Consider the following 72,089-nt stretch of genomic DNA (forward strand, 5'->3'; position numbering starts at 1 on the left):
CTATACAACCTGACCAATAAGCAAAAATAGGATCCAGGGCTGGAGAGAAGGTTCAGCGGTTAAGAACACTGACTGTTCTTGCAGAAAACCGGGATTCAAATCCCAGCACCCACATGGCAGCTAACATCTGTCTGTAACTCCAGTTCCAGGGGATCCGACAGCCTCTTCTGTCCTCTGTGAGTTTTGCATGGCACAGGTGCACTTACATGCAGGCATAACACTCATACACATAAAAATAATAAATAAAATATTTTAAATAAATAAATAGGATCCAGTTTACCCAGAAGCCAGAACTGTTGTAATAAGTTCTGGGCTAGCTTTCCTCCAGAGCGGGAGAATGCACAGTCATGGTTTGGGCTGATTTTGTTTCTCCTAGGCTTTGCTTTTGGAGGTCTCAGCCCTCACTGTTGCACGGCACTGTCCTCCTAGAGAATCAACCACCGTCTTCAAAAGACCAGCTGTGTCTGCCTGCAAAAGATCATCACGACTGGGCTTGTTGACTGTTGACATTCTCTTATTGATGGAAGGGTATGGGGAGGGTCATTGGACCCCCCCAACCCTAAGCCAAGGTTCCAACTGTATGCATTTCTGTCCTAATTGCACAGGGCGTCAATATAAATAGGATAGCGAAGACTAGTGGAAGGGGGTTCCAGCTGTGCAGTCATGGGCAAGCCATCATCTCTGCTGGTGAAAACTTAACCATTGTGGCTGCTTCGAGATCACCCACACTCCTGTCAGTAACCCCTCACCCAAGCTCTGTAAATAAACCCAATAAACTCATTGTCTCCCCAGAGTACACTTTGGTAGAACCATACCTATGGCCATTGGGACCACAGAAAGAGGTGGTAGCTATTGTTCACATCTCCTCCCCTAGGATAATTTTAGCAACACTTTCCTACTCCATGGATAAATAGATGTGATTACAGACAGCATCTAGCACCAAAAATGTCCCCAGGTTGACAAGGGTCAGTGGCACCTTAGGGCCTGGTTGGAGTCAAAGCCTCTCTTTCTGGAGCCTGGATTTTACATCAGTCAGATGTAATTCATGTTTCCTGTGAGAAGAACATCAGTGCATTGTGAATGTCTTCAAATGAAATACATGGAATTCTGCAACCCCTTCATAATCAAGTTTCTTTATCCTGATAGGATGTTACAGAAATCAGCAATTGACAAATGTTAACTATTTCCTCATAGCTAATAATGTGCCCCACCCCCTTCCCCTTCTCCTTCCTCCTCTAACTCTTCTCACATGAATTTATTTTCTATTTGAAAGCCAATCTCCCTGCTTATTAGATATTCTCCCTGCTGTCACTATCAGTAAATTATTAAACAGCTGACCAAGCTTTGTTTTAAAATGATTCTCTTATGAAGCTCGGTGATATATTTGCCATGAATACTGAACGGTGCAGTGGTCTCTAAGGGCATGGGAATGATTCCTATTTACTACCTTTAGCAAAATGTGTGGCAATTAGCAGTCAGAACTTGAATCACAGTGCGTAGGACTCCCTGTGGCTCACTCACATGGCTCTTGCTTCCTCCCCAATACCCCCGGCTGGAAGAGGCATGTTCGGCATCTAGGCCACATCACAGGACAGCATGTACACATGTCTTTTGTCATTGTTCACTTTCTTTCTTATCTGGCCACCCTTGGACAACAGCACACCTGTGGGAACCCAGCCTGGCTCTGACTGGATTTCCATTTAAAGAAAGACTGCCTGGAGAGAATGCTTAAGGCTAGGCTGGAGAAATTGGTTAGGATCACTTGCTGTTCTTTCAGAGGACCCACATTCATATCCCAACACCAAGATTGGGTGGCTCAAAACCACCTTTAACTTCAGGTCCAAGGGATTCAACACCTTCCCTCTTTTGGCCTCCCCAGGTACCCACAAACATCACACACTCATACACACAAACACACATGCGCATGCGCGTGTGCACACACACCAATAAAAAATTTAAAGAAAAGAAGCCTGAATAAGATCAAGTTACTTACCTGTCTGTATTCCTGCTTCCTCACCTATGGACTGGAAGTCACTGAGGATTCTAATGAGAATAAAGTGTAGAGAGAAGTACCTAGTGTCAAGTAAGTGCTTAAGAACTGGGAGCTGCATTTTCCCAGATGACTACTGCATTCATCTGGATTTTCTGTTTTGTGAGCACCAGACACTCATCACCAGTCACTTAAGCCAAGGAGGAAATGTGCTGGCTGAGTTCACCAAACAACAGCTGATCAGTTGATCAACTAGAAAAGATCTAACATGGAAAACAGACTGTTTCAAGTCCTTACAACAGAGGAGATTAAATGCAAGAAATTGGCTATACAGGTGATGAGGGAGGCTAGAGACCAGCAAGAAACAAGTATGTAACCCAAAACACATGGGAGCAAGAGGCCAAGGATGAAAGTGTGGAAGCTCAGAAAGAGAGTAAAGCATGGAAAGTGGCACCTTGGTGGGTGTGCCCCGGTTACACTGGTGTCAACAGGGTGACCCTGTACTGCTGAGAAATAACCCACAACAGAGAAGGCAAGAAATACCCTTTCTTCTCCTTTGGCCCTGTCCCTCTGCATCAAGCCAAGGCCTTCCGCTGACCAAAGCACTGGACAGCAGCTGACACAGGAATCTTGGGAAAGTCAGCAGCAGGAGCCAGCCTCTCTCACACCAAGCCACACAGGAAAAAGGTAAGGCATGGGTCTGAAGACAGACAAGCTCAGGACCAAACCAGATGGCAAGGGCAGTGGTCTAGCCAGTGTTGGAGCCAGCCAGCCTTCAGCAGGGTTCCAGCTCTGCCTAACTTCATTCATCAGCTCTGTTCTTCTGGCTCTGATTAACTATCAAGGAGTAGAGAGCATGGCTGAGGACTATCCACAGATCCCAACTCCATATTCAGAGAAAACAGGGCTTTCCTCCACCACTACCATGTCCCAGTTGGTCACATGGCCATCCCTTAACCCACGACTATTGAGTGATGAAACCCCATGATTTGCCGAACTTGAGTCATGTGTTCATCCCTGGGGCCACAGAAGTTAAGTTTATTCTGATAATTGGGGGAAATTACAGAAAAAAATCAGAAATTATCCCCCAAATTGGAGTGGGTCTTCTCTCTGGGATCCACACTGGGAAATTAAGAGTGTGTGTGGAGGTCATTAGTCCTGCTCACTAAATAGTTTCAATTCTCCTTCCAGAGACACCTGCCCAGCTCCTGACATGAGGCATGACCAGTGACCTTGTGTTGGCCAACCCTTCCAGATGGAAGCCCTGCAAGGATCAACATGACTGTCCTTTACTTCTACCATGTTTCAGATGGGTTGTCTCATCAGCTTCAGACCCAGAATGAAGAAGACACAGTGTAAACCTATCTGCCACTTCCTGATGGCAGCCCAGGCTGGCCTCAAACTCAAAATCCTCCTGCCTCAGCCTCCAGTGTGCTGGGATTACCAGACCAGCACACCCAGCTCCCCCACATTTATGTTAACAGCATGTTCCAATCTCAGATGAGACACTACGTTTGAACTGGTGAAGAAATTTGACAATCACATTGTTTCAAGGACCTTATCATCTTTGAATGAGAAAGTCACACAGAGGACAGAAAGTTACACTGCAGCATGATACATACTATTAAGGAAGTTTCCCAGCTGGCCTGTTCCCTGCACTCACAGCTCTAAGAACTCTGCTTTCCTGCCCCTGCTCTGTCCTGGATGTTTAATATTTCCCAGTAGAGGTGGGTTACATTTCCACAGTGTGCCAGTATGTGTCACCACCTAACAGGAGCCTGAGCACAAGAATGAGTTTCTCAAAATCTTTTATTATTTTTACTTTATGTGTTTGAGTGTATTGCCTGCATGCATGCAAGTGCACCTGTGTCAAGCAGTGCCCACAGAGATCAGAAGAGAGTGTCAGATCCCCTGGAACTAGAGTTACAGATGGTTGTTAGCTGCCATGTAGGTGCTGGGAATCGAACCCTGGTCCTCTGCAAGAGTAGCCAGTGTTCTTAACCATTGAGCCATCTCCCCAGCACCAAGAATTAAGTTTCTTTAATTGTCAAGCCTTGTTCTTTCAGGGATAATTGAAAAATGATGTTGGCACAAAGACAATGGCATCCCAGGAATATTTAGGGAGTGGGAATAACAGGGTATGTGGGCAGAAGGAAGCCACTTGAGGAAGGCACAGAAGTCATAACAACTGTGGTTAATACAAATAAAGAGGAACTTAGAGAAGCCCACATCTGCTGGTAAGCCACAGTTGAGATCATTAGCCACAGGTGTTGAGTTTCCTATTCCACCTGTATAAAGTAGACTTGGAAGCAAACCATCCCTTATGTAAATGATAGTGATTAGGATTGTCTTTGGCAAACTCATAGAGAAAAGCTACGAAGTCACATGATCAAGTCCCACAACAGAACTTGACCCCTTTGTAGCTGGCAGAGGTTGGAAGGAAATCCCCATCAAGGTCCCTAAACACACATAATCACCTACTATAAGCTATATAGGAAGCGCACTAGTTGTCCCCGGCTCTGCAAGCATGTGTTACAATTCTAACTCAGAAGAAAAAGTGGTTGAGTAGGAAACTTGAGCAACTTTCCCGTGCTGGAAACGGAACCTCAATCCATCTTCCCCAAAGAGCCCATGGTCCTGTTGAACTTTACTTCTGGGGACTATCCACCAGGGTTGCCTGAAGCCCCCTGAATCCAACATGAAGTTGACAGCCTTGAGTACCTGGAGCTAGATTTCAAACCATCTCTCTATCAGGCAGTATGACAAGAAAGTAGAACAGATCCAGGTGTCCCTTAGTGACTAAACACGTGGTCTTAGAACTCAGCACAGGTTGTTAGTGAGGTCAAGAAGGACCAGGTGGCGCTTGAGAAATGCAAACACTGCACTTTTCTTTGCTCCTCAAGATTACACATAGAATCCCAGCACTTGGGAAGCTGAGGCTGAAGGACAATGAGTTGAGGGGTCAACCTGAACAGCATAGAGAGATGTTGTCTCAAAAACAAAAGAGCAAAAAGGAAAAAAGAAAAGTGAATGTTGAATTAGGAAGTTGGACCCAGAAAGGCCCAAAGGACATACTCTGGTTCCAACAAGTCAATCCAATATTTTAATTAATGATCATATTTTACAGTTGCCTCTGAAAGAAAGAAATGAAATACAATATATCTATCCACTAGAAGGAGAAGAGATTCTTTGGAGATTTCAAAGACAAGATTTGGTGCTATTCAACTTCAAAGGGACTCGCTGCATAACAATCACTCCTTCCTCAACTTCTGAATCTGTGAAGCCTCAAGTGAAAATAGTTTCTATCCTTGGGAAAGTATTCAGTCTGTGGAATCAGTTTCTTGATAAGGCAGCAATTACTGGAGCAATTTTACCAGGTACAAAGGCATTTTTAACTGTTTTAATTATTCAAAAGCCTGAAAATTATCTAGTTCATGGATCAGAGGCCAAAGGGGGATAAAACTATGTGAAATGGTTACCATGACAGGGTGAAGGGAAAATTCGGCCAGCTTCAGAAAGAAAGCTGCTCTATAATTTTGTAGTTAGGCCTGTGTCCTGCTTTACTAGCAGAGAACTGATGCTGCCCCAGGCCTTCGGAGACCTGGCTTCTGTGCCTGGACCACCAATGACCCCTGCATCCTAGACTGACTCATTTTTCTCTTATCAGGATTCTATTGGACAATGGGGATGGGGTGTAAGAGACACAACATGGGGCCCCTGGGACTCTGTGGGATGCTAACATTCTATAGTTGTGTGAACTCTGTGTGTGTGTGTGCGCATGCGTGCACACACACACACATGCTTGTGCCACATGTGTGCCAGTGCCCACAGAGGCTAGAAGAGGGCATTGAATCCTCTGGAGCTAGAGTTATGGGTGGTTGTGAGACATCCAACAAAGGCAAGGGTAACTGACCTTAGGTCCTCTGCAAGAGCAATCTGAGCTCTTCAACACTGAGCCATCTCTAGTCCCAGGACTTTCTTCATTAAATTTTTTTTCTTTTCATCAATATGGAAGGGCATTAGTCATATTTAGGGTAGGAAGAAGACTTGGAGAGCTATGTAGACTGGATTAGCACAGGGGAAGGCTGGCAGAGGGTCACATAGCTCTTCTATCAATCAGTATGTTCCTATATAAATGTCTGCTCTGGGGTGAGAAAAACCACATCCATTCATTGAGCATTTATTGAACACCTCACATATACCTGTAAAGTATACCAGACATAAGCTTGCCTTCCAGGACTTGGGCAGGGTAAGGATGCCTCCCCCAGGCAACAGTCTACTGGCAGTACTGTTTTGATGACAATATCAGAATATCCCAAAAGTAGAAACATCTGTAAGGACCAGGAAGGTCATGCCTGGAGCCTCTACATAGAACTTCTCTTCAGTCTCACTGGTGAGAACATTTTACAGAGCATGTATGTACCCTGTGTGGTCTCCATGGTCTTCTCAGGGAGTAAACTGCCTCTTGCATGCCTCCTAACATTCACCCCTAGCTTGTGTTCAGGGACCCCATGTGTGTTTCTCATGTAGACTTCTTAGCCAGTGCTGACAGAGTAGACAGCTTTCAAAGCAGCTTTCCGTCAACACATGGGATGAGTTCCTCCACAGCTAGGTCCTATGGCAAAACACAGCAGTGAGACACCTGGATCTGATCTCTGCTCTGCCACCCTGTGACTCTGTGACCTTGAGCAAGTCGTGTATCCTCCCTCCATCTCAGTTTCCCTGGTATAGAAATTTTGTTGTTTAAAATTAAAGATTAAATGATTAAATATTTGTGTCTCTCCTCCAATTTCGATGTCACAGCCTCACTTCCATTATGAAGTTATGTGGAGGTGGGGCCTTTGGGAGCTGTGTTACTTTTACGTCACTGGGACTAAACACCTGACAGAAGTAACTCAAGGAGTGAAAGGGTTATTTTGGCTCATGGTTTCAAAGGGATTTCGGTCCATTATAGAGGGCAAAGGCCTGGACATGGGAGAGGTGCACCTACGGCAGGCAGTGGGAACATGTGGCAGAGCTATTCACACCTTGGTGGGTCAGGAAACAAAAAGAGCAGGCCAAGACCAGACAGCATTCAAAGGCCTGTCCCTAGTGACCTATGTCTACAGGATCCAAGGCATTCAAAATAGCTCCACAGGCTAGGAAATGCGTACTCAACTCTGAGCCTATGGGGGAAGCTTTCAGATTTAAACCATAACAGGAGATAATGAGGTCATAGAGATGGGTTGGGGCCTTTAAAGGAAGTAGCCAGGGAGCACGTACGGACAAAATGAAAGGAGCAGTCTACAACCCTGAAGAGGACCTTCATCTGAACTGACCCTGCTGGTACTCAGAATTCCAGCTTCCTGCTTGGTGAGAATGAGGTTTCTGTTGTTTATAACTCACCTGGTCTATGATATTTTGGTATAGTATTCCAAACTAAGACTTGTCTTATGCAGATCTGAAATTAATGATAACTATGGATCTAAACCACTTCATGCTATTTTCTTCAATTCTGTGGGGTTTGGCTACCCCATTTCTAGAATGAGGTAATGAGTCTTATGCACTGATTCAGCAACTGTTTACTGAACTCCTAGTAAGTGCTGGTTACTGCAAAGGAAACTAAAAATGCCATGTGAAATAACAGAAGCAAAGGTCTAGTCCTCTTGGAGTTGTTATTGTGGGTGGACGCAGAAGGCGAGACAGCAGGGTGTGAGAAAAACTCAAAGGATGTTACGGCGCTGGTATGTGCTCTGTAAGACACACAGCGACCAGAGAAAGCCTTTCTGAGGTGATGGTCTGAGAAGGATCTGAATCAACTGAGTTATTTGAGCAAAAAGAGATTCCACTCACAGGGCTCAGCAAGTACAAAGGGCCTGAGGCAGGACCGTGTATGACATACATATGCGAGTGTATGAAGCCTCAGTGGCTGGAGGAGAGTGAGAGGAAAAGGCCGTGCATAAAACCACAGGAAGAGATGGAGTCTCCAGGCAGAGTGAGCTCTTCAGAGTTCTGTGGGTTTGGGAGTCCAAAGAGCAATCTGAGGGAAGACTGATGGGGTCTACTAGGAGCATAATGAACCATAGTGCGTGGTAGAATGCAGCCCACTGTGGAGACACTCATAGTGCGTGGTAGAATGCGGCATTCAAGAAGTTAGGGAAGAGGGGTTATTTCAGACTTGAGACAAGAAGAAAAGTTTCAAAGAATAAGGAGCGTGTGAGGAGGAAGTCAGTATTTGAAATGAAGGAGAGCTCGGAGCATGAGGCTGCTGGGATTTGCTTAGCACTGTGCCCTCTCTGTGCTGTCTCCAGTGTCACGTGCTAAGGCAATGATCATGACTTCATTTTACCCCACCCAGGCCCCAGTCCATATTCACAGCGTGCACAGTGCAGGCAGAGTAGAGAGAGATTAGACTAGTGTTGACTTCTGTTCAGCAACAAAGATCCCAAGTGTGTTTGTTACTGCAGCACACCGTGATCAGACTGTGATCACCACTACTGTATGAGTGTTGGTTGAGTGTTGGCTCAGCTAGAAATAAGGAGATATTTGTCCCACTAGCCATGACAAAGTGACACTCCCTCTGATAGAGTGTGCCTATAGAGTCAAACTTGTGTCCCAAATGCCCTTTGGTGTGGGTTCATCCACTGGAGCCTGGTCAACCTACCAAAAATCTCACCCTTAAAATGAGGCTGACTCTCCCCCTCCCAGCAGCCATTGATTTTGAATAGTTCCTCAGGGTAGGGTTAAGGTTTCTTACCCACCTCCCCATGTCCCTACTGGGATTTTGTCTTGAGCTAATGTGGGACTCATGCATGCTGTCACCAGTGCCAAGAGTTCATATGAGTAACTTCCCAGCTGTCTGGAAGACTCTGTTTCCCTGTGATCATCCACCACTTCTGGCTCTTACAGTCTTTCCACCCCCTTTTCCACAAGGATCCCCAAGCCTTGGGAGGCACAAACTAACACTAGTTAAGCTTTTAAAGGAGAACTCATTTCATGCCAGGGACTTTCTGAGTGTGACACAATAATGACTTCATTTAACCTTCCAAACTGCCTGTAGATACCTTGTGTGCATCCCCCACCCTCACTGCCTGGAGTCCCTGCCAGCTCCAGTATCACTTTGACAGTGGGTTTTCTCTACTTCCCAGAGTCCATTTTGCAGGATAAGCCAGAAGTACCAGGCGCTTAAGCATGCTTCCCTGCACTCACACATATGTGCATTTACACATTTATTTCCAATGCAGGAAGCAGCCATCAATGAAGGCTGGGTGCATTAAGCAGCCATCGATATATAAGTCCCCCAGCTTGGGTATGTGTTGTACTGTGAGGCAAACACACTCTCCCAGATTTCCTTGGCAGGAGTAAGCTCTGATCACTCAGTGTTAACTAGCTCAGTACCACACCATTCAATGGCCAATCTCTTTCTGGTCTCCCTTGTCATCTATTATGTCTTCATCTCCCGTTTACTATTTGCTATTAAATCCATGCTTCAGAATCTTTTCCCCAAAATAATTCAGATTCAGGCACTGTCCTGTAAGGGAGGAAAAGGTATCATTAGCACCTTTATTTTAGACCAAAAAGAAATAGAATCAGAGAGAGGTTGAATAATTTACCCAAGGTCACAGAGCTGGAGAAAGACAAAAAATCCTGACATCAAACTCAGTCCCTGGGCCCCAAAATCCGCATGGTTGACCCACCGCTGCCAGGAGAATGGCGCCAACCACCGAGCCCCAGCTCTGACTTTGTGAGATACTCAGAGTATGGGGCAATGCTGGAAAATACATACTTTCCCTGGTTTATCTACAGCCTCCTCTTTGGTGATTCCAGCACATAGTTCCAAAGTCTGCTTGAACAGGTATTTGATGTGATTTTTGATGCAGTGGCAGCCACAAGGTGATCCATCAGCCAGCTCTCTTTGACAGAGAATTGATCTCCGGGGTCAAGAAGCAAAAGCAAACCTCCTGTTTATGGAGGACACATTTGGAATGTGCCCTTCGAGTAGCACAGGCAGACAAAGCACAGTCAGTGACAGTTCTTGTCGATGAGTTTGTTATGGCAAGAGAAACGACACTAGGCTCTGCCTGACACTGCTGCCGGTGCTCAGGTGTTTGCCCTGTGTTGTCTTTTGTTTCCTCTTCTTTTTTTCCTATATTATAAACACTTTGCCTGCAACTTCCTTGATATCTCTGAATCCTCTTTTGACCCGAGCGTCTTCATCCAACAGCACAGGAGCAGAGTGAGTACTTACTTGCTTTTCTGACCATCCACCATTCTTTCTCCTTTCAAAGTAGATCTCTCTGATTTTTCAATCTTGTTTCATGTCTGGATGAGTAATTTCAGAACTACAAGTTGGTGAAGATGGAGTTTCTCTAGGCTTTCTTGCCTTCACACAAAAAGAAAAAAAACTGTTGTAGCAAATTGTCTGTGTGATTCATTTATTGCTGGCATTGAGGGAAAAAAAATTTCCTTAAAGCTATTTCAGAGAACTTGAACCATGATGGTAGAAAATAACCCCCTAAAATGAAAAAAAAAAAAAAAACAAGATGCAAAAATTTAATATCGGGTGTATTTTGTCATAAAAATCTTATCCAGAGTTATGCAATTTGGGAGTCTTTTAGATAGACCCACTGAAAGGGTACTCCAATGGCCTCATCCTGCATCCCTGTTCAGCATAGAAGAAGCCAGAGCGGTCTGTGTCCCTATTTTCTATTGGCAATTTGGGTAACCTCTGCAGAGGATGGTGTGATAAGAATAGGAGTTAGGAATTGGCTAGGCAGTTAGGGTAAAAAGACCCCAAAGAAAAGTAGCCAGTTTCTTGGCTAAAACTCACAATGTCCTTGGGCCTCTTAGCAACATACTCCATTCCAAAGGCTAAAAATGTCAAAAATATTTGGGAGCTTGTATCTAATCCTTAAAAGATTTTAGGGTTACCTCTTCAGAGGGGGGAATGTTAGAGTAGCCAAAAGCCCCATAAAAAAATAAATAAATCAAAGAAGAAGAAAGAGTACATGAAGTTAGATATGGGAGGAGTTGGGGGGGGGTGGGCATGGATTTGATCAAAATACCTTATATGCATGTATGAAATTCTCAATAAATTATTTATTTAAAAAAATAAAAATAAAAACCTTACCCATTTTGCTTTTGGATTGAAATTTGAGTTATTCATGGCGGGAAACAGGAAAGTGCCTATGCTGGCCGGAAGGGAAACGTTTCCGAAGTACATTTCTTTCCTTATGACAAGGTTTTTCTGTTTTTCATTCATACCTTACAGAAGTTAAAGACATACGTTTGTTTCCTTCCTTTCATGAAAGTTTATGATGTTGAAAACCAGGGAATGAGATTGAAAGATGGTGACATAAGGCATGTCTGAGGCAGCTGGCCTCCGGGCCCCAGGGCATGCTGGCTCCCCGGAGGCTGAGTTACATGTGCTGGACCCTGTGTGGATCCTTATCACACAGGACAAATTTTTCCTGACTTTAGGTGCTTTTATATTGATCTCAAAGTTCTAAGCTCAGGACTCAGCAAGTGAGAGAAAACAACTAGGGTGCAGCCCAGGCACCAGAGCAACAGTGCCTGTAGCAGCTCTCTGTGGCTCTTGGGGCAGTGAAGATGGTAAGGAGTGTTTCAGGCCCCTCAGGTTGGCCATATGCTCCCCAAGGTCCCAGCCCAGGATGCTGGGAAGGTTAGGAGTTTTAAGTAGGAAATGACCTTTATGTTTCAATCAGAGGACTGAAGACATGATTCCAGTGAGAAGACGTCTCATTGCTTGTTCCCTCTGACCATGGAAGATGTGAAAACAACACACACACACACACACACACACACACACACACGCACGCACGCACGCACGCACACACACACTTTCTCCAACACTGATGTTCCTCTAGTAAGAAATTCAAGCCAACAAGTAACAGTCGCTGCACAGAATCCAAAATAGTCTTTCTTCAAACACAAGTATAATCATGTGGACAGAGGATGGAGATGGTAGGAACCAGTATGATTGAAATTACGACCCTCCCATGAGACACTTGGACCTGTGGTCCCCTCCCATGCCTGAACCCACTGTTATGGTGAGCCCCCTTAAGCCACAGTTCCACATTGCTCTGGTGGTGGGCTGATGGTAGAACATTTGGAGGATGGAGGACTTTCCGATGTTGGGCAGCAGTCTCAGCTTTCTCTAAGTGGTTTCACTCCCCACAACTTCCCCCACAAGGTCCCAGGTTGTGTATGACAGTGGCTTTGCAACCATGTTGGGCTTACGCTAGGTATGGAGGCAGGTTCTGTCATCTGTAGTTCCTAGTCTTGGGAAGACTGATTCTCAAGAGTGGACTTCCTATCCCACCTCCCTTGATGGTCAGCTATGGTCTTGACTCCACGCACGGTACTGGGCACCTAGGCCTTGGCGTTGGATCTCTCCCATTCCCAGGCACCAAGAGATTTTTCTATCATTTTTCTATTCCTCTTCCACAGCCCCAGTGTGCCTTCACCTGTGCCCTACAGAAAATGTAAAAAACGCCTAAATGAACTTTGCAGAAATAAAAATCACAGTCTGGGGGATGGTGGGATAGCTCAGCAGTTAAGAATGCTGGCTGCTCTTGCAGAGAACCTGGGTTTGATTCCCAGCACCCACATGGTGGCTAACAACCATCTGTAACTCCAGTTTCAGGGGAGGGATTTGACGCCCTCTTCTGACCTCCATGGGCATTTCATGACATGGGTGCACTTAAAAACATGCAAGCAATGCACTCATACACATAAAATAAAAATAATAAATATTTTTAAAAATCACAGTCTGGGAAGTTAAAAAATATAATAAAATAAAAATTTAAAGATGTTTAAAGAAAGAAAAACAGAAGTACACTTAAAGGAAAGATGGGACAGCAAAGAGAAGAGAGGGTTGAAGCAGAAGAGATGGAGAAGAAGGAGGAGGAGGAGGAGGAGGAGAAGAAGAAGAAGAAGAAGAAGAAGAAGAAGAAGAAGAAGAAGAAGAAGAAGAAGAAGAAGAAGGGAGAGAGGTAAAAATCAAATGCAAAGGACAAGCTTCACTCCTAAACTGTGGCAACACCATTGTCCATCTCTGATAAAAATGCACTGGACAGTCATCTAATGCCTCAGCTGCATCTGTGTCAATCACTCACAATTATGTGGCCTTCATTCCAGGCCACACCTATCTTACCCTTCCCAACATCTCAGCCACAGAACTCTAGTGACTGCATTCAAGACCTAGAACTTCTTAGTGTGCGTTATTCATCAACATGCTGGGGCTGCTCTCCATGAACTCTAGATCCTATGGAGCCCAGAAGGTGAGTCCTATACTGTTTCCCCCAAAAGAGGCTAGTGTGTGCTATATAACAACCTCCAAATCACACTGTCTCGGGACAACAAAAATGTACATGCTGCCTGTGTCACACGCCTACTGAGCCCTTGCTCCATATTGCCCTACTTGGGGACCCTAGCTGCAGGACGTTCCACCTCTGTTCTCCCATTACCATTAAAGCACGAAAAATGGACTTGAAGAGCCTCACAGTGACCCTTGAAGATTCCCACCAGAAAGTGACACAGGTCCCTCTGCTCACACCTCATTAGTCAAAACAAGTTCCAGAGTTATCTAAGTTGACAGAGGTAGAGAGATGCAGTCCTATGTGTCCACAGAGGGAACAATTAAAATACTTGGTGGTTGGAAAGTGTGAACCACAATACACCCAACATGGAGGAACTTGCTTATGGAAGAGGGGGAAGAAAGATTGTAAGAGCCAGAGGTAATGTGTGACCACAAGGAAATGGAGTTTTCCAGCTGGCAAGTTACTCATATGAACTTACAGCAATGGTAACAGCATACACAAGACCCATGCAAGCTCAAGCCAGAAAAAAAATTCCAGCATAGAAGTGAGACAGTGGGGAAGAAGCCCCAACCTCAGCTGAGGATCTATTGGCAACTGATACCTACTGGGAGAGGGAGACTTGGTTTTCTCTAAGGATATGTTACTAGATAGGTTAACCAGACTCCAGTGGATGGATGCACAGCAAAGGACATTCGGGGACACAAACTTGACTTAATAGGCCTTAACATATATGGCAGAGTACATGAAATTCAGTGGGGGGGGCTATAAGAGGGGTGCAGATAGGGGAGAGGGTCTAAATATGATCAAAATATGCTGTATGAAATTCTCAAAACTTCTTTCAAAAATTATAATAAAGAGGATATCAGGGACTGGAGAGACGGCTCAGCAGTAGAGCCCTGGATACCCTTGCATAGGACCTGGATTCAATTCCCAGCACCCCATGGTGGCTAGCAAATGTCTGTAACTCCAGTTCCAGGGGATCTGATGCCCTCTTCTGACCTCCGAAGGCATTGCACGACACAGGTGCACTTATGTGCACCTAAAATAAAATTACACATAAAATAAAATTAAAAATAATAAAAAAAGATAGCAATAGGAAAAATTTGGTAGTTCCCTAGGAGAATAAACTAAATGTCTCAGATTCAAAGAAGATAAAACTCATTTGTGAGCTGAGCCTCAGAAAATGGGTGGGGTTTATCAGGTAGGGATGGGAACACTGGGGGCAGTGGGGATTCAGCATTGAATGAGATACAGCCTGGTCCTACTGGGTATAAAGAGGAGGAACAGTGAGAGGTCAGGAATACATGAGCTGGGCTGGGCTGGACTGAGGATCTGTCTCAGTGGGGAAAAACACTTACCACACATGCTTAATACCTGAGTTCAGATCCCCAGAACCCAATGTAAAAGCTGGACGCAGGAGCAGAATTAGCACAAGATTTTGTAATTCTGGAGCTCATACAGGAAATGTTTGTGGGGGCAGTGAGACAGGAGGATCTCCAAATGCTTGAGCCCGACTCTGAAGGGCACCTGAAGCAAAAGTTTTGTCCAGCAACTGTCCAGCAAACAGCATTTTTATAACTCACACCTACTATCCATTGGTCCTGGTGGAGGTCACTCTAGAGAGACATGAATCCCAGGATTTTTATATTTTGGGTGGGAAGAATGGCTCCAAAGCCCCAAAGACAGCCTTCCAGAGACAGCCCCAGATGTGGGTAGCTGGAAGCCGAGGTCAGGGGATGCTCCACCAGCAGAAGGCCACAAGTGAGTCCCAGGAAATGACAGGTAAAAGGCTGAGGCTCAGAGCTGAGTTCCAAAGCATCCACTAGAGGGCTGACCATATGTCAGGTGACAAGCACTGAAACCCTGTGGGAAAGACCCCCTGCAGGGTCCTTGCTGGCTCATCAGGCAAATCTCAAAGAAGCTCATCCTGTGCCCATAACTGCCTTGCCCCCATCTTCTCGTGCTCTGGGTGTCAGGCTCCAACAAGCTGCGTGTCTCCAGGGCTGCCTTTGTGTTCACCATTAATAAATTCAGCCCACATCTCTGCATTCCCCTTTCAAAGCTTCTTAAACGTCGTTCTCTTTCTCCTGGCATCATTAGAGTACTGCTCTATGACGGCCTCGTATCGTCACTTATTCATAATTTGTTGAAAGAATGAAGGAGTATATGAATGATGGTCCAACCTGATGATACTGCCCACAGTGGGCTGAGTCCTCCTCTGGCAATTAGCAATCAAGGAAATGCCCCACAGACACACCCATAGACCCAATCTGATGGACCAGTCTGAGACTCCCTCAGGGCTATGTCAAATTGACAGCTGAAGCAAACTAGAAGAATGTGTGGGTATAGGCATGTGCATGCTATGGTGTGTGTGTGTGTGTGTGTGTGTGTGTGTGTGTGTGTGTGTGTGTGTGTGTATGTGTAGGTCAGAGGACAACCTTTGGGTGTCAATTCTTGCTTTTCCACCTTATTTGAGGGCCTCTTTGCCTCTGTGTAAATCAGGAGAGCTGGCTTGTGAGCTTTTGTCCTGAAGTCACACCCAATTTGCCCCCCTCCATCACTGTCCCCACTTCTTTCTGTTTTCCTCTGGGTGCACTTTCACTTACAAACGCATCCCCATTTCAGGCTGTTTATGGGGAACTCAACCTCCAGGCAGCACCACAGTGTGCCAGGACCTCTGAAAGATCCTGGGGGTTCGAACATAGAATAAGATATAGCCTGGTTTCCAAGGAGCTGACAGTGTGGTGGAGAGACAAGTGTACACATGGGCAGTTTCAGGTCAGTGTGTGACGATGCTGAGGAGAAATGGAAATGTGACAAGGGCTCTTCCTTCATCTCAGGTGGGCAGGGTAGGCTTCAAACAAGAGCTGAGTCTTAGACTGGCTCCTTAAGGATAAACGGGATTTGGTTAAGGGAAAGGCAAGGAAGAGCAACGTTGGCAGAGAAACAGGAAGTCGAAGTCAACAGGCATGAAGGGGATAGGAAGTGGAAGTGGGGAGACAGTGATAGGCAGAGTTCACGGGTAACCACGAGCCATCAGAGAGCCAGGTGCTGAGCAAGAGGGGTCATGAGGGCCACTGAGAAAGCGCCTCACAGCTGCTCATGGAGGGTGGGCACGGACCCTCAATCTGCACTCTCAGCCCGTAGGGGTTTCCTATGGGCAGCTTCTGCTATCCTCAGATCAGGCAGTAGCCAGGGGCTCGCTCTCACCTCTGATGTTCTAACCAGTGCAAGTGGCTCCCGGGGACAGATAAGGCACAAGCAGACAGTGGCAGCAAGGTCTGGGAAATGGGTTCATTTGGCTGCTACCAGAAGCAGAGTCTGACACGAGGATTGGAGACCCTGAAATCTGTCAGAGATCATATAAGAAAATATGACCAGAGGAGTGGGGCTGTGAGAAGGGAAGGAGAGAGCTGGGAACATCCCCAAGAATGTTACCACTGTGGGCAATGGGACTATAAACCCAGAGGAGCTGTGGGGAACCGTGTCTTCCCACCCCAAGGCCAGGATAACTGGGGTTCCTGTCCCTCAGTTCGTCAGCTGCTGGCTGAAGGCAGCTCCCAGGAGCTGTGAATTCCCTGGAAGGGAGCAAAGTATCATCAGGTACACAGTCTAAGTGCAGCATCAGCAGTCAGGCTACTGTGCCCCCAAACACTCAGTGGGGATTCTCAACAAGGCACCTGCATGTGCACCCCACTTTATGCTTCCTGTTCTCCCTTCCAGTTGTGATGGAGAAATGCTCTGAAGCCCAGATTTTCCCTCTTTCCCCTCCCTGTGAAGGTTGGAAGAAGAGTCAGAAAAAAAAATTACCCATCAAAGGTGGAGTCTATATCCATCCAAAACCATTAGAGTTTTATTGTCCCTAACCTATTTGGGGCTGGTGTATCTGCCAGTTGGTACCAATTCATTTCCTCACTCCATAAAGCAAATGGGAAAAAGAAAGAGCGAGTCCATAATAACCCTTGGACAAAGTCGGGACATAATCTGGCTTTGGGTTTGTGAAGAATCACCCTCCCCTTCCACCTGGAGGCAGCAGGAGAGAGCCATGTTTAAGACACTGAATTCTACGGATGCCATGACCAGGAGGAAATCTGGGGAAGTTTTTATCCCAGTACAGTGGTTTACAAACTGCTCTGGGGCCCGAGAGCTCTAGAGGCAATGGAGGGAGGTGAAAAAGGGGCGAGGGGAAAGCTTTTCTGCTGAGTTGCTGTCCTCACTGGGGTCCCCTAGGAGATGATCTGGCATCAGAGTTCTAAGTGCCTTGGGAAAGCAATCCCAGGACTCAGTAGGGAGTACAAAAGGAAGAGAAGGAAGTCAGTGAACAGTGTGTTATTGAGATGGTGAGATGGTGCAGTAAAGGCCCATGCCACATGAGCCTGATGAGCTGAGTTTGAGTCCCAGAACCCACATAAAGGGGGAAAGAGAGAACCAACTCCATGAAATTGTCCTCTGACCCCGACACATGCACTGTGGCACACATGTGCATGCCCACACATGATAATAAAAAAGGTTTTTTTTTTCATTTTAAAATTTATTTTTATTTATGTGTATATGTGTGTGTGTCTGTGTATGGGTATGTACATGTAAGCAAATGTGCTTGTGGAGGCCAGATGTGGTGTCAGATCTCCTGGAGCTGGAGTTTGAGGCAGTTGTGAAGTATCTGGCATGAGTGCTGAGGACTTGGGTCCTCCAGAAGAACAGGGAATGCTCTTAACTGTTGAGCTATCTCTCCAGTCATTATAGGAATTTTTTAGCTGGGCTTGGTGGCGCATGCCTTTAATCCAAGCACTTGGGAGGCAGAGGCAGGTGGATCTCTGTGAGTTCAAGGCCAGCATGGTCTACATAGTGAGTTCCAGGACAGTTGGGGCTACAGGGAAACCCTGTCTCAAAAAGACCAAAAAAAAATTTTTTTTAAGGTGTGTTACTGACACATCGGCCACTGTGGGCAATCGCAGCTTGTACCTACCTCCTAGGGAACGTGTTGTGCCTACTTCAAGCACATACCACCTGAAACATAAGAGTGCCGGTGTACACATACCTCCAACTCCTGTCTGCCATTGAGTGACAGCAGCTTGGAAAGTCGTGTTACTCCCCTGGAACTTCCAGGCTGCCCAAGAGGTGGCAAAATGGACTTTAGCTTTCAGTGGAATTAGCTGAAATTTTGCAGAATTAAAAACACTTAGAAGACACCAATAGCCGGGGCTACAGCCCTGTGGTCCCTCCCTTCTAAGAAGTAAGGCTCAGATCTTGTCTGTTTTGCCTATCCAAGGGTTGGTTCTGAGGGTTATCATAATAGAGATATGCTAACAACAACAAAAACCCTAGAAAGATGTAGAATCTTAGGCCGTTGCCATGTGCTTAATTTATAAACACTGGGCTCAGAATGGAGTGTGCAGCTTCCTGCAGCAGTGTGAGGACCAGGAAGGCTTCTGAGCCTCAGAACAGCCTTTCTCATGAACACTCATTTCAGCCAGAGCCCATTTTTAAAGCTATTTCTCTTTTTTTCTCCCAATTCCATTTCTGCACATTATCGTCACTCTCCGCATATGCCCTGACGACCTTAGCGGACTGTCTCCCAGCACCAACAGCTCTAAGATCTCCCCGAGGCACAGACGATCCCATTCCCTTCCCATCTTCATCCAGCTCCTTTGACAAAATCTTTTATACCCTTCCAAACAGCGGCCAAAAGTATGAAGGCTGGAGGGACTGTTGTTGGCACAGCGCTTCGGAATGAAATGTAAATACCGGCCTCCACGTGGGCAACACGCTGGGCTGATGAAACAGCTTTTGCAAACTCAGTATCAAGGGTCTGTTTCTAATACAGTTGCCTATTGTCACTGGTGTTTGAAGATTATTCAAAAGGCGCTGGGCTGCTTTAGACACTAATGTGTGGATGTCTTAATTTATTAAAAAAAAACAAAAACAACATTGTGTATCCTGCTAAGCCCTGCATCCTTGGAACCAGACACTCTTTCTAGCACATAATAAGTGCTCAATAAATGCTTGCTTAATGAATGAAGGGGAGAGAGATCAAGGGCTCTTTAAGCCATGCCTCACCTTCAAACTGGAACTGAAAGGCCAGCCACAGAGAGCTTCACACACACTGAGATTCAACGAAATTCTAAAAATTGATCATGACGTCTTTGCCAAAGATTTTTTTGAACTATACTGACAAGAAAAATGAAGATCATTTGCTCATTAAATAAGTATTTATTCAGCGCTAACTATATGTTGGGGATGGTGATGGCATGTGAGAAAAGAAGGAAGGAAAAAAAATCTCTTCCTGTTTGAAGACTACAGCCCAGGGGATAGGAACCCAGCAATCACACAAGGTAAAGGCCAAGCTGCAACTGTGAAAAGTGATGCTAGGATTTAAAGAAACAGACACAGTGCCCTTGACTTTCTTCCCTTCAGGAAGAAGCTCAATTTCCCTTCCTGTGAGTGCTGGCTGTGCTGGACTTGCTGACTCATTTCTAGGAAATAGCAAATGGTGACATTTCCAAGATTAGGTTATAAAAAGCTATGACTACCATCTTGAGCCTGTCTACCTGTGTGGCCCTCTCCTTCCTTTTTCCCTCCCTCCTCTTCTCCCTCTCCCTCTGCTCCTGAGTCACTTGCTCTGTAGAAGGCCTTGTTGAAAGGGTACATGGTAGGGTGGATAACAGGGGAAGCTCATCTGAGGAAGAACTGAGGCCTTCCCACAGCCATGCATGTGATCTTAGAAGCAGTTCCAAGTCACTTCTAGATGCCTGAGTGGAGAAACTGAGCTCATAAATGCTAATTTTTAAAATATTTTATTTATTATTTTTATTTATGTGTATGCGTGTATTGCCTGCATGTAAGTGCACCCGTGTGGTGCCAACGCCCATGGAGGACAGAAGAGGCTGCCAGATTCCCTGGAACTGGAGTTACAGACAATTGTTAGCTGCCATGTGGGTGCTGGGATTCGAACCCGGGTCTTCTGCAAGAACAGTCAGTGTTCTTAACCGCTGAGCCATCTCTCCAGCCCCCAATAAATGCTTATTTTTTTTTTGTGCTGCCAAGTTGGGTGACATTTGTTACACAGCACTAAGTAACTAGCACAAAAAAAGAAGTGCAAGGAGCTGTATAGTTTGGAGTAAGATGCATCAGTCTGGTCTACAAAGTGAGGAACAGCTTCCTGAATGCAACTGAGTAACAGAGGAGTAAGAAGCCTGGGAAGAGCAGCCCAGAGAAAGAAGCGGCAGGTGCAAAGCCCCAAGGTAGGATGCTATATCCGCAGAGATGCTAAACAACACTGATGCGGCTGAAACATGAGATCAGGTGAGGGAGATTCGCAACGAAGGTGACGTGAGAGCAGATCTATCCATGGAAGGCTCCAGACATCATCGGGGACTTTGATCTTCATCAGGAGAGCAGTGAGAAGCCTTTGAAGGGTTTTAAACAGGGAAATGACTTGATCAAACTTACATTGCTTTCATGTCCTTTCAGCTGTCTCTTATCATGACGTTCAGCTGACAACTTCCTCTGGCTGGGCGTGTTCTGATTTCCACATAGACTTTCTGATAATCATGGAAAGTATGTGGACAAAACCTTCACAATTTTCAAGGATAACTTCATGCTAATCCTCATTCCATCCCAGCTTGCCAGTCCCTGGACACTAGCTCTGGGAGGGTGAGATGGACAAGGACTGGGGAACTGTGTTCTATCCTGAAGCACAGGATAAAGTAAGGGGCACCCTTCAAGGAGAATTTAAAAAAAAAAACCCAAAACTATATACAATACAGTTACATAGATACATGTGCTATCCTTGTGGAGAATGTCTTGAAAATTTTTACAATCTCAAGGGAATCTGGGAACCCTAGACACAGAGACTCAGGGATGGATTCGGGGCCATGTGAAGTCTCGAGGAAGGAAACTTGAAAGGAGAGGGAAGATAAGAGAACCCAGGAAGGGGCTGAGAGTGTGGCTCGGTTGGAAGAGTGCTTTCCTAGAATGCATAAATCCCTGGGTTTTCTCCCCAGCATCAAGTAAAACCAGGTGTGGACACCTGTAATCTCAACACTCTTATCTCTAATCCCAGCACTCACTTGGGAGGTAGAGACAGGAGGATCTGAGGTTCAAGATCATTCTTGGCTATACATACCATGTTTGAGACCAACATGGGCTACATAGGACCCTGTTACACCCATGCACACACCCCCAAAAAAGCCCAAGAAGGATTTGTTCTCAGGTACTATGGAGGCCCACTCTGATCCAGGGGGACACTAGAACAGGAACCACAGAGCTGTTTCCCTTCTGTGGCACAAGATTCCCCTTCTACACTTCCATATCAACCAGTCATTAACTATGAGTTGCTCCTGTCAGTTAAGAACAATTCTCTGGAGAAGAGGTGGGGTTGCCAGACAAGATGAAATGTTTTTATTTGCTAAGTGTGGCAACCCTAAGAAAAGAGGCAGCTAGGGCTGTTAGCACTGGTGCTCACAGCAGCTGGGGTAAGCAAGGGACTTTGGGGTCGGGAAGTGCCAAAAACTATCAACCACAATCTGAAATTCAGAAAAGGGTCAAAGTCGTCTGTGGCAAAGAAGCACAGAGTGTCAATAACATCCTGTGCAACATGGATTCTTTCCGTACAGAAGCCACGCTAAGCCCCTGCCACCTAGTCATGTTTGCATGTACAGACTCCAGTCCCCCTGCCACCCACCCAAACCCTGATCTGATCTTATCACTCATCACAGTGCAGCATGGAACCATGTGGCCAAGTTGCTCATTAACTCAAATTACTTGAAAGTTCACCTGAGGTACCCTGAAATTCCAGATAGATGATCGGGTCCCCCGTGTAACTCCAAGTATGGAGTAGTGGAGAAACTAAAAACAAGGGCTCAGGCCCAGACAGTCCAATTTCAAATTCCAATATCCCCACTTACTGTGACTCTGGGCAAGCTGCATGGTGCATTTGGGACTCAGTCTCCTATCTGTAAAATGGGGATGATGATGATGGTCGGTGCTCACAGAGTCAACACCAGCATGGGACCTACTGAGCTAAGTTATCTAAATTATACCTGCCTCAAAATAAGTATCCATAAATAGTAATTATTAAAATGGTATTGGGGGGGCTGGAGAGATGGCTCAGCAGTTAAGAACACTGGTTGTTCTTGCAGAAGACCCGGGTTTGAATCCCAGCACCCACATGACAGCTAACAACTGTCCATAACTCCAGTCCCAGGGGATCTGACAGCCTCTTCTGACCTCCGCGGGCACTGAACAACACGAGTGCACTTACGTACATGCAGGGAATACATGCATACACATAAAATAAAAATAATAAGTAAAATTTTTAAAAAATAAAAAATAAAAATAAAATGGTATTTGGATGCTGGGCATGGTGGCATATGCCTTTAATCTCAGCACTTGGAGGTGGAAGCAGGTGGATCTCTATGAGATCAAGGAAAGTCTGGTCTACATAGCAAGTTCCAGGCCAGGTGGGGCTGCAGGGAGACTCTGTCCCAAAAATAAACAAACAAAAAAGGTATTTGGAGACTTGGGAGATGGCTCAGTAGAAAAAGTGCTTGCCATCAAGCATGAGAACCACAGTTCAGAGCCCCAGCACCCGCACAAAAATGTGGGCAGATGTGGTGACCCACCTATAATCCCAGCTCTCAGAAGTTAGAGATAGAGGATGCCCAGGTCAAGCTAGATAGACAGATAGGTGAGCTCTGGGTTCAGCAAGAGACCCTGCCTTAACATAGGAGATAATGACTGCAGAAGACAGCTACTGAACGTTACACCTGACCTAAACACACACACACACACACACACACACACACACACACACACACGCAAAAATAGAAATAAATAGTTATTTGGCTATGAAAAAGAGAAGACAGGGCCTTTTGACCTGAAGCTCCCCAAATCAGCCTCACCCCAGAGTCCTGAAAGCATCTTCCCCCAGCTCATATTCTGTGTGCTGTGCCCTCTGGTCATGACCTCCTTGGGAACCAGATGTGTATTGTTTTCATCTTTTCACAGTGCTATGGGCATATAGTTGACCTGATAAATAATTGATCAGTGGATGCTACCACTGCCAGAAACTTCTCAAGGAAGCTTGTTTGAAAGCAAAGGTCCGGTCAGGACCCTCTTCACCTCACCTGTCTCCGCAGCCCATAGCAGGTGGAGTACAACTCATAAAGTTCTGACTAGTCCACTTCTAAGCCTTGGATTTTCAGGCCTGTAGAGAGGAGGTTGATTCAGGGGAAAATCTCTGGCCATTGTTTATGGCCCCCTCTCTCAGACCCAGGTACAGCACTGAGCATTTCATAGGCATTACCTCATTTGGTCACCTTGGCAATGCTACTGTTCTTTCAGAGGGTTACAGAGAATTGAGAACTGAGGTTCAGCCACCTTGCCAGAGGCACATAGTAGGAGAGCCTCTTATTCTTGGGCCTGAGCCATATCCAGCAGGGAATCTGCCTTCTTGCCATTGCTGTCTGAACTCCTGGGATTTCAGGACATAGTATCGGTAAGTCAATTTAGAAACCAGAGTGCAGGAATTGGAGCTCCTCATGGCCAGTCCCTCTCTAGCTCATAGCGAAGCTCTTGCTCTTCAAAGATGGGTGGTGACCAAGGAAAGATGGTGCACATCCAATGCACACCAGAATGCTGCAGACTCAGGGACGTAGAGCTGATACTACACAAATGCAATCATACATACTGTTGGCTGAGCACTTAACAAATGCCAGGCCTGGTGCTGAGCTGTATCTCAGTTGGGTTTCTACAAACTAGATTCTGGAACAAAGATCCAGCAGCAGGGAGTTCATTTGGGACGTGATCCCAGAAAACACACAGGGTATGCTGGATAGCTTTGGTTGTCAGCTTGACACCCCCCAAAAGAGGGAACCTCCAATTGGGGAATTTCCTCTGTTGGGTTGACCTGTGGGCGCGTCTCTGAGGTATTCTCTTGATTTGTTGGGTGGTGTAGGATGGCTCGATCTACTGTGGGCAAGCCACCCACGGAAGGTGGTCCTGTGTTGTGTAAGGAAGCAGGTTGAGCACAGGCCAGAGGAGCAATCTGGTAAGCAGTGTTCCTCAATGGTCTCTATTTCAGTTTCTGCCTCCAGGTTCCTGCCTTGAGCTCCTTCCCTGGCTTCCCTCAATGATGAGCTGTGATTAGGGTGTCAGCCAAATAAACCCTTTCCTCCTCAAGTTGCTTTTTGGTCAGTGTTTTATCATAGCAACAGAAAGCAAACTAGAACACAGGGGAATGAGACAGGAAAGAGAAGAAAGGCAACAAAAGTTCCAGAACAAGTAGGTCACCTCTGTGGGCAACTGGGGGCCCTTTGAAGCTCTGCTATATGCTTGAGAATTATTCCACTGAGTGTGAAGGGGGGGGAGTTTACTCACCAACTCCCAACCCCCATTAGCCACTCCTAGGTACTTGTAAATGCCCATGCAGGGGCTGGGCAGCAGCCTGTGACCAGAAGATTCCTTAGGCAGAGAAAAATCACAGGTGCTTAAGGGTAGAGCACATGGCACATAGAACAAAAGCCTGGAAACTCTGCAGAAGGCGGATAGACAAGGGATCCCAGGAGGGTTCAGGCATATCCGCTGCTGCCCCACTCATGACTGTCTCACCAGCTCAATGAGGCCATTTTATAGTTGAGCAAACTGAGACGAATGTAGTAGAGATCACCAAGCTGGTGACCCAGGACAGAATCCAGGCAGCCAGGCCCAAAGCCAGTGCTCTAAAGCATCAGGCTACTTGGTCTCCTTGCGGGTATTCTTTTTCACCTCGTCAAGCAGGACACAGCCACGTGGAGTGTGACATTTTAGTCTCCTTCATTTATTGTAGTGTGTCTATGTACGATATGTGGTGTTTTGATATACAGGACAAAATTCTGCTGGAGGTTAAGTAACAACACGGCCAGCATTTCACATGGATACCCTTTCCCTGTTCAGGACAAAACATCGAAATTCTACTGCTCCAAGAAAAACCCCAAACACAATAGAGCATTATTGACCAGTGCCCTCCTGTCATGCATTAGATCTCCAATCTTGTTCACCCTGCATAGCTACAACTTTGATGCCCCGCATCTTCCTGCTTCCTTCCCCTCCTCCTTGGGTGACCTCCTCTACCTTTGTGCATTTGACTTCCTTTAACTCTATACCGTACATATTTTCCATGTACCTCTTAGCCTTCAGACCAACAACGTAGGGTAAGACCTGGGGATCCATGACCCTGGAGTGGAAAAATAAGCAAAGAATGGCAAGTCTGTCCTGGCCAGTTGCCAGCTCTGCCTTGCTTCGTAAAGGCTACCTTAAACAGCTAGGGGGAAGTCTCCTCCAGATGACAAGCTACCTTAGCCTGTCACATTTCAGACAATAGAGTGGTTACCTCAGCTCTCCTCCAGCAAGGTAGAGGAAGTCATCTTTCTCTTAAGAACACCATAGTCATCCTTAAGTAGTCCAGCTGCCTGTGGAAACATCAGCCACACAGCCTCAAATGTAACTTTGGGGAAGCATCAGCCACGTCACATGAACACTTGTCCTGCATTTTTACTTCATCTCATATTTGCTGCATCTCAGGGAGCCTAAGAAGGAGGCAAGAAAGGACTCATATCCCCATTTTTCGGGTAAGGAAACTGAGGCACCACCTTTCTCAAGATCACAGAGCTAACAAGTAAAGAACTGACTTGACCACAGTAGGTCCTCAGATTCAGATCCAGTGCCATAACCACAGCACCCACTAGGCTGGCACATCAGTCAGATACAAACAACAAAACACAGTTTCAGGCACCTTGAAGTCAGGTTAGGATCTATTTCTCTATTAGAGGAACTTATAAAGTGTCAAGCCTGCCTGCCCTTTGTGCTTCATAGACTCTCCAAGATGGTCAGCATCCCCTTCCTCATTTCTGCATTTATCTGTTGGTTTCCTTCTCTAGAACTTTTCTCAATAGATCTTCAACTTTTTGATTGGGATATTATAATAAACAGGACCCATTTAGAATGTAGTGCCCATAGTGAAATCTCTCTATCAATCTTGATAGACCAGAAACTAGGGAGATGCAGCAGAAGGGGAATTGGAGAGACTAAAGCATGCTTGGGATGCAACCCACAGTTGCTGGAGGAGTCCTCATGGAAAGCCAGGGAAGGAATGCTAACATGAAGACCAGCCTCTGCTGATGGCCAGAGAGGATACTGGGACCTCGGTGCTCCTGTTGAGGAGATTTAATTCCACTGACAACCTGCCTGAGTTTAGAAGTAGATTCACCCCCAGACTCCTCCCCCAGGAAGGACCACAGCCCTGCTGACGCCTTGACTTCAGCTTTGTGAAGCTCTCTGAAGAGACCCAGCAGAGCCATGCTGTCTGCAGAGTTCGAGCCCACAGAACTATACAATGCTATGTGTATGTTGTTTAAGCTACAACATGTATGGATCTTTGTTATAGTAGCAATAAAATTGCTACTGACAATATTTATAAGTGCCAGACACAGTGAACTAGCTGCATAATGAAGTTTTAGGTGGACTGGATACTTTGGGGGGCTTAACTAAGATTCTTTGATGTGTTTGGGGATTATGCTTCTTGTATTAGTCAGCTTTTGCTGCATAACAAACACCCACAAGTACAAGGGCAAATAGTAGTAAGCACCTCTTCTTGTCTAATCATTTGCAATATCCACTGGGGCCAGCTGATTCGGGCTGAATTCCACCAGTCTTGGCTCCCAACTTGAGTTGGATCCTTGTCCACTTTAAATGTCTGTCATCTATAAACCAGCAGCTGCTAAAGCATATTCTTCTCATGGTGAGAGGTGGGAATCGTGGAAGTCAAGCTAAACTGCAAGTGCATCTCAGGTCTCAGCTTATGTCACATCCAGGATCAGTTCCACTGACAAAGTGAATAGAGTGCCTACACCTGAGACTCTAGGACCAAGGGGGTCAGGAATGCCTGCCTTGACCAGACAAGTAGAAAGTGAATTTTCTCAACAATGACCACACTGCTTGGTGGACTGCACATGCATGTATTTTAGTATGTTGGGGGAAGTGGTAAGAGGCTGGGCATAGCAATATAGTCAACATCTTCCTCTTGGAATCTTTGCTGTAACTAATGAATTGTTGGGAGAAACAATTATAACATGGACTAATAAGTGCTTGGATCCCTTTCCCAGTACTTACTACCTCTGTAACACTGGTCAAATAACCTCACCTTTCTGTGCTTCACTTTTCTCAAGTGTCAAATGGGACTAATGATGTTCCTTGCCTCTTGGGACTATTATGGGTATACAATGAGATGGTAAACACAGAGTTCTTGACACTATGCTTAGAACATAGTCGGGGTCATGAAGATGATACTTCTTCTCAGTGGGCTTTCCTAATCCAATAACGGGAAAACAGCCGACTAGGGCTGGGAGCCTTGAGACTGTGTATTGAGAAAAATCCAACTAGGCAACAGCTGACAGTAACCTGTGAAGTGTGTGTGTGTGTGTGTGTGTGTGTGTGTGTGTGTGTGTGTGACTGCATGCAAAGCCCGCCCACACAGGCTCTTGACAATGATTACAAGTGATTTTAAAGCATTTGCTCCAATATGTTATAAGCCTTGATTACAAAGAAAAAGTGATTTTCCTAAAGTGAGTCTTCCATCTGCTGAAGGTAGCCAGACCCCATTGACACAGAAGATATGCAACGTTGCAGAGAAACTCCTGGAGCTCTGTGACCATGACTCTGTAGCACAAAGCACACTGCTTTCCCCAGCAAGTCTGATTGACAGACAAGGGCCCAACAAAACCCAAGAAAAGCCAGTCCAGTTATTCGTACTGCGGCCAGGCCTGACTCTGACTGCCACATCGTATGGAACAGCCTTGGAAATGGGCGATAAATGGCGCCTTTTTATTTATGAGCACTTTCTACTCTGGCCATAATATTCCCATTCATTTCACCAGCTTGTATATAAACATCTCAAAAAAAGGACTACTTTAAAAGGACCTTGGGACATAATGCTTTGGGTGGAGAGTACAGTGGCATGCGCTCATGCTGACAGCAGCCTGGGCTGTTGTTACGCTGTTCTTCTGCTTGCCAAGAGATTCACAGCAGTCATTTGGATCAGAGAAAAGAACATGCTCAGGGGGCCATGCTGGCTCTAAAAGTCCAAAGGGTAATGGCACCGTGGCACAGCCCCCCAGGGTTACATGCTCCCGAGATTAGTGATTTGGGGTACCTATCGCCACTTGGTCCATAAAAATCATTCACATTTGCAGGAAGCCACCAGCTCCACAGTCACTAACTGAAGCTCGGTTCATTCTCTCCATATTTGAGCTGCCTGGTAAATTCTTCAGGATGAGAAAACGTCATCCCTGAGTGTTAACTACCTGAGTTAGTGTCTCAGAAGAACCAGGTCCCCTGATGACAAACTACTCTAATTTGGCTTCTCTGTTGCTAGATAAACACCATGACCAAAAGCAACTTGGTAGGGGGTTGGACAAGGGAGGGGGCAGATATTTCAGCTTACCTTGCAGGTCACAGTCTATCTCTGTCAAGTCAGGAGCCTGTAGCAGAAACCACGGAGGAAGGCTACTTTACAGACTCACTCTTTTTGGCTCAGGCTCAGTTAGCTTTCTTATATAGCCCAAGCTCATCTGCCTAGGGATGGTGCCACCCGTAGTGGGTTGAGCCCTCCACACCAAGGCAATTTCTCACAGACATGGCCTCAGGCCAATCTGATCTGAGCAATCCCCCAGATATAGTCTCAGATGACTCTGGGTCAAGTTGGCAACTGAAGCTAACTAGGACACAAGCCCAGAGGTTGCTCTGTTCCTTACCCATATGTACTGTTCCTCACAACAACCTCCCAGTGGGGAAGGGGCACAGAGAAGAGAGACTCACAACTTAAGTGCCCAAGCCCTGTCTCTGTTGCCAGCTCAGAAATTTCTTTCTCTTTTTGGACTTCCACTTCTTTGTGTATTTTCTTACTGTGAGCTTCCCAAAGAAACAGACCTTGAATCGAAGATGCAAATGGCTTATTTGGCAAGTGAAAATGCCAATGGGAAAGTGGGGAAGACAAATAGTATATTAGCTATCTACTGCTGTATGATAAATTTCCCCCGAAACTTAGCAGCTTAAAAATAACACTCACATTTTTATCTCACAATTCCTATGGCCCAGACATTCAGGCTCTGTATATCTGGGTTACACATGGCTTACAGTGTGTCATGAGGTGGCAGTCGAATCATCATCCCAGGCTATAGTGTCACAGAAAAGCTCAGTTGGGAGAAGACATGCTTCCAAGCTCACCTGGGTGGCTGTTGCTGGATTTGGTGCCTTACTGGCTATTGGCCAGAGGCCCGTCATACCCAGGCCCCTCCACAGAGCAGATCACTGTGGCAGTCAGCTTCCCTTAGAACGAGTGAATGAGAATGCAAAAGAGAATATGTCCAAGATGAGAGCTACAGTCTTTTTTATAGCCAAGACTTAGAAGTGATATTCATTACTTCAACCATATTTTATTCATTAGAAGTGATTCAGGAAATACTCACTTAAAGAGAAGATCACACACGAGTGTCAACACAAGATGGCAGACATCATTGGGTGACATCCAACGAAGGATTAGCACTAATCCTCCAGCACTTTGCCTGCCTTGGGAGTAGAGCTTTGGTGACACAGCCGTCAGGAAAAGAGATACAATTTCTGGGGTGCATGATTGGGGTAAGAGCCCCATTATGCCCCGGCTTTCTCCTTCCAGGGGAACTGCACATTGGCCAAAATGCCAGACTGGCATTCTTCTCCATTCTCCAAGGATTTAAGGCTCATTCCCTTTTTTGTAGTAGGTCACCAATGAAGGGTACATTATCAAGTCACCTGCCATGTGGATATAAGCCCCACCGGGAACTGGTATGGAACATGTCTTGGAATAATGCCATGGAGGGAGACTGAGCTGAGGTTCTTACACACCATTTCCCATCGTGCATTGCTTCTGTGACTGGGGATTTTAGCCAAGTCCAGCTGAACCGTCCTCCCAGCTCTGGACAGTGCTTCCTCCCCTTCTTGAGTCAGGCCTGGGGTCGGGAGAACTGCTCAGTTGCTGCCCATGGGTGCCCTACCATCTCCTGTTACGTTTCCTAAACTGTCCCAACCTTAGGAACAGCTTCTTCCCTAAACTATCCTTAGTCACACATGTCTCAGAGAAGATTGAGAAGATGACAGTTCCCTGACTCTCCAGCATACCTCCCAGAGTCACTGTGTTCATAAGCAAAGATTCTTCAAAGATTTTTTTTCTTAGCTGCTTCTATCCTTTCTCTTCACCTCAGAACCTCAGACTTTTAAGATCTGGCTCTCTGGGGTTAGTTCTCATCCGTCTCCTGCAGTACAAAGAGTGTTAGCTCTGTTTTCACACCACCTTCATTAAACTCCCCAAGCTCAGAAAGTCGAAATCCTGTTTGTGTGTATGTGGCTTAATATTTTTTAATCCATAATTTTCAGAAAGACAAAGACACCACAGTATCCTCACTGCTTCAATAAGGTACAGATCCATCCGAACTGCCCACAGAACTAAACCAAACATACATTCATGTCTGAGTGAACTACACAGATAACAAAGAAAAGGTTAAGTTATGGCTAGCGTGGGTCAAAGTTCAAACACTAAGTGGTTACTTGGCAACCGATGCTGTGGAAAGGGTGCCTGAGGAAGTAAACAGATTTGACTTTGGATGGGTCTTGGGCTTCAACTAATTATTTTCCAGTGCATGGAAATTGTCTCATTATAACAAAGTCACCACAGTACCAAACAGAAGTGGTATTAAAAATATTAAATAGCAAAATATGGCATGGGTAGGAGCAATCAGTGCAGACTCCAGGAGGTTAGCGGCGCCAGGGAACACCCCGGCGGAATATCAACCTTGAGTTTGGATCTCATCTGTCCTGTAATCCCCAAAAGCCTCCCACGAACTTTCCTGCTGCTGGGCAATCTCTCTTCTCCACGGGAAAGCAATCTGTTAGCATCTTTGTGAAACACTCGGTAAACTACGGGGAATTGTTAGCCACAACGGAGAAGAAGCCTCCTGTTCCCGTCGAAGCGATCAGCAAGTCTGTGGTTTTTTTAACCCAACATGATTTATTCTGTAGCTATAATGTCAAAGGGTTAAGGTTAATAATTCATTGGCAAGTCCCCATGAAATCACTATCCCTGTATTTGTTACAACTCTAAAGTGACTAGGGAGCCTACTGTTCTCCCCCTGCACCACCACACTCCCACCCCACCAGCCCCCTGGCTTTGCTGTGTATTTCTTATGAATCAGACTTTTGATCTCTAGGCCCAGGACCAAAGGCAATGGCTGACTCCCAGGGGCTAAGGCAGGCCTTTGCAGAGCTGACAAGAGCAAGTCTTCTCAGCCTCAGAGCAGAAAGTAAAAGTGCTTTTTTGTTTTCATAATCTATATTGAAAGGCCATTATAATTTGTATTCCATTTCACAACCCTGGATAAGATAATATATGCCAGGTAGTATCCCCATTGTATCGCAAATCTGAATGCATCTAACCTTCATAACATTTCATGAGGCAGACCTGGAATTGGAGTTACAGACAGTTGTTAGCTGCCATGTGGGTGCTGGGATTCGAACCCAGAATAGCCAGTGCTCTTAACCGCTGAGCCATCTCTCCAGCCCCACATTTACACACACACACACACACACACACACACACACACACACACACTGACAGCATACACAAAGAAATGTTGGGTTAAAAAACCACAGACTTGCTGATCACTGACGGGAGCAGGAGGCTACTTCTCCATTGTGGAAGACAATTCCCCATAGTTCACAGAGTGGTTCACAAAGATGCCAATAGACTTATACACATACAAAAAATAAATAAAATGGCTAGAATTTCAACCTGACATGGTTCAAGAGCTGTATTATACACATAAATGTTAGTTTTTTGTTTTGTTTAGTCTTTTTTGAGACGGGGTCTCCCTGTAGCCCTAGATGGCCTGGAACTCACTATGTAGGCCAGGCTGACCTCGAACTCACAGAGATCCGACTGTCTCTGCCTCGCGAATGCTGGGATTAAAGGTATGCGCCACCACACCTGGCTTTATAAATGTTAGTTTTTATTATTCAAGCGATTTTGCGTGGTTGCTCACAAGGAGAGTAATGGCTAATTTATAGAAAAAAGAACCACATTAAATGAGCACCCACAATGCACCAGGCTTTCTTGCAGAGATTCCTTTACCACTCCATTGTCTTTTAACAGCCTCAAGAGACAAACCTTGTAATCTCCCGTTTACAAATGAACTAATTGAGATAAAAAAGCATGAAGATCCTAGCATCATGACTGTCGGATGGAGGTCACCCAAGGGATATTAATTAAGCTAATTAATTATGTCTAAAGGTAGTGGGGCCAAAATTTGAACCCAGGCCTCTCTGACCTTCTTGAAAACTGACAAGGATATCCCTAAGTAAGATCATTTGGAAAAGTATGGGCCATAGCTTATTTTTAGGAAAATAGAATTAACAGAATTATAAATGTATTAAATTAGAAATGTAAATATTAGTTAAAATGGTAGCATAGCTGCTGACTGCTAATTATAGAGAATAAATAAGAAATTTGTTTTCAAACATTGCATCTTTCAACCTGGAATTGTCTTATTTGTTATTGTTGTTAGGGATATTTACTCTCATGCAATTAATTTTAGCATGTGGTATGAATTACATTTTATAAATAAATACAATAAAATCACTTATTTCTCCAAATGGTTTTGTCCCACTATCATGAACTGAATAACCCTTTATTTCTTCCACCTTACTCTTATTAAGTGTGTGTTGGTGTGCATGCATGTGTGTATGCAAGCATGTGTGTAGAGGCCAGAGGGCAATCTCAGGTGTCATTCCTCAGGAGCCATCCACCTTGTTTTATGAGACAGAGTCTCTCACTGGCTGGGAACTTGCTAAGCAAGCTGGGCTGGCCAGCGAGTCCCAAGAATCCACCGGTCTCTACCTTCCCATCACTGGAGCGACAAGTGCACACTACAACACCTGGTTTTTAAAACAATGGGTTCTGGGGGATCGGACTCTGAAGGCAAGCACTTTACCAACTGATCTATCTCCCCAGCCTGCTCCTCACCTCACCCTTAGAGTAAATTATTTTTTTCTTTTTTTGGAATAACTTTTGACTTTCAGAAAATCAGAAAAAATAAAATGGAGAATTATATACCTTTCTCTCAACTTAAGTGTTGTATAATTATTAAAACCAGAAAATTAACGTTGACATGACTCATCTGTGGACCTGATTTGATTGTACCAGCTTTCTTAATGATATCCTTTCTCTGATCTAGGATCCCAGGCAAAATCCTGCACTAGGATGGCCTGCCATATCTTTTTTATAACATTTTATTATTTGTATTTTATCTATATGAGTGTATTGCCTGTATGTGTTTAAGTGTATCCATGTCATGAAATGCCCATGGAGGTCAGAAGAGGCCATCAGCCCCCCTGGAACTGTAGTTACAGACGGCTCTTAGCCACCATGTGGGTACTGAATTCAAACCCAGGTCCTCTGCAAGAGCAGCCAGTGCTCTCAACCACTGAGCCATCTCTCCAGCCCCTGTCATGTCTTCTTAGTGACCTCCATCTTTCTTCAGCCCTTCCTGTCTGTCTTGGCTGTGATGCCAGAAAGGATACTGACCAGCTATTTGGTAGAATGTTCCACAGTTTGGTTTTGCCTAATGTTTCCTCCTCATTGGATTGAGGTTTTGCATTTGAGGCAAGTCTATCTTAGGAGTGATGTCCTGTCTTGGTGCATCATTGGGGGAAAAGGGGAGTACATGGTGTCCACGCCTCTCATTCACATGACATTAACCTTGATCATTGGGTTAGGTTGTTGTTGGCTACATTTCATCACTATGTTCTTTTTCTCTTACTAATTATAAAGCATCTTGTTGGGAAATACGGGGGGACCATGCAGATATCTCATTACCCATCACATCCCCCCGCTTAGTAACCTGAGTCTCTGTTTATAGACAACTGTAAAAAGGATTACTGTGGTGTTTACCCACAGGCAACCTTCTGTCTCCACTGTTCCTCCACACTCACTAATTATAATTGTGCTGCAAGGAAGTGCTGTCCCTTCTCTCCCAACAAGCATAGTTGTTTATATCAGTATGGGCTTGAAAATATTTATTTTACTCCAAGGATTATAATCTAATTCTTACAGTAAATTCTAATATGCTATTTTTCCCTTTTTCTAAATTTACTGTTTTGTTTCATTGATATTTTTGTATATTCCTGTCCCAAGAATATACTCTCTTAATCATTACAGCATTCTAATATGTATTAGAGTCTGGACATTGAAGTTCTCTTCTCATTATTCTTCTAGAAATTCCTTGGTGGTTTTCTCCTATTTATCTTTCCAGATGAGTTTTTGAATAATTTTTTTGTCAATTTATACAATAAATTCCTAAGGGCGTTCAGTTGAAATTGCATTCAATTTATGAACTAACTTAGGGAAAATTGTTTTCTTTAAAATAGTAAATCTCCCCATCTAAAAACATGATATGTCTCTCCGTTTATGTCAGCATCAGCATGCCTCCATGAAAGTTCACTGTTTATGTATTTCATGTAGATACTAGTCCATCTGCTTGGAAGAATTCTCCCCCAGGACTGTTTTTGTAACTGGACACCTTACCAAACTTATCTTGGTAGTTCTAAATTTTTACTTTATTTATTTAATTACTGCCAACCGTGTGCTGAGTACCATTGTTTTAAAAGACACAGTTAGCTTTGGTTGTCAACCTGACACATCTGGGAAGAGGGAACCTCAACTGAGGAATTTCCTCCATTGGCTTAGCCTGTGGCATTTCTGCGAGGCATTTTCTTGATGGCTAATTGATCTAGGAGGGCCCAGACCACTGTGGGTGGTGACGTTCCTGAACAGTGAGCCTGGACTGTGTAAGAAAGGGAGGTGAACATGAGTCTGGGAACAAGCCAGGAAGCAGCAATCCTCCACGGTTTCTGCTTCAAACTCCTGCCTTGAGTTCCTGCCTTGGCTTCCCTCCATAATGGACTGTAATCTGCAAGCTAAAGTAAAGCCTTTCCTCCCTGAGTTATTTTTGGTCATGGTGTTTATCGCAGTGACAGAGACAGATGGGACACTTTGTTCCGGCCCTGATGGAGCTTCACATCTATCAGGAAGACACAGCACTGAGAAGGGACAAGTAAGAGAAGAGAGTCCTACTCACACTGTTGCCTCAGAACACACTGGATTCCCAGACTCCACATTGAGCACTGTGGAAGGATTGAGATAATGCCTAGAGCGTTCTTGGGTCCAACCTGGCACACCATTAAGTGCTCACTCCAGGTGAGCTGCCATCTCTTTCCAGCTAACAGAAAGTTAAACAAATAAATACTTACAAATAGGGACATTAATAATAAAGCAAAGCTACAGACTCTGATCAACACAGACGTAGAATGAAAAATATGGAAGGAAGGGTGAGAAGTATTTGGGCTATGGCATCTGGGAAGGTCGCTCTACATGGGTGATAGGTGAGTCCAGAGCTTTAAAAAAAAATGAAATAAATGAGGAACCAGGCAAAAGAGCATTCCAGTGGAGAAACAGCTGTGTGATGGTCCCAGGGCAGGAATGCTTGGCAGACTTGAGACATAGCAAGGCTGGAATAGCTGGACAGACCAAGGGAGTGCAGAATGGTAGGGATCAAGGTTGGAGAGGTGGGCAGGGCCAAGTCATGTGAGGTCTTAAGGCTCAGGCAAAGAGGTTATATTGTGGTCCAAGTGTGATGTGATGCTCAGAATCAGTAACACAGCTATGGGCACCAGGTAGGTGAGAGAAAATGGACCAAGGATGGGAGGAGCTGTCGAATAGTCCAAAGTGATCCGATTTGGGGTCTGTTTTATAAGTAGCAGTGCCAGGATGGCTGATAGATTGATGTGAGAAGTGAGGGACAGCAAGACTGGTGGGAAAGTACCAAATTATACAAGTACGTATCCCCAAGGATCCAGATCCAGCCAACATGTTTTTAACAACACTTAGATGCACCACCCATAAGGTTTTCGTTCATATAACAGACTGCTGTTCCACATCAAAAAAAAAAAAAAAGAAAAAGAAAAAAAGATAGGATACGTCTTCTGACCCACCTGACAGACTGTCAGAGCTCACTCTAAAAGTGTCGCCATCTCATCTCTAGTTAGCAGAGAGTTAACAGGTACATAGAGTTCACTGATATTTAACTCTATTATTCCTGTCAATGGAAACTCTACTACTAAACACATTATATTTTATGGATGACTCAAGTACCCTTCAGGCTCGGGAAGGAGCCTGAAGGTCAGGATTATAATCTCTAATTAGCTCTGCTCTGGAGCTGGGAGGGAGAGCTGGTTAACCAGAGTTTCAGGTACGTGAGTTCTGGATAAAGAATTGCTGCCTCAATGGATGAAGAACAGATCCTGTTCATTTGCTGAAGTGCTTGTTAATTGTGAATAATTACCAGAGGGTGTACTTTAGCCATCACGGGCATGTATAAATAACCATTTGTACCTTGACTCCAGGCTATTAATATACTCCCAGGGCTGTTCTGATAATGCCAGGAGAGGTGTGGGTCTCACATTTTCTGTGCAGATTTTTGTTTGGCCTGACATCAGAGGATGCCAGAGAAGAAAAAAAAAAGCTCCACTGAGATCTAAGTGAACCTGCATTAGTTAAGGTTTGAGCAACTCACATCTATAACGAAAACTGCTTAAGGATAAAGTATTTTTGGAAGCCCCTTCATAAAGGATTATGAAAGAATTAAACTCTGATGTCACAGATTCAAAGCAGAGCCCCCTGCTGTCTTCAAAGAATTCTGTCTCATCAATAAAGAGAGAAGTATGCTAGTGTTTACTGACTATCCTGGACCAGCCTGAGCCTTATTCCTTATAAATGTTCAGTTCAAAGGGGTGGGATGGAGAAAAGGCATACAAGTAAGGAACAGCAGCTCAAACCAAGTCATCCCACCAGCCGGCAGGCTACACATGTCCCCTCAACAGTTAACTTGGACCAGTCTATCCTTGGATCTTCCTTGTCCCCAACTCCTATGGCCACTCCTAGCATCCCTACAGTACCTGCTAGGTCTGCCTGAATGTCTGCCTTCTGTGCCTAGGAGCTTTTCCCCTGATGTGTGCTCCTGATCAGCTATGTCCCATGTTGGTGTTCAAAATGTGGCCCTGCCAAAGATGCTGAGACATCCTGACCTCAGATGCTTGTGAATGTGAACTCTGGAAACAATCTTGCAGATGTAACGAGTTAAGGTGAGGTCACATTGGATTAAGATGGGGCCTCAGTTAAATATGACTGTTGACCTTGTGAGGGGAGACATGGACATATATGGGAAGACCTTCATAAGATGACAGAGGCGGGGACTGGAGGGATGTGTCTACACGTCAAGGAACACCACAGACTGCAGGCCACCCCAAAGATTGGAGAATCAAGGAAGGGCACTCACCTAGCCCCCAAAGATGGGACGGTCAAGGAAGGACCCTCCCCTGAAGCCTTAGAAACAGGGAAAGGCCCTGTTTGATTGCAAGCTTCTGACTTCAAGGACTGTGACAGAATGGTGTGGTTTTTAACTCTCTCTCTCTCTCTCTCCCCCCCCTTGGCTTGTGTGTGTGTGTGTGTGTGTGTGTGTGTGTGTGTGTGCAAATGTTCCACAGCATACATGTGGAGGCCGGAGGACAACCTCAGGCATTGGTCCTCACCTCCACCTTGTTTGAGACAGGTCTGGTATTCTCCACCATGAATTCCAGGCCTAGTTGTCCCATGAACTTCCAAGGAGTCATCTGTCTCCACCTCCTCCCGTCTCACTGTAGGAGTATTGAATGTGCAGTACTACATCCAGCTTCTGCATGGGTCCTGGGGGTTGAACTCAAATCCTTACATACCAAGACATCTACCTAGCCTATAACACTGCTTTAAGCCACCCTGGTTTGGAACATTGAAACAACAGAGCTGAGGAAATTAACACCCCAATGCAACATGGATATGTTCATTTCTGTTCAGCCACCATTTCAAATAGAGGCTTAGAAGGAGCCCCAAGAAGACCTGGGCAAGACCAACATGGAGAGGGAAGGATGGGCAGGAGCTACATCTCCTCTCTCCTCTACTCCAACCCTGAAGCTCAAGGCAGGGGCATGCCTGATGCCCATCTGGTCCACAAAGCACAACTTGGCTGCCAGAAGACCTCTTTCTCCTGGAGTTCAAATTCATCTCTTCCCCTTGTCTGTAAAATCTGATCTATAACTTTACCTACTGGAGCCTGTCATGTAGCTAATGCGGTCACTGTTGGCTGAAATGAGACAATCTTTGAAAAGCACTTAATGTCATGGGACTGTGTCCTTCCTACCACAGACTCCTACATTGAAGTCCCAACTCCCCAGGACTTCAGTATCTGAAGGTGAGATCCTTGAAGAGGTAGTTAAGTGAAAATGAGGTTATTAGAGTGGGCTCTAATCCTCTGTGATTAGTGTCCTCAGAAGAAAGGGAAATTGAGACACAGACACACCCAGAGGGAGGGCCACATGAGAACATGGGTAGGTGGTGCCCATCTGCAAGCTAAAAGAGAAGTCTCAGAAGAAATAAGACCGGCTGAAACCTTAATCTTAGATTTCCAGCCTCTAGAGCTGTGAGATAATAAAATTCTGTTATGTAAGAAACCCAGTCAGGGACATTTTGTTATAGCAGTCTACCCAAACTAATATCTCCTGTCTCCATTCTGGCTATCATGGAGAAAACAAATAACAACAAGTGCTGGAAGGGATATGGGAAGAGAAGAACCCTTGCTAACTGGGAATGGGATTGTAAACTGGTACAGCCACCATGGAAATCAGTGTGGAAGTTTCTCAAAAAAACCTAAAATTAGAACTATCTTATCCAACTACACAACCCGTAGGTATAGTCCCAAAGGACTCTAAGTCCTACCACAAAGATACTTGCACACCCATCTGTATTGCCACGCTTGTCTCAATAGCCAGGAAATAGAACCAGCCTAGATGTCCATCAACAGATGCATAAATAAGAAAAATGGAATTCATATACACAATGGAACTTTATGTGGTCATAAAGAAACATTAATGAAATTTGCAGAAAAATGGATGGATCTTGAAATTACTATATTAAGTGAGGTAACGCAGACTCTGAAAGACAAATACCACATTTTCTTTCTTATATGTGGATCCTAGACTTTAATTTGTGTGTGTGTGTGCATGTGTGTGTGTGTGTGTGTGTGTGTGTGTGTGTTGAAACTACAAAGGAAAACAGAGACAGGAAGAAGATATTTTAAAGAAGGGAGGGGGAGGAAGTACTGGAATAGACATGATATGGAAAGGGGACCACTGAGGGCAGGAAAAGTCCAAGCAGAAAGGGGAAGAGGAGGATGGGGAAGGGGAGGGAAGAGGATCAATGAGAACAAAGTATTAAAATGCCATAATGAAACCCATTACTTTGCATACTCATGAAAAAAATAATAAAGTTCTCTCCATTTTTACATCCCAGACTCATCGCTCACATTTGATTAATTCTAGACATACCTTCTTTCTCCAGTTGAACGTCTCTGAGGTGGAGAATCTCCCAACCAGGCTGGGAAGACACCATGGTCTGGTATCTTTGCTGTGTGTGCTCCAGCTTGTTGGAAGATTCCTGGTACACAAAGGCAATCCTCATATTTCAATCAACAAATGATGGATCAGTTGAAGAAAGAACCTGGGTCCAGGTTGTCTGTGAACTTTTCATTCATACCACCTGGTACATGGGAAAAACCCCATCAGTGAAATTTGCAGAACTGGAAGCTTGGGGAAAATGCTGGAGGTGGGAACTAAAAGAGACTTGCAAGAATCCCTCCATGCGAAGTGCTCTTGATGGAACCAAGGACAAGATGGTAGAAGAAAACACAGTGTTGATGACCAGTCAAAACTGACTCAGAGAACTTGAGCTCTGAAGGTGGAAAAGGTTTAAGAATCTTTCCACCTATTTATCTTGCCGATGTGTTCCTTTGAACATATGCAAATGTGTCGTATATGAGAAAATCCACATCTACATGAATGTAAAGAGCTCTTTCAATAAACATAAAATTAAAATTCTAAATGATAAAAGGGTAGAGCCTAGCATCCATGGCAGCATTCTTTTTCTTTCTTAGTGATCAATCAATTAAGATTGCACCTCCCTTAGTGGTCACTTTGCTCTAATAAAGAGTAGGGATATTTTAATTGCAATATTGATTGTAGAAGCACAAGTGTCCCATTTCATAGGTCAGAAACTGAGGCTGGATGAAGCTTGATAGCCTGCCTAGAGTCACACAAGCCCAGCCTTGTACCTCAGGACCATCAGAACCTGGTTGTGCTCCCACCCCCATCAAGCGCTCACCTCAGCTGCCCCCACTGACACCTGAATGCCATTCCTGGATCCAGCCTCCAGCAGGAAGTTCCTGCCAAGGAGTTAAATTAGTTGGTTTTTCATGCATATATAATGAACTCAGAGCAATAAATAAGGTTTTATGGGTGGCAGATTTATCCATTTTTATGGTACAAAAGTAAAACTCTCTGGGTGTACATGTCGGACAGGTGCTGCCCCTCATACCTGCAAGTATAAATCACGGTGGCCCAGGATGGGGTTATGCCTGGGGGCTTGGTTTACAAGACTGGGTAGTCACAGCCTCAAGAAGCCCAGAAGACAGAATCTGCTAGGAGCACAGGGAGAGGGCAATTTACTGGACACAGAATAGCTAGAGGAGACCATAAAGGCAGTGCTTTAGAGGACTGGTGTAATCCCCAGTTCACCAGGCGTAGGGTGTCTAAACAAGCATGAAATATGCTCCTGAAAGAGGAAGAGGACCTGGAGAGGGGCAGGTGCCAGGATGGCCCTCAGCACAGGCATCCGTGGAACACTCTGAAGCAAAAAAGCCTTCACAGCTGGTACTGTGCCCCAGAATCAGCTGGAATTTTAGTCAAAAGACAGATTGTGGGGCTGGAGAGATGGCTCAGTCCGTAAACTGCTGTGCAAACGTGAGGACCCGAGTTCTAGCCCAGCTGGGCATGGCAGCAAGTGCTTCTAATTCCCAGTGCTAAGGAGGTAGAGACAGGAGGATCCCTGGGGCTCACTAGCTTGGCAATTGGTCAAGTGTCAAGCCTCAGTGAGAGATCCTGACTCAAAACTCAAGGCAAGATGGAGAGCTCCTCAGGAGGAATGATATCCAAGGTTGACTGACCTCTGGCCACACAGGTACATACACACACACATGCACCTGTACACACACAAACATTTACACACACCCGCACAAACCACACACACACACAAATACAGATTTCAGAGCCCTCCCAGACATTCCAACTTGGGAGATGTGGGCCAGGGCTACAATTTGTCTGCATTTATCCCAGGAAATTCTCAAACTGTCCGTTATGTAGATCATTTTTTGAACATCGATGTCTAAATTATTTTTTAGCAAAGGCACAAATATCTCACTTACTACTCAGTATCCTGAAATTACCCAGAACCCTGCTAGGGATATAAATGACACACTGTATCCAGATCTGAGGGCCGGCCTTAATATCCTCCTAGGAAAAGCATGGATACTAGAGGTCAGCCACACAGGGTACTGTTGACAAACAGCTTCACCTCTCTGAGCCTCATTTTTCCTGTTTGATGAATGGCATTGCAAAAGTCCCCGCCGGATGAGGCTGTTGTACAATTGCAAGTACCAAGCAAGGCCCACACATGGGGGTGGGGGGGATGGAGAGACTACACTCATGTAGTATCAGGAACGGACTCCAGGGCCGCTAGGTAAGCACTCTACCACTGAACTACAATATCCCCAGCCCTTAAGCAAACTGAACTGGCAAAGATTTATCTACTTTTTATTTATTTTTATTTATTTTCATTTTATGTGTATAAGTGTATTGCCTGCATGTATGTAAGTGCACCCATGTCATGCAATGCCCACGGAGGTCAGAAGAGGGCTTCAGGTTTTCCTGGAACTGGAGTTAGGGATGGTTGTTAGTCACCATGTGGGTATGGGAATTGAACCCGGGTCTTCAGTACTCTTAAGCACTGAGCCGTCTCTCCAGCCCCTTTTTAATTTTTTTTAAGACAGGGTCTCCCTGTAGTCCCAGCTGGCCTGGACTCACAATATAGAGCAGGCTAGCCTTGATCTCACAGAGATCCATGTGCCTCTGCCTCCCAAGTGCTGGGATTAAAGGTGTGCGCCACAAGGCCTGGCAGTAAAAGTTTCCACTACTTAGTAACTGTGAAACTACATGATGCACTTGTGAGAATTGATGATGCTATTATTTTTATATACTATATAAATTTCTCCATAATCAAAAGGTTTTCTAAAGATACTTTAGACATTCAACTCAGAGAATGCTTATTTCTATTCCTTGTTCCCTCCCCCTCCTGCCACGCTGATCCCCCCTCCCCCAAAAGCAGTATGGAACAGCATCTCTAGATAGCAATGTGCATGTGCAAGGCTGTGGAGATGGGCCAGCTGAAGCAACTGCTGGCTTTATTTGTGTTTTATCATATTTGCTTTATAAAAAAAAAAAGTAGGAGAGGTATGTGGAGGTTGTGAATGGGCAAGATCCCGCACTGTCTCTTTCCACATCTTGTTATCTCTTGATCTCTGTGACACTATATCCTATTCTCCCTCTTTTCCTTCCCTTCTTCCCCTCCCTCCCCTTCCTCTTCCTCTCGCTCTTCCTCCTCTCTCCCCACATATTCCACACATGTATCTGTGGAAGAAAACAAAAGCAAATTCAGAAGAGCAATATCAGCTACTACCTCAAGTGCTAGAAAGTTCCTTGGAACATTTTCACACTTCTTTACTAGTTTTGGGGGGTAGGCTCCTGGGGTGGTGAGAGGAGCTCAGACTTGAATCAGACATCCCTGGGTTTGGATCCTGACTCAGCCTTTGCCAGTTTTGTGGCTCCGGATCAGTAGCCTCCCAGCACCTGTCTCCTCATCCGGAGAATGCAGGTGCTGTGTTGGAGCGCTCCTGTAGAGTCTGAAACATGGGTTTGGATGCTAGTGCTCACTAGAGGAGTGATCCCAGGGAGCCTCAAGGTCACAACACAGAGAAGCTGATGGAGAGCACATTTCCAGGCCAGTGCTGGAAACCACAGGGCTCCTTTGTGTCAGGGACTCTGAGGGGGAGACAGGCTGCCACAGACATCTTTCCAGCTGTTTTCAGTTCTTCCTGCAAAGGCTCCTGGTTGCATTACCACTGCCCACCAAAGGGCTGCACCAGGTGGGGAGCTGAGTGGTTCAACAGCTAAGGTAGAAAAGACTGACAGTGAATAGTGGGTCAGTTGTCAGTTGGAAATGTCCTCCACATCTGAAATCACAGGTGAGCCAAGGGGCTGCAACAGAGGGCACCCAAGTGTCTGTGTCAGCATTTGGCCATTGCCAAGAGTGACCTAAGAACAACACAAGCCAAGATATGGGGAGCAGCTGTCTCCCCAAAAGGCCTTCAGCTGTCCTGACTCCCTTCCACATCCCTTTCACCCTCAAGAGGAGCCTGGCCTGCTCTTGTGCGTGTGCCCTGGATCAACTCACCTTCTGACTCAGTGCATAGCAGCTGCCAAACATGTGTTTCTCCCCTAAGTGCTGCCAAGTTCCAAGCAGGGAAGCCTTGCCCACTGTTTTCCTGCATTCAGGCATCTTTGGGACACTCCTGCCAGGGGCCAGGGGCTGCTGCCCTGAGATTGATAAACTCACACAACGTGTTCAGCTGCTAAAATATGGGCACCTCTTTGTTCTAACAACAGAAATGATCTGCTTACACTGACTTCCCTGCTAATAGGACAGACGAGACATGTACCCAAGCATCTTCAGAGGAGTGACTCATAGGAACTTGGGACTCTGGAGGAGAGGCCTCCTAGTGACACCAAGCAGTCCAGCCACACAGCACAAGCACAGGAGGAAACACCTGTGTGTCCTATGTGAGCAGCACTCCCTGGGTCTCTGCAACCCCTCACCCTGGTGTCAGGGTAGGATTCTCAGACGGGGTGAGGCTCGCTGCTGATCCTCCAGGGATGGGGAAGGAATCTCAGCATGGAGGTAGAGAGAAGGCATTTCTCAGAGAAGAGACTAAAGGGACAAAGGCACAGCAGATGGGGCATTACAGGCAAGCACGCCCAGAGCAACAGTCAACCATCCCACAGGAGCTCTAGCCCAGAGGATAGGCTAGCGCATTACATATGTTCCCTTACTTGAACCCCCAACCCCTCTCTAAAGTACTGTTACTACCTTATTTTCTAAGTGAGGAGCAAAAGTGCAGAGACATGCAGTAACCAAGTGACACGTCAGAAAGCAGAAGTACCAGGATGCAAACTGTGGCTCTAGGGACCTTGCCCATTTACACCATAACATTAGTATAGCATTTTAGAGATTATTACAAAATCTTTCTTTAAAAAAAGATTTATTTTTATATGTATGTTTGCCTACATGTGTACCATGTGTATACTGAGTACCCACAGAGGCCAGAAGAGGATGTTGGATACCCTGGAACTGGAATAACAGGCAGTTGTGAGCCACCATGTAGATTTTGGGTACTGAACCCAGGTCCTAAGCAAGAACAGTCAGTGTTCTTAACCACTGAACCATTTCTCCCACCACAAAATCTTTCTGATTGTTTTTTGCTGTGGCAAGAGCAGCTGTACCCATTTTACAGATGATGGAACATTGCTCACGGTCTTATACTCATCACTGTCACATAAGGAAGAAGTGGAAAAGCCAAAACCCAGACCCCATCCTCTGGCCTTGGACCAAGGATGCTGCCAGAGTAAGCAGACAGCTTCTTCACTTACCCCCACCCCATGCTCTGTGCTAGAGGGGAGGCGTCTATATTCAGATCATTATAAGGAGCTTCTTTGAGAATGTCCTCAGGCTAGGAATTCAGCCTCACACACAAATTCACTGGGGATCCTAGGGAGGCCAGGAATAAACTGGAGGGAGAAGGTTCTTGATTCCAAACAGAAACTGAGCTGATCAAACACAGCCCGCGCACAGACGGGGGGGGGGGGGGGGGGGCGGGGGGGGGCATTGTCGGATTTATCTCAAACTCTGTGTACTCAGAAGCTTTTCCCGGAACCTAGGTCTCCTGGCAGGAAATTGTCATTTCGTGTCTTTGTTTGTTTTTCCTGTGTATCTTGCCAGGCTCTGTATCTCGTAACATCCTTATCTTCTCTGTCCAATCCCACAGACTGTTGGGCTGGAAATAGATCACATTCATTCAGACCATGTCAGGGGCTGAGTTGTTGAGTCTCCCTGAATGGAAAAAATCAAGGGTTCACTCAGCTAGGTTCACTGAGGCTCACCAAGGTCTCTCTCTGAGGAGTCTGAGGGATTGGAGGGCTCTTCTAGCAAGGAATGGCCAGCTCATTATACATTCATGGACTACAGTACCCAACTACCCTTGCAGCTAAGTTAGGTCATGTGATCAGTTCTCACCAATGAAATGTGAGCAAAACTGTAGGCCCCTTTCCTGGTCAGGTCAGTGAGGAAGGACTGTCCCTGTTCCACATTCGGGTTTTTTTTTTTTTTCTTCTGCCTGGAGGCAGACCAGAGGGAACTAGAGCCACAAGATAGAAGAAACCTGGGTATTCATGAGGAGATAAATTTGCATTGGGTTACTAACACACCTAAGTAGAATTGATAGCATTCCCTAGCTGTCCCTAAAGCTCTCCTTGGGGGGAAAGATTGGAAATCTACTTGCTCTCCTAGGACAGCTGTAATCTTTGGTGGCACCCTATTGTATCCTTGCCATACCCTCACCTGGGTTCCTGCCTCAGTTTCCTCTAATAGATGAAACGATTCCCCTTAAGACAGGACTGACTTTAATCCCAGTCCATTTGAGTCTGTCTGCCCAACTTGGTCAACATCAAAAGAGATTTTAACTCAACTGTTATAGGTGATGATGTCCCATCACCACATTGAGTCACAGGGTCACTTCCCAGAAACCAACTACCGTATTCTGCCCCTGGAATGGGTACCTGAGGTATGAGCACTGAGTGGGTTTGAGCCTGCATGCTGTAGTCTTACTGGTGACTTGAAATGAGTTCCATGAAGGAAGGTCGGTCTAAAGGAAGACCATGCTGTGAAATCAGCCTCAAATCAAATGCGTCCTGTTCAGGATGAGAGTGCTCATCCCAGGGAGCTTGCTCACCTCCCAGTCCTCTCTCCACCGGATTCCTTGCAACCTGCCTCCTTCCCACCAGCCCGGCTCATGTCTGCTCATCCAAATGCATGGTGCATCTTAGTGCCCTAGGGCCCCACCATGCATCCTGTGTATAGTTGTACTCAGCATCTGGAATGCCCTTCTGGCTTAAAACAGGAGCTCAGAGTCCAGCAGGAGCTAGCTGCTGTTTTTTTCTGCTCAGTATCCTTCCCTCTTCCAGAAATATAAGGATCCCCATGCAGGGAACTTTATATATGGAGCTTAATTAGGTGGACCCTACCACCTTCTCCACATGAGCGGTCACCATGAAAGTATGGGGGGCTGACCTAGGAAACCCGGTATGTGAGCAGCAGAGCAGTCAAGCCTCTTCCATAAACGATGGAAAACTTAGGTTTAGGATTTTAAGCAGTCACCTTGTTCCACTGTATTTGAGTTTGGAGCCAAGGAGAGCTCAAAAATGAGGCAAAAGATGAAGTCCTTAGTGGTTGCTTGATCTCCTTGATGTACACAATGTGGGTGTGCCCGGATCCCAGCTACCGGGCAAGCACACACAACCTGGAAGTGTCACCTGGAACTTTGCTGACCGCTCATAGCTGTATCCTTTTTGTTGTTGTTGTTGAGACTTGCTTTATCCAGAGAATCACTTCGGCCTAGAAATTCCCAAGAGGTCATACTTTTGTTCCAGAGGCAGCCCACAGCCAACATCTGACTAATACAGGGCATAAATTGGAGGCCTTTTGCTTCACAGTGGGCTATTCAAACTTCAGAGCTCCCCACAGGATCAGGCTGCAGCTGGGTTCCAGCTAAACCCACTTTTTTCACTGGCATCTTCTCCAGCCACTTCTGTCTTACAGATCCACACCCTTCGAGCTCTTCCAGAGAACATTTCCTCAATACAGTGCTTACCCAAGTGTCTCTACAGCATGTTCTGCCTTAGGGCAGTCTAAGAGATCCCTTGATCAAGACATGTCTACAACAAGAACCATGGAGCTCCTGGTCCTAAGCGCTCACACGTTTTCTCTTTCATTGAACCTTGTTGGCATTCAGTTTCTGGCTGTTGTTGTACTTGACCTTAGATACCACTTATTTAGTGGAAAATAAAACATTATGCAGCATTCCCGATTCTTAATCTTACCTTCATCATCAATTCAGAATGAGGTGTGCCTGTGGGCTGCCGGCTCCCTGGAGAGCCATGTGCCTGGCCCATGCAGGCAGACATATCCCTGCACCCAGCACCCCCGTGCTGCAAACAGCAACTGTCACACCTCCCCACACTTTATTCAGAGTGTGATTCTATAAAGGGTTGCCAGGTCGGGCCAGATTTCAGCTGCAGTAAAAAGGACCAACTGCTTGGTCTCTCCAGTCTGTGCTGAATACAAATAATACTTGTATTTGTAATAAAATGTTTAGAGAAAAACGGCTTCAAGTCACAGGCTTGGAGAGTACCGTGCTTTTCAAGGATTCTTGCATCTGACTGTTATAATGCAGAGATTGCTGGCTATTAGGATCTGTCCTGAAATCCTCCAAGATGTTGGCACTGTATGGTATTAGAAAATTATGGTGTTTTGCTGTGTCGCCACAAAAAAGAAAGATTAAACAGAAAGCAGGCTTTAATAAATAAAGTTGAAGGTTGCTGAGCAGAGCCAGGGAGACCACTCTTCATTCCTACGGCCAGTGCCTTGAGATGCCCAGAGTGAATTACACCCACCCCACTCTCCAGAACCACCCACCCCAGCAATTTCAGTTCTCATCTGTCTGAGATGGATTGTAATAAGTGACTTGGGTTTGGGGTTGTTGTTTTGTTTTAGTGTGTTTATGCATGTTTGCATGTGTGTTGCTCTGTGTGTGTGCACATGTGTGCAGAGACCCAAAGTTGATGTTGGGAGTCTTCCTTCCTTGCTCACTCTCCACTTTTACTTATTAAGGAGGGGTCTCTTGCTGAACCCAGAGCTCACAGATTCTGACTACTCTAGCAACTTGCTCCAGGGATTGCCTGGCTCTGCCCCTGAGTGCTGGAATTACAGGTGGACCACCATATTTTTACATGGGTTCTGGGATCCAAACTCTGCACTTTACCAACTGAGCCATCTACTCAGCCCCTGAGGTTTTTTAAAAAATATTTTATTATTTTTATTTTATATGTGAATGTATGTGTATGTGTATGTGTGTAAGCAAGTACGCCTGTGTTGTGCAGTGCCTGCAGAAGTCAAAAGAGGGTGTCGGATTCCCTAGAACTGGAGTTATGGATAGTTGCTAACCTGGAAATTGAACCCAGATCCTCTGCAAGAGCAGCCAGTGCTCTTAGCCACTGAGCATCTCTCCAGTGCCTCCTGACTTGGGTTATTAACGTGCTGTAGATTTCAGCTGATATGGGCGGGGTACTGGTTGCTGGATGCTCCGGCATGGCCCTCCTGGGAGATGCTATGGGCCTTTAGGAGGTAGAGCTTTGGAGAAAATGTCCAGGTCACTGGAGGAGAGGCACACATGCCCTTAGAGGTGATTGTGGAGCCCTGGGTTTTTCTTGTGTTTTTTTAATCTGTATGTGTATACATGTGTATGATGTGTATGTGAGGGTGCATGTTGCTTGTGTGTGAGTGCACATGTGTAGTGGTCAGAGGACAACTTCGGGTGTTGGTTCTTGCCTTCTGCCTCCTACCTTGTTTGAGACAGTCTCTTGTTACTTGCTGCTGTTCACGCCAGACTAGCTGCCTGTGAGCTTCCAAGGAGTTTCCTGTCTCCACCTTCCATCCCACAGTAGGAGAACTGCGGTTACAGATGTGCAGATGTGCACCCCAGCTTTAGGTTCTGGGGTGCAAACTCTGGTCCCCACACTTGTGTGGCAAGCACTTTCCCCATTGGGCCATCTCCCCAGCCCGTTTTTCTTCTTTCCCCTTGACTCATGAGGGGAGCAGTTTGCTCTGCCATGTACTCCTACCACCACAGCGGCCTTTGCCAGAGGCAGAAAGCAATGGGGCCACTAACCTCAGACTGGAACTTCCACAACCAGGAGCCAAAAATAAACCTTTACTCTTATAAATATATATGTAATATTTTATTAATTCTTTGAGAATTTCATAAATGTATACATTTTGATCATATTCATCCTTCATTTTTCTGCCTAACTCCTCCCAGCACCCCCCACAAGCCAACCCCATCAGCCCCACCAATGGCCATCTACTGAAGTGTGATCCACCTATCAGGGGCCACATCCTTAAAGAAAAATGACTCTCCAGCCCTCAGAAGGCATCAACTATCAATAGCTGCTCAGCAAGGGGTGGGAGTGTGTTGGAATTTTGACTGGGTTGTGCAGGTCTTGTGTAGCAACCATAGCTGCTGTGAGTTCATGAGTGCAGTGGCCCTGTCATGTTCAGAATACTGTTTGGCTCTGGTTTTCCCCAGTCTCTAGCTCTTACAACCTTTATGCCACCTCTTCCATGATGTTCTCTGAGCTTTGGGAGGATGGTGTGTGTGTGTGTGTGTGTGTTATAGATGTACCATTTGTAACTGAGCGCACCACACATCTCTGCACATTGACCAGTTGTGAATTTCTGCCTTAACCGACATCCACTGTATAAAGCAACTTCTCTGATGAGGTCTGAGAGCTGCACTAATCTATAAACCTTTAATCTTTATAAGCTAACTGCCTCTGAAATTTGATTATAGTAACTCAAAGCTGACTAATAGAATCTTACACCTTAGACTTCTCATTCAATCACACACATGTACATTCAGTTACTATCTACTTAGAATATCTCTTCATTGGACTGGTGAAATGGCCCGGTGGGTAAGGTACCTGTCACTCAGCCTGACAACCCTAGTTCAACCCCTGGGATCCACATAGCAGAAGGAGAGAACCAGTTCCCTCAAGTTGTCCTCTGACCTCCACAGACATGCCACGGCAAGAGGGCAATAACATATGCACACACACACACACACAAACACACACACACACACACACACACACACACCATCATGAAAAAATCATAAATAAGGGTAACAAAATGGTTTTTTAAAAAGAATATCTCATCCAATTGCTATCAACTCAGGGTATCATTATTACCAGCCCCACGTTTCAGAAGTCAAGCCCAACACAGAAGTTAGGCAACCTTCACAAAGCCACAGCAAGCTCTGAGATGCACATAGATGCCTCTCTGAATCCAAAACCACACTGTGTTTACTGAGCTACACTGCTATGTGACAAAGAATATGACTTGAGTTTATCTTTCCTTTGCTTTTCAAAGCTTGAGAACATTGCATGGAGTGATTTCTGTGATGCTGATTGTCTCTCCAGGTGACCATGAGTCCTCGGCCTCATTGTGGGCTGCCCAGGCAGTGCGATCATGCCAGATTGGAGTGGTGGGCCAATCTAATAATGAAATTCAGAAAGGAAAGCTATGAATCACCTTCCCCCCACCCTCGAGCTGGTTTAAACAACTGCTCGTGTGACATTAAAGTTTATCCATGGTGTGACTTGAAGTCCCAGAGTCTAATGTGATGTTGGGCCATGTAAACAGGCTATAGAAAACCCCTAAAGGGTGCATACTTAAGAGTATGTGACCCAAGGGTCAGAGACAAACTGCTTCATGACCTCAGAGTGGGCGTAAAGTTCCTGCCACCCCTGCACAATCTAATTTCCCATCACTAAAGTGAGAGTCCTAATGCCTCCCTGAAAATCTGTTTTGAGAGATAAGCCACATCGTGGATGTGAGATCTCAGCAAAGTGTCTGCCATATAAAAGCAGATTGTGATGTCTAGTTCTGAATGTAGGTAAGTCTGGCACATTCACTTTGTGGATGAAAACCCTAAGGCTCAGAGAGGGGCAGGGACTTGCAAAGACTGCATAGCAAGTCTGGCTAGAGGCATCAAGGCCTCTAAGCCCAGGCTTCCTTCCCTTCAACCATATGGCCTTCTTCCTGAATTTGAGGCAGAGTAGATCTGTCCCCACAGTGCTGCACTGCAGGACCAGGGTGTCAACATATCTGGGAAGAACCTCTAATGCCGAGTCAGTGGGGACTGCACAGGAGCGGAGGTGCCCCCCCATCAGAAATCTCCTCAATTTCCTTCTTCCAGGGTAGGAATTCCACCTGCCAGCTGGCCTCACCTGCCTCTTTAATCTGCATGGAGCGGAGGAGCCAGGTCACTCACTGGAGATGAGCTGCCACTTCCCAGAGGCAGAGGGCAATCAACCCAGGCCACTGTGCCCAAAGAACTGGATACCCCATGAGTCTCAGAGCACAGAACCTGTCATAATCACTTTTAAAACCAGTGTGTCCATCGGCAAAGTCAGAGCTGAGCCTGGCCCTCTACCTCTGTTCTATCAGAGCAGCCCTGAGCCCTCCCCACCAAGTATATGTCTTCTAGCCCTGTCTCTGCCTAACCCCAGCAACCCTCCCTGCCCAAACCTCATCTCGATCCTGATTAAACTTTCTCTCCCTTCCATCTGTAATCATGTGCAGGGTTGTGAGTCTTGAAGCCCCATATAAATATGTGCTTTAGAATTAAACTGCTTCAGCAATTCCCGACAATGATTTCTCAAAAATTAAGCCTAGACAATTTGTTGAGCTGCAGCACAACATTTGAAACATGCATGATGGAATGGGAGGGAATGTTCTCAGAGTCCGACAGCTTCATAAACAGGGCTCCTCCGAGGGCGGGCAGGCAGGAAGGCTCTACAGGCAGGTGCTGCCCCCTGGCAGTGCTCAGGGTTAGTGCCAGCCCAGAATTCCACACACCATCAATAGAAAACAGCATGGCATTCCAAGAACTGGGCTCAGGCACACTTCTCCCCACTCCAAGAAACCCTGGAGCTCCAACAGTGGGAATGGACTTGTGAAAGGGAGAAAGAGATGGTATGAAATTGAACCTGTATGTCAGGTTTAGCCAATGACTGTATAACATTGGTTAAAGGGGAATGAAGCAGGTTGGGGCTTGGGGGAATCTCTAGGACATCATCGTGCTGAGAAGGACACAGAAGGCCACAGGCTGCTCTGTTCCACTTATCTCTATGTCCAGAACAGACATGGGCAGAGGGACAGAAACCAGTTGTGTGGTTGTCGGAGTTCTGGGGAAAACAGGGCTAGGGGAGGGGGATCAGGGCTCATGGGGTTTCTTTGTGGGGTGATGAAATATCTCAGAACTAGATAGCGATGATAAAATGTGTGAATTCACCGAATGTCACCAAACTGCACACTTTAAAATGAAAAGTTTTCAAATAAATGAACAAATGTTTAAAAAAAATTTTAATGGCCTGCAAGATGTCTCAGTAGGTAAAGACTCTTGCCGCCAAGTCTGACAACCTGGGACCTGTATGGTAGAAGCAAAGAACCAATTACTCTGACCATTGTACTCTACACACACACACACACACACACACACACACACACACACACACAAACTCTCTCTATGTATTTATACACACACACACACACACACACACACACACACACACACACACACACACACAACCAGTCTCAGGTCTTCATAAAAGTCTCTGCAGAACAAGACATTTATCTCACAGGTCCTCTAGGTAGCTCCCACCCCTGCCACCAAACTTTGAGCAGTCAAATCCTTCTTAAAGAGGCTGAAGCATGGCACAAAATTCTCAGATTCTGTCCTAAACTACTAGGATTCCCTTTCTTCCACATGTGTTGAGTAACGGAAGGAGGTTTCCAAATGATCTTACCAGGTTGGGTGGTGGGCCAAATCTAATGGTGGAATTCTTTCTGAAGATATCAATCCTCCATGGATCGTCTTCATACCAGGGCCTGGTGGCCCATACCTATATTCTCAGCTACTTGGGATGCTGAGGCAGGAGGATCATAAGTTCAAGGCCAATCTTAGCAACTTAGTGAAATATTATCTCAAAGTAAGAAGTTATTTTTTAAAAAACCAGAACAGAGATGCGACTTGCCTGGGAGCATTGCCATATGTGAGGCCCTAAGTTCAATCCCCAGCAAAGGAAAAACATTTCTTCATGTATCAAATGGGTAGTGTGACATTAAGGAGAATCTTTAGTGTGACCTGGTATCCCAAGAACCCAGTTTTACATTGGCCACATAAACACAGGCATGGTGTTCAGGAGAAAGGAAAATAGGAGGAGTGTCCATCTCCACTAGGACTTGGAGCCAGCTGAGGTCTTTGTGAATTCTATACTCCCTTTTCCCCCTTTCTAGAGCAGTAAATTGAACTTCTTCCAGAGGGGCTACACTCCTACTTCCTCTCTAAATAAACCTGATTCCAGTGTGCTCTCCTTCTGAACAGTTGGCATCATCACATCTCCAAACTACATCATCAGTCCCCAAGACAGAAGCCATGAAAGGACATGGCCTCACTCTTCTCCCTCATCTTCCACAGTTGATACAGCTACATCCTAGCAGCCATATCTCCAGCGCCTGCCCTCTCTTTCAGTCCATCTGTATCCAACCCAACTTGTGCCGCAGTCTCCTACCCACTTCCCAGCATGCTTCGCAGTGATGTCCTACTTTGCAATATGATTCTTCATGTTGTGTTCAACTCCCTGTTTTATCCCCTCAAGGATCACTTCAGGCCCTAACAATGCATAGAAGTCTATTCAAACTAGCCTGCTGTCTTATCCCTTATACCTCGCTGTCTTTTGATATAAAAGGAGGCATCTTTTCTCATGCCTTTGAAGGTGTCATTTCTTCTGACACAAACTCCACTGACCTCCTATTCCCCACTTGTAAAACTCCCACATACCCTTCAAGGCCAGGCTCAGACATTCACTTCTCAGGGAAATTAGGCAGTGTGGTCCTTCCATCTTCCAGGTTTCCTGGGTTACCCTGTCATGCTGTGTTGACCATGCAAAGGTCTCCTTCGCTAGACTGTGAGATCACTGATGATGGGCCAAAGTCATGTTCAGTTCATCACCTCCAGTGTCTAGCACTGAGTTCTGTACACAGTACACATCAATAAGTGTGTTTAGGATGTATGAGCACATAGGTGGGTTCATATTAGATGTGTGAATGGATGGATGCATGGACTGATGGATTTCTGGGTGCACAGTGAATGCATGATGGATGAATGGATACTGTGTCTATGACCAGATTCAACACATTATGCCACCTCTGTCAATGAGGCAGTCAGTGAGCACCGGCTCCAGACTGGGCACAAAACCCAGGGGTTGGAGTTGTGAACCTGCCCTTTCTTTGGTTGGTTTCTGTGCCCTTGAGCTTTCTAAGACACTCACATCATCTTTGCATTGATTATGATTCAGCACCTCAGCTTTCTCTGCCTGTTTCCTGAGGGAGTAAAAGATTCCTTTTCTGGTTACTCTGTTTTTAATTACCCAATAGTCACTCAAAGACATCCCTTCTGTTTTTATGATCAGCCTAGCAACACCTTTCGGATTCCTCTAAGTTTGTAGATACTATATGCCCCCGTATTTCTCAGACATCCATTACCTTGTCCCACCTAGTACCGTTCCTTCCACTGAAATATCATCCCAACTCACTGCTAGTCAAAGTGTTCACACTCGTACTAATCTTTTAAAATGGGCTCACTATGCCTCACCCACCATCAGGAGTGGGGTCTTCATTGTCCTTTGTGTGGTAGGCAATCCACCTCTGAAATCTCACCTTAGCACCTTTTTTCTTAGATCAATCCTTGTGCTGGGACTCCCAGTTTAGATTTCTCAAGAAACTGACCATCAGAGTGCAGGCTTGATGGGTTGGGCCCTTCAAGACCCTGGAGATGCTAGTAAAGATAATATTTGCTGATGTAAAGTATTTAGAGATAACAGTTCAGCCCAACATTAGCTTACTTCTCTTCACATAAAGATAAAACAGCCCACGCTTTTAATCCCAGCACTCGGGAGGCAGAGGCAAGCGGATCTCTGTGAGTCCTAGGCCAGCCTGGGCTACATAGAGAGTTCCAGGACAGCTGGGACTACAGGGAGACCCTGTGTCAAAAAGACCAAAAAAAAAAAGATAAAACAGATGTTTTGGATCTACCAATAGCTCTTTTCTACCTAGTGACTCAGGGATCCAGGCTCCTTTTCTCTGGGATAGAAGCTATCTTCACTATGCAGCTCCAAACTCTCCTCAGTATGAGGCTCCAAATTCTCCATGTTCCTCAGTTTAGCATCGGCAGAATGAGTGGGGAGGACAGTGCTGGAAGCGGCAACCATCGCTCTCTTAACATTTCATTAGCTGGACCATGTTTAGGGCCACACCTGAAGCATAAAAGTATGGATGCCCAGGAAAGAAGAGCAAAGTAGCCAGCCATTGGCTAAAACCTTCAGGAGGGTGAAGTTTTCTACTCTGGTGTAAACTAACGTAGCCTCAGGCATCTTCCTCTGACTTCAGAGAAGCATAGGACACTAAAGTCCAAGTCACTCTACAGATCTTGTTTTTAAAGCCTTGCTTCCTTTTTTATACTCCAGACTTTCCACAGCCCTAGTCTTTCTTAGTCTTCCCACTAGCTTCCCCTACCCCACCCATCACACGCCCAAGCAGCATCAACCACAAATAGCTTGTGTGAAACTTGGCACTGTGAGCAAAGGAGGAAGACGGGATAAAATTTTGGCTCAAAACCTAAGCAACATCCTTATCTCAGGGAGAAACCACAATAGCTCATTTCTTTACTTCTTCAGTCTCTTACAGTAGCTATGACAGCTTCTTACAATTTTTTTTAAAGATTCAAACACTCCAAGAATCAGCAGTGGACAAGTTAATGAGAAATACAATTGTTGCTGTTAGAAGTAAAGAGCTGATCATGGTGAAATGTGAAGAAATTATTGCGTTTATCTAGGGTTTGTCAGTTTAAGTGCAGGAAGTTAATGTTGGGGAAACATAAATGGTCTTTGAACCGAGTGAATAATGCAGCTGCTGCTTCCTGCTGTTTTTTGGTTAACAGTTATTAAATTAAATACATATAAGCTCATATGCCTCTGAGTGAACATGTTGATATACCTTTGGGGAATAAGTCATACTTCCATTTTGAAATGCCAGTTTGAGACTATCTATTTCAATCCTTTGCTTCCAATCTGCCAATAGACATGAACTAAGAAATGGAGAGATCAAATAGCAAGAGTCTATCTCCAGTCTAGAAAGTAAGGAAGAATGCTCTCAACAAGCCAGGATCATGGTGGTGTGTCTTAGGATATTATGTAGGTGATGGTAGTTTGAAGGAAATATCACCCCACCCACAATTTTTTAAAAGAGAAAGAAAATCCCACTCAGTATGCAGACTGTGGTAGAGCCAGATTCCTACTCCCTAAGTCCCACCAAAAGAGAAAAAATGCTCCAGGGTCAGGAGCTGTAGATAAAGGTGAGATGGAACCCATCTGTCAAGGGACAAGTCCCAGGCAATTCTGGAATTGTGTAGAGGACAAGCAGAGGAGTCACAGAGGGCACACAGGGCCATCTCAGTGCTCACGCATTTCCGTGCATGCCAGCCTGGCCTTCAGCCTCCAGCACCTGGGTTTTCACTGAAGTCTGTCTCTCACTACCACAACCAACTCTGTCCATATGAGGCAAACTGGAAGTCTCAAGGCCCCGGAGCAGGGTATAAATATGGCAGTTCCTCCACCTTCTAGGTGTCACATGCGTTTATGCTGGTTCCAGTGTTCCCTAGCAATGATGAGATCCCCTTGTCCTGGGGGAACTTGCTACATTATGCACCTTGTATGAGCAGTCTTTCCTTCTCGCTCACTTCTCCCTTCTGTAGCAGGTGAAATCTCTCCAATACACTACATCAGGGTCTGCTTCTGAGGAGATACAAAGTAGAGTGCTAAGTAAATCTTCTGAGGGATAACTGGTCAGTACAATAATGTAAAGTCATTGCTGTAGTGGGGTTCCAGAGTGGACCGTGGGCCCTTCAGGGATGAGGGCTGTTGCCTAAGCTAATGTCAAACTAATATGAACATAGGAAAGGATTCATTCACTTGGAAGTCACTTCTTTGAATGTATCCACCCCAACAATCTCAATATCTCTCTCTCTCTCTCTCTCTCTCTCGACTATAGACTATACTCCACTTATAAATTTCTCAAAGAATTAGCTCATGTTTTAAAATCATCTACTGAGGCTGATGAGACAGCTTACCGGATATTGTGCTTCCCATACAAGTCTGATAACATGGTTCAGTTCCCCACAATCAACATAAAGTTGGAAGGAGAGAGCCAACTCCATAGAGTTGTCAACTGATTTCCACATATACACCATGGCATGAATGTGCCCACACCCACATATCATGCACACATAATAATAAATAAAAATTTTTAAAAATCGCCTACCACAACCTGATTCAATCTCCCAGCTCACACATCCCATTTTCCTTCAAGCCCTGAGCACAGGCCTGCTTCTTCTCTTGGCACCCCAGACCTCTAGACTACCCTCTTAGACCAGATCCCCCCCTCCCACTGCTTCCTTATCCTTTGCACCCAGACCAACCCAGTTTTTCAGTCTAGTTCCCTAGAGACCTCACAGCCTGCCTCCACCCCCAGCTTGTCTTGGCACACCTGAGACGAGCCTTCTTCCTTGGCTGTATCCCCAGGCAGTCCCCTCACCGCCAACATCCCAGCATCCCGATCAGGCAGACAGAAATGCTCTGTCAGGACTTTGATCAGTCTACTTCTCAGCAATAACTAGAAATACCCACCAATTTGTCTTCCATACCTAAACAAAAAGTAACTACGCTACATAAACAATAGTAACAGAACCAAAATTAAATTAAATAAAAACAGAGTAGAAGTTCCTACTGAACACAACCAACAAAGAACATCCATATGCCTAAACAGCAATGCAAAAACATAAACAATATGAAAAACCAGGAAAACATATTCCCAACAAAGCTCATGGGTCCTACAGAAGTGCACAGCACTGAGACCCACCATGTAGAACCCTAGGACCCAGAGTTTAAAAGAACAATCATAAACATAATCACAAAACTTCAAGAAAATACAGATAAACAACTCAACTCAAAGAGGAAAGGCATAAACTTTTGATGGAAGCCCAAGAAAATACAAATATGGGTCTTAATGAAATATCAAAAACAATTCATAACTTGAAAAGCAAATTCACTAAAGAGACAGGAATAGTGAAAAAGACACAAATGGAAATGTATATTGGACTGGAAAACTCAACAAACCAATTAGAAATAACAGGAGAAAGTCTCACAAGCAGGATGAATGAAATGGAAAACAGAATATCAAGACTGGAGGATAAAGTTGAAGATCTTGTCTCCTTAAGCAAAGACTATGCAAAATTAAAAAAATGGGACAACATGAAATGACCAAATCTACATATTACAGGCATACAGGAAGGAGAAGAAACTCAAACTAATGGCATCAAACAGATCTTCAATAGGATTATAGAAGAAAACTTTCCTAAATTAAGGAAAGATATGCCTCTAGAGATTCAAGAAGCACAGAGAACAGCATTAAGACATGATCAGAACAGAAAGTCCCATGACATATCATAGTAAAAACATTAAATATACAGAACAGAGAGAGTACTGAAAGCTGCTAGAGAAAAACAACAAGTCATGTATAAGGAAAAATCCAACAGAATTACAGCTGACTTTTCAATGCAAACTATGAAAGCCAGAACAGCATGGAACAAAGTATTCCCAGTTCTAAACAACCATGGATGCCAACCCTAAATACTTTATCCAGCAAAACTATCTATCAAGGTGGAAGAGGAACATAAAAATTTCTATTACACAAATAGGCTGAAATAATTCATGTCTTCCAAACCAGCACTACAGAGACTACTTGAAGCAACACAAAGGACCAAAGAAAGAAATGAGTGTGCCCAAGAGACTACAGAAAGAAAATTTAAAAGGTATAACAATGGAAACACAAAATAGGGCCACAAACACAAAGGAATTAAAATGACAGCATACAATACACACCCTTCAATAATAACAGTAGATATCAGTGGCCTCAACTCCCTCGTCCAAGGACACAGGCTGGCGCAATGGATCAAGAAAGAAAACCCGTCTTTTTGTTGTCTTCAAGAAACTCATCTCACCTTCAAAGATAGACACTCTGTTAGGGTGAAAGGATAGAAAAAAATCTTCCAAGCAAATAGCCCTAAGAAGCAAGCATGTGTCACAGTTTTAATATCTGACAAAATAGACTTCAAAATTAAAACTCACCAGAAGAGATAAGGAGGGTTACTTCATTCTAATCAAAGGAACAATTGACCAAGAAGCTATTATAATCATGGACATATATGCACCAGACTCTGGAGTATGCAATTTCATAAAATCAGTAGTCCAAGACTATGAAACAGAGATTGACACCAACTCAGTGATAGTGGGCGACTTTAATATCCCACTATCTTCAATAGATAGGTCAACTGGACAAAAAGTAAACAGAGAGACATCTGAATTAAATGACATACTACAAGAAATGGACCTAACAGATATGTACAGAATATTCCACCCAACCACCAAAGGATATACTTTCTACTAAGCAGCTCATGCAAGTTATTCTAAAATTGATCACATTCTGGGGCACACAACAAATGTCAACAAATACAAAAAAAATTAAAATAATCCCATGCCTTCTATCAGACCACTGTGCAATAAAGCTTATAATCAACAGCAGAAGAAGCTCTAGTAAATACATGAACTCATGGAGATTAAGCAACACACTCCTGAATCATGAATGGGTTAGAGAAGAAATAAAGAAAGTAATAAAAGCATTCTTGGGACAAAATGAAAAAGAGAACACAACACAACAAAACCTCTGGGACACCCTAAAAGCAGTCCCAAGAGGGAAGTTTATAGCTCTTAGTGCCTACATTAAAAAATCAGAAACAGCACATGTAAACAACTTGAAAGTACAACTCAAGACTCTGGAAGGGCAAGAACAAACCAATCCCAAGTATATGAGAAGAAATAATAAAACTCAGAGCAGAAATTAATGAAATAGAAACAAATAAAACAATAGAAAAATATCAATGAATCTGAGAGCTGGCTCTTTGAAAAGTTAAACAAGATAGACAGACCATTAGTCCAGTTAACCAAAAGAAAGAAAGAGCAAATCCAAATTAACAAAACCAGAGACGAAAGGGGAAACATCACAACACACCCAAAAAAATCCAAAACATTGTAAGGGAATACTTTAAAAATCTATACGCCATTAAAATTGAAAACCTAAAAGAAATGGATGAATTTCTAAAATCATGGTCACCACCAAAGTTAAATCAAGAGGAGATCAACAGCCTAAACAGACTCATAGCAAATAAGAAAATTGAAATAGTAATATAAAACCTCCTTAATAAAAAAAAAAATCCCAGGCACAGATGGATTCACAGCAGAATTCTACCAGACATTCAAAGAAAATCTACAACCAATACTGCTTAAATTATTCAAAAAGATAGAAACAGAGGGAGAACTCCCAAACTCCTTCTATGAAGCCAGGATCACTCTAATACCCAAACCAGGTAAAGATACAACAAAAAAGAAAACTATAGACCCACATCCTTAATGACCATAGATGCAAAAGTTCTCAACAAGATACTTGCAGACCACATACAGACACACATCAAAAAGATCACCCACCATGATCAAGTCGGCTTTATCCTAGAGATGCAGGGATAGTTCAATATATGTAAGTCAATAAATGTAATAAAACATATAAATGGACTTAAAGACAAAAGAAAAAACCCCACATGATCATCTCAATAGATGCAGAAAAGACATTTGACAAAATCCAACATGCATTCATGTTAAAAGTCCTAAAAGGAATTGGTTTGGAGAGAACATACCTCAACATAATTAAATCTATACACAACAAATCCATAGTCAACATCATCCTAAATGGAGAAAAAGTGAAAGCATTCCCATTAAAATCAGGAACAAGACAGGGATGTCCACTATATCCACTCCTTTTCAATATAGTGCTTGAAACTCTTGCAAGAGCAATAAGACAAGAGAAGGAAATTAAAGGAGTACCAATTGGAAAAGAAGATGTCAAATTATCCCTATTTGCAGATGATATGATATTATACATAAGTGATCCCAAAAATGCCACCAGAAAACTGTTAGAATTTATTAATACTTTCAGTAAAGTGACAGGATAACAATAAACTTTTAAAAATCAGTAGCCTTCCTATATACCAATAACAAGCAATCAGAAAAAGCACTTGAGGAAACCCTCCTATTCTCAGTAGCCTTAAAAAATAAAATATTTAGGAATAAACATAACCAAAGACATTAAAAATCTCTGCAATGAAAATTTCAAAACTCTAAAGAAAGAGTTAGAGGAAGACACTAGGAGATGGAAAGACCTACCATGCTCATGGATTGTTAGAATCAATATTGTGAAAATTACTACCTTACCAAAAGCAATTTATATATTCTATGCAATCCCAATCAAAATATCAAATCAATCAAAATACCAGAGCTTGACAAAACCATCCTAAAATTCATATGGAAACAAAAAAGACCTCAGACAGCCAAAACAATCTTGGGTAAAAAGAACAATATGGGGGGAGGGGATCACCATACCAGATCTCAGATTATATTACAGTGCTATAGTCATAAAAACAGCATGGTACTGGCACAAAGACAGACACATAGATCAATGGAACACAATAAAAGACCCAAACATGAGTTCATGTAAGTTCAGCCACATGATATTCGACAAAGGTGCTAAGAACACACAATGGAGGAAAGACAGAATCTTCAACAAATGGTGCTGGCAAAACTGGATCTCTACCGGCAGAAAAATGAAACTTGACCCTTATCTTTCACCCTGCACAAAAGTCAACTCCAAATGGATCAAAGACCTCAATATGCCTGAAACTCGGAAACTGCTAGAAGAAAACATAGGCAACACCCTCCAAGATATAGGCATAGGAAAGAAAAGGACTTTCTAAATCAGATACCAGATGCTCAGGAACTAAGGTCAACAATCAGTAAGTGGAACCTCATTAAATTACAAAGTTTCTGTACAGCAAAAGAAACAACTAAGGAACTGAAGAGGAAACCCACTGACTGGGAGAAAATCTTCACCAGCTACACATCTGACAAAGGATTAGTATCCAGAATATACAAAGAACTCAAAAAAAGAAAGAAATAAGAAAATAAACGACACAATAAAAAGATGGGCAATAGACCTAAACAGAGAGTTCACAAATGAAGAAATAAAAATGGCTAAGAAGCACCTTAAAAAGTGCTCAACATCCTTAGTAATTAGAGAAATGCAGACAAAAGCCACTTTAAGATTCCATCTTCCCCAGTCAGATTGGCAAAGATCAAGAGAACTAAAGACTGCAAGTGCTGGAGAGGATGTGGAGAAAAGAACGCTCATTCACTGCTGGTGGGATTGCAACTCATGCAACCACTGTGGAAAGCAGTGTGGAGAACCCTCAGAAAACTAAAAATGAACCTACCATATCATCCAGTGATACCACCCCTTAGCATACACCCAAAGGACCATCATACTGTAGAGACACCTGTACATTCATGTTTGTTGCTGCTTTCTTCACAATAGCCAAGAAATAGAAACAACCTAAATGTCCCTCCACTGACAAATGGGTAATGAAAATGTAGCATATCTACTCAATGGAGTTCTACTCAGCAGTAAGAAAAGATGAAATTATGAAAAGATGAAATTATGAAATTTGCAGGTAAATGGATGGAGCTAGAGAGTGTTATACTAAGTAACACAAATGCAGAAAAGCAAGCAATGTATGTTCGTTATTTGTGGATTGTAGCACCAATCCCTTATATGTGAGTACATAAATTCTGATGTAACACCAGGAGCCAGATAAAGGCAAAGGATACATGGAGGTAAAGGAAAATAAACAACCTGAAAGGGGGATAGTAGGGAACAGATGTTACCTGTGGGAGATGGAAAAGTGGGAGTAATTGGCAGGGAGGGGAGGAGGGAGAGACATGCAGGGGACCATGGTGTGGGGAAGGGAGGGAAGTTAGGAGAGGAAAGATGTTGGGAGTCAGTAGATATTGTGGGAAGGGTGGGATAAAGGGGGCACTGTGACTGTGCAGGGGGAGAAGCCGGATGGGAGGAAAAAAGTGGAGATGAATGAATCTTGGGGGTCTAGGAAACTTATGGGGAAAAGTGATGCCCTAGAAACCCTATGAGAAATGCACATAGAGTGTCTGAACATTAATGCATATGTATACCTGGGAGTTTCTTGGCAAGGAACACAGTGCCAGATAGAAGAGACCTCCCTTAGAGCGATAAACATGCCATACAGCACTCATCAAAGAAGCTTCTTTTTGCAATAGATGGAAGCCACTGCCAAGTTGCACATCTCATCAGGCACAGAGAACATACACCTGGGAGATGCCCAGTGCTAGGTGACACACCTGTAGTTGAATCTCTACAACTAAGGTTCATGGAACATAGCAGAATAAGGGGTAGACAGAGGGCTAATGCACACCTCAACTCTCACCAGTGAGGCTTCCATGTACATCAGAGTGAGATGCACACAGAAGGCCACAACTGGCCAAGTTTTGGAGAATAAGAGACTGTAGAGTGTAGGATGGGACCCCTATATGGAACCTGCCCACCCACAGCTCAGGGACCATTGTGGAAGAGGAGGTGGAAAGATTGTAAAAGCCAGGGCTGGTTCATGAACACAAGGAGGTGGAGGCTTCCAGGCCACTGGAGGCTTGCTCATGTGGGTCTGTGGCAGTGGTGGTGTCGAGCATGGGACCCATGTCAGCTCAATTAAACTAGGGCCCAAAGGGGAGGTAAGAAATAGGTGGCAGGCCAGCACTAGATTGAGAACTATTTGAGACTGATTGCTGCTGGGTGTGGGAGAGTATGACTTACATAGGACTACTGGGTGAGCTGACTAGACTCCAGTGGACACATTTACACTAAAGGACATTTGGGTACAAACACCTGAATGAATAGGACTTAACATGTATGGCAGAGTGCTTAAGGTTCAGTAGGGGGAGATAGGAAGAGGGATGGATTGGGGAGGGGGTCTGGATTGGAGTGGGAAATGTTGTATGAAATTTTTTAAGCTCAATTTAAAAAAAAAAGTGAAGAAAAAAAAAAATCACCTACCATAAGGGAAAGTTGGTGGTAAAAACAATGACTCAATTCTGCCATCCTTGCAAACATTTTCCTGTGGAAACATTTGAGAGCTTTTTAGGAATTTCCTCCCAAATATGTGCAATAAGATCCAAAACCACATTGGCAGGATGTTATTATTAAGGAAAACTGGGTAAAGGGTGACTGGGAGCTCTCTGCGGTCTCTTTGTACCTTTTCTAAAAGTCAGAATTATTCCAAAGTAAAGCAAGACAAGGTCCAACAAAAATTACCTCCGTGATAGGACTCTGAACTCAGGAGATACTTTGAGCGAGAAAAGGTGCAGAGAAGAGACTGCGAGCGCTGAGCCCTAAATGGAACACCTACGCCACACCTCTCCCTCCAAGGTTTAGAGATCATTGCAGAAGAGGGGGTGTACAAAGCAACCTGCCAACATGGGTGGTGCTTGTGAAGAACGCAGCCCAGGTCATCATTGAGAAGTACTACATGCGCCGGGGAAACGACTTCCACATCAGCTAGTGCACGTGCTGCGAGAAGACCCGCCCTTATCCCCAGCAAGAATCTCTGCAACAAGATGCCACACACATCTGAGGAATGGATCCAGCGAGGTCCTTTGAGAGGTACCTCCATCGAGCTGCAGGAGGAAGAAGGATAATTCTGTCCCTGAATCCCCAGGCCCAGATCACTGAGGTAGATCCTGACACTAAGGACGAGCCGAAGCTTCTGGACTTCGGCAGTCTCTCCAACCTGCAGCTCCCTCAGCCTTCCTTCTGGATGGATTTCAAAACACCACGTGGAATCATTTGACTTTTCTGCTTTCTGTAATATTTTCAATAAACCTGGGACAACTGAAAACAAAGAAATAAATTTTAAAAAGCAAAGCAAATAGGATCATCAAAATATCTAAATTAGTGGAGGCCGCTGGATTCAATGCTGCTCCAAAGTAGTCATTTGTATGATCAGCTACCTCAGAGGAAAAGATGAAAATGATGAGTCAAGGGAGAAGGGCAGAGAATGAATCCTGGAGGCTTAATAAGCCCCCGCTTGGAACTCTAGAAGAACTGAATAGAACAGATGGAGGAGAAGCAATAATGGAGGAAGGAACAGAAGGAAAAGGCCCTCAACTATAAGCCATAGATTCGCTCCCAAGGATGGCGAGTGGCACCATGGACAGGTGCAGAAACTCAGCTCCTGGGGCCATGCCTGAGCCCTTGGCATTTGCCCAAGTGATGTGTCAGAGAAATGCAAAAGGCACTGGCTTGTCCTGGGCTTACAGTGAGATACCTGAAGCAGTGGAGGAGTGTATGACTCCAGGCACGGCTCCCAGTGACCTGGAGGTTTGCATAGGTCCAGCGCACCTGAGAGGTACATGAAGGAAGGAGGTCAAGCCTGTCCGAACAGCTCAGGGAAATGAGCAAAGCTAACACAGCGTGTGGTGTGTTAGCAGCCAGGATGAGGGATTAGGACTCTATCCCCAGGCCTTGTTTTCTCCTATGTGTCCCATTTCCCTGGCTTTCACACCTATTTACCACCCCATTCCCCATCTCTCCTTATCCAATCTGGAAAGTTCAGAAAATTGCAGAGTCCTCCTGTGTTCTCCCAGGATCATTTGCTCTCCAGATGAAGACTTGTTACGATCAGTGTCTCTCATGTTTATCCATTCCTCTCCATCCTCAGCACCTCAACCCAAGTCTTGCCCTTGGGCTATCTTGGTATCCCAGTATGGTGTACATGTTCCAGCCTCTGAAATGGAACCATCTGCTAAATACCAAGAGTTGGAGCAAACCAGGTGTCATAAACTTAGATACCCACAGTGGAAACAGATGAACAGGGCACATGAGGAATGGTGGGAAGTGTGGCAGGTAGACAGCATGTGCCTGAGGACAGTCCATCTCTTCTCACACACAGCCCAATGTTTCCCATGAAAACACCGACTCAAGACTAGAACTTTCAGTGTTTCAAGGAAAAGAAGAAACTCGAGCTTTCTTAGGCACAACTTCCTGGCATAAGTTGGCATCTCATTCCATTTTTAAGCAATGTTTTCCAATCTACTTTGGTCTTGGATAAATCCACGGCATGTAGAATGGGCCTCAATAATGACTGTGAAGAGTTCACTGCCACAAGGATGCTGTGGGGTAAGCAGGTTTACAATATGTAAAGCATGCCCCAGAGGACCTTGTCAAACCTACATGCAGCAAATGGGTACCTCCACTCTTGCACTAGAGATGAGGAAACTGAACTCACAAAGAAACAAGATGCAGTCCTGCTGTGCTGATGCTGGGGTCTAGATCTAGGTCTCTCTTATTACTGGAAAACCTGAGGTTCCCTTTTGGGGGCTCTTAGTCTGGTTAATAAAATAATTTTAAAACAGAAGAAAACTTGAGAATAATTTTATTAGAGTGAAAGAAAAAGAGTAGAAACATGGCAGCCACAAGAAAACTCTCCTCCACAAGGAGAGGAAGAGAAAAGTCATAGCTTTTAAGTTAGCCATGGAGGTCAGAGAACAGTGATAGAGCACAGGGTGTCGGAAGTCTTCTTAGGAGTACCGAGTTGCAGATCTGAGTTGAGAAGACACCTGACTCTAGGCTTTTGTGTCCCAAGACAAAAGGATTGCCCATGGTTAGAAATAGAAGCAGAGGCAGATCGTTAAGAAAACACAGGAGTGGACTAGCGAGCTGAGGACCATTGGAGGACCATTACCTGCCTTTCCTAACGTTACGTAGTGCGGGATTTTCTCACACATGTTCTGTTAGATGAAGCTCAGGTACAGAAGGTTCTAGACTTCTTCTGAAAACTGACTTCTTTCATATGAAAATCTTGATATTTCAGTTTCCAGCCCCTACTTTCCTGCCCTACTCTTACCCTACAATGTCTCACTATATTTTTTACCATCATCCTGTGGGTTCTTAGACAAGCCATTCTCCACACTTCTCTGCCCCACATGTCTACCCCAAGCTTCCTCCAAGTTTCCTCTAATTTTCTAAAACATTTTTATCACTAACCCACCTCTCATTATCTTCCCTTGACCTGTGAAGGGCCTCCTATTAGACCTCCCTGCCTCCAGAGCCTCTTCTTCCAATATGGTCTCCAGAATTCAGCCAAATAGCACTCAATAAAAGCTTTATAGTCTCTTAGGAGACATAAAAGCCCACACTCCCAGGCTCTACAGCTAAGTTTCTTTAACATCTGTCTGAGCTACCTTATGACATCATTTTCCACCACTACTGCACCAAATTCATAGCATAGTCAACCTCTCCAAAGCTCTTACCATGCCCCGTGAGCTTCACGCTGCTCGCTCTGTGTTCCTCTGCATCGTAGGGCTGTGCTTCGCTCCTGTGGAGAGAACTCTTATCCACCCTTGAAGACCCAGCTTGAGTGGCCCCCAGCATGAGAACCCTCTAAGACTTCCAGAGCCATCCACTGGGTTCTCAGTGAGCTCCCCATGACTTATGATGCTTCCAAAGAAGTGTAACAGTCACTGCCTCCTCAAATAGATGGCTCTCTTCTCATCTTCCTTCATGTGACTGCCCCCACGCCTAACAGAGGCTTCTATGTCAACAAAGATTCAATAGACTCCTTGTAATTCAACTAACGGTTACAGCTCCACATTCTATAGTCACAGAGAAGGAAGGGACAAAGTATATTTCAAAGCTAGCTCATTTAATTCTTTCACTAACCCCACAATTTTCTAATGTCATCTATTTACCAAGGAAAAAGAAGACAGTCAAAGAATTAATATGTCCAAGATGCCACAGTTAGCAAGTAGCAGCTGGGAAGGAAGTCCAGGCTGTGAGATTCCAGGATTTCCATTTTGTTTGTGGTGCCATATTTCCCTTCAACAGCTCTTGACTATTCCCTGAGTCTCCTCTCCAACCAGGTCAGGAGTCTCGGTTCTTTCTGTCATTCCTCATACATTACAGAGTCATGACCATCACTAACTTGAACACAGTGCATGTATCATCTGCTGATTTGACACCCACACTTGATTTCTTCCTATTTCAAGGCAAATACTGCTGATTAAATGGGAATTTGAGGGAGAAAATGAAGATCGCTCCATGTACACCCACCCCTTCTACCAGCTCCCATCATTTCCCATAAAAATGCACATTCTCATGACTATGCTTCTTCTGCCTATTCTGTACAGTTCATAAAACGCAATCATACAGTATGTGATCTTTTGTGTTTTGACTGTCAGGGTTTGAAGGGGGATCTACTACCAAGTTATGGGGGTTCTTTGGGGGTGACCAACACGCTGTCACTACACAGCAGTGGCGATTATACAACTTTGTGAACTTACTAAGTCACTAAACCATGATTTCTTAATTGTGGCCAAACAAACATATCATAAAATTTACCACTGAGTCACTCTTAAGCATACGGTTCAGTGTCACCAAGTGTATTCACACTGTTCTGCAACCATCACCAACACCTGTCTCTAGAATGTTCTGATACTCCCTGTATTGGTCATAATTCTCCAGAGAAACAGACCAACAGTGTTTATACATGCCTGTGGGGTGTGTGCATGTGTTTGTGTGTGTGTGTGTGTGTGTGTGAACCCATGTGTATGCCTGTATATGTATGCCTCTGTGTGTGTATATGTGTCTGTGTATGTCTATGTATGTGTGTACCTATGGAGTGTGTGTGCCTGTGTGTGCCTGTGTGCTGTAACTTTGTGTATGTGCATTGTATACCTGTAGTGTGTGTGTGTGTGTGTGTGTGTGTGTGTGTGTGGCTGTGGTATATGCCTGTGTGCATATGTGTGTATATATCTGTGTGTGGTGTGTGTGTATGCATGTGTGTACGCCTCTGTGTGTGTGTGTGCAGATAAGCATATAATAGAGTGATTTATTACAAGGAATTGGCTCATGTCGCTGTGCAGAGCATCTCCTAATATCTGCAGTGAGCAGACTGGAAGCCCAGGAGGGCAGATGATACATCTGTAGTCCAGAGGCCACAGGCTGAAGAAAAAGCCGACATTTAAATTTGAAAACTTGGAAAAAACACAATTGCACAGTATGAAAGCAGCCAGACAGGAGTTTCCTGTTATTTGAGGGAGGGTTAACCTTTTGTTCTCATCAGGCCTTTGACTGACTGCTCAGAAACATCTCTGTTAGGGAGGACAATACATATCCACAATCTACTGATTCCAATGTTAATCTCACCCTCAGAGACACACCCAGAAATGTTTGACTAAATATCTGGGCATACTGTAGCTCCATCAAGTTGACACGTAAAATTAGCCATCACTTTCTCAAGCTGAAATACCCCTTAAACAATGGCTCCAGTGCCCCTCCCTCTCAGTCACTGGCCAGCAGCACTCCATTTCTGTGTCTATGTATTTGACTATTCTGAGGCACACAATAGTTGTCCCTTTTCACCTTGCTTTTTTCATTTAGCACAAGGAATGCAAAGTTCATCCATGATGTAGCATGTGCCAGAATTTCACTCCTTTGGGGGAATCTAGGACATTCTGTATGTCTACCCACCCACCAATGAACATTCTGGTTGTTTCCATCTTTAGGCTATTATGAATAATGCTTCCCTGAATATTGTTTTTGCAGATCCTTGTTCAACTCTATACTTTCAAGTCTTTGGGGTATGTATCCAAATGGTTATTGAGTTTAATTTTCCTAGATTGTGCTTTGTGTGTGTGTGTGTGTGTGTACATGTGTGCAAGTATGCACATGTGTGTGGAGGTCACAGGACAGCTGCAGGTATTGTTCCTTGGGTACCTTCTACTTTTGCTTCAGACAGGTTTCTCCTTGGTCTGGAACTTCACTAAATAGGCCAGGTTAGCTGTCCAGTGAACTTCCAGGGATTCACCTGTCTCTACCCCCCATTTGCCATTGCTGAGATTACAAACATGCACCACGGAACCTGATTTTATACTTGGGGATCAAATTCAGCGTGCTTGTGCGGCAAGCAGATTACTAACTGGGCCATCACCTCAACCCCAAAGTCTACGTTTTCCGAATGGTGAATTTTGTGGTACGCATATTATATTCTAATTTAAAAAAAAAAAAACATTTAAGCAATGCGGAGGAAATGTTCTATAAAAACAACTAGGCTTGACTCTTCAAAACATCAAAGTCATGAAAATTCAAAACATTGAGGGGCAAACCTGTAGATCAACAAGGAATAAAGAAATTCAACATCCAAAACAAATAGAAAAGGATTGGGTAGTTAGCCCACCCAGTCCTATGCCCAATCCTTTCTTACCTTCCTCTGTTGTTAAGGTTGGAAAGAGGATTGGTTAGAAAGACCTAGTTTCTCTGCCACTCCTGGGGCATGAGGTGGGCCATTCCAGCCAATGAAAGGGAAATCTACTGAGAATTTCTGAAAGTGTGTTCACTTTCTCCTCTCTCCCTTCTCTCTCTCTCTGAAAATGCAAAGATGAAATGGGAAGTGGGGCAGCCACCTTGCAACCACAGGTAACAAGCTCCAGGACACTGAGAACAGAAGAATGGGGAGAGAGACCCGAATCCTCAATGACATCTTTGATCTGCCTCGCCAACCCTGGACTCCTGACCTCATTCAGATGCTGGGCTTTTTGTTACATGAGATTTTGAAATAGAAAAAAAAATATATCCTTTAAGCTACTGTTCAATTCTCTGCTGTTTGCAGCCAAGCATTTTAAGGAGTCTTCCAGAAAGATGAAAAATCACTTTAACCTCCCTATGCCTCAGTTTCCTCATCAATATAATAAGAGTACTCATGGAGATTTGAGGAAGAAACATCCTAGGGCTGCTATGAGGATTAAAGTACTTACTACTGGTAAAGCATTTAGACAAGAGCTTACATGTAAGAATCTGATGCATATCAACTGTTGAGCTATTGCTATTACTAATATTATTGTAGAATTAGAAAATGTGCCTAAAATTCCACTCTCTGAAGCCCATTAAGTTAATCAAAAAGGAGCCCAAAGAAGGGGTAAAGATTTCAGTGAGGCACCTAGACAACATATACAAAGCCATTCAGATGCTGGCTCTTGAGTTATAGACCAGGCAGAAGGCAACTCTAGGAAACACTGTCGCTCCATCCTAGGCTCTGAAATCACTTAGCTGGATTCAAGTCCTAGAATCTCCATTTATGAGGTTGAAATGTTAGGTGAGTCACTCAATCTCCATGAGCTTTTATTTCCTTAATTATAAAATGAGGGTGAAAATAACAGTCCCTAACTCAGAGTTGTTGTGAAGATCAAAACAAGGGAAGTAATTGCTCAGCCCTGAGCCTGGACCATAACTTGTGCCAAATTGTCCATCTTTGTACAAGTTAGCTGCCATTGGTGGTATTTTTGTTATCTCTAGAATCTTGGAAAAGGTGATTGATAAATACTTTCTGGACTTGTGCATGGATGATTGAATAAAGAAAGGATGGATGGATGGATGGATGGATGGATAGGTAGATGGATGGATGGACTGTTCAATAGATGCATGGATGAATAGAGTCTTTTAGAGTTTAGGTAATAAGTAATATTTAAATATCCTGTTGGTCAGATGAATTGATCCTGAAGATTTAACACATATATAGCATGATATATTCATCTGTAAAAACTGAAATTATGAAATTCTCAGGAAAATGGACGGAATTAGAAAATATATTAAG

The sequence above is a fragment of the Nannospalax galili genome, unplaced genomic scaffold (genome assembly GCF_000622305.1).
Source record: "Nannospalax galili isolate Female #2095 unplaced genomic scaffold, S.galili_v1.0 scaffold205, whole genome shotgun sequence".
NCBI classification, from domain to species: domain Eukaryota; kingdom Metazoa; phylum Chordata; class Mammalia; order Rodentia; family Spalacidae; genus Nannospalax; species Nannospalax galili.